We start from the raw sequence: 70433 nt of genomic DNA on the forward strand, positions 1-70433 counted from the left end.
TGGGGTCAGGCCTGTGTTAGGATTGTTTATCTGGGGTCAGGCCTGTGTTAGGATTGTTTATCTGGGGTCAGGCCTGTGTTCGGATTGTTTATCTGGGTCGGGGCTGTGTTTGGATTGTTTATCTGGGGTCAGGCCTGTGTTAGGATTGTTTATCTGGGGTCAGGCCTGTGTTAGGATTGTTTTTCTGGGTCAGGGCTGTGTTTGGATTGTTTTTCTGGGTCAGGGCTGTGTTTCAGGAACTGTTGTGGTTCTCGGTGAGTTAATGAGAGTCAGTTCGAGTGCTGACCCCGCCCCAATGTTGTTTTTAGGTTTCTGTTGTTGAGGTAAGTTTGTGAGTGTGAGACGGACTGAGAGCAAGAAAGGGAGCGACTGAGAGACAATGTTGGAGTGAGAGAGAGAGAGAGATTGAGAGTGAATGAGTGCCTGAGACAGCGAGTGGGTCCACAGGAGACTGAGACGAGTGACTGATGTGAGGAAGGGGGACCCTCGGGGTACTAGGCGGGGAGAGAACGTGAGGGAGAGGCCGATTGAGTGCTGAGTGAAAACAGAGTGTGAGCAAGATACTGAGGGACTGAGAGGAAGTGAGAGAGAGACAGAGAGAGAGAGAGAGAGAGCGAGACAAAGGAAGAGTGTAGAAGACAGAGTGACTGAAGGAGAGACATAGTGAGTGATTCAGAGAAAGTGAGCGAGACTGTGTGGGAGAGAAAGCGAGAGTTCGAGACAGCGGAAGAGAGAGCGAGGGACAGACACACGGGACCGGGGGACCTGTGAACAGAACCGAGGAGGGAAGTGGATTCTGTGAGGAGAAGGTGAGCTGGAAACCATCAACAACGCAATGATCCGGGGTGGCGGGGGCGTGAAGAGGGGCCTCAATCTGACACTGACAGGCCTAACCAGGACTGTACCCCAGTACCGGGGGCTGGTTTAGCTCGCTTGGCTGGGCAGCTGGTTCGTGATGCAGAGCGGAGCCATTGGGTCGCGTTCGATTCCCGCACCGGCTGAGGTTATTGATGACGGCTCCGCCTTCTCAACCTCGTCCCTCGCCCGAGGTGTGGTGACCCTCAGGTTGAATGACCGCCGGTCAGCTCTCCCCCTCACAGGGGAAACAGCCTCTGGTCATCGGGGACTATGGCCACGTCTCCTGTGCCCCGGTGCTATTCGCTGACAGACCTATCGTACCCCAGCGTGAGTTTGCTATTTTAGGTTTTTTCCTCTTGTTGGTTCAGCTCCATGTTTGAACCAATGAGGTCAGGAGCTGAGTGACCCTGACGGAACCCAAACTGAGCGTCCGTGGCCAGGTTATTGCTGAGTAAGTGCCGCTGGATAGCTCTGTTGATGACTCCTCCCGTCACTGTGCTGATGATGGAGAGGAGACTGATAGGGCGGTAATTGGCTGGGTTGGATTTGTCCTGTTTCTTGTGTACAGGACACACCTGGGCAATTTTCCACATTGCCGGGTAGATGTCAGTGTTGTAGCTGTACTGGAACAGCGTGGCTAGGGGTGCGGCAAGTTCTGGAGCACATGTCTTCAGTACTATTGCCGGGATATTGTCAGGGCCCCACAGCCTTTGCCGTATCCAGAGCCTTCAGCCGTTTCTTGGTATCGAGCGGAGTGAATCGTATTGGCTGAAGACGGACATCTGTGATGCTGGGGACCTCCGGAGGAGACCGAGACGGATCATCCACTCGACACTTCCGGCTGAAGATTGTTGCGAATGCCTCAGCCTCGTCTTTTGCACAGATGTGCTGGGCTCCTCCAGCATTGAGGACAGGGGTATTTGTGGAGCCTCCTCCTCCAGCGAGTTGTTTAATTGTCCACCGCCATTCACGGCTGGAAGACATTAAGAATATTGGATTCGATGTATTGGGCATTTTCAGGGTTAAAAGCCTGGGGTTGGAGCGTGTTTAACTGCAGTGGTCATGTTTTCTTATAAAAAATCGTTCTGTTTTGCAAGGCCTGGGTGCTGTTAGCAGCCAGAAGGTGAAATTGACAAAGGAATTGTTTTTCAGTCTGGGCTAATGGACTGCGGTTTGACAGGGGAAGTCCCTGTGGAGTTAGTGTGCTTCGCAGCCTGCAGAGATCATTTATTTTTCAGCTTGGGGAGATGGTCATTGCTGAGTGGAGTTCAGAAAGGCAGAGAGACATTTTGAAAAGTTTTAGAGAGGCTGTTTTTGTGGGGAAACTTTGGAGAGCGGAGTTGAATTCTGAGCTGCCAGATGCTGAGCCCACAATTCCCCCACAGTGAGATAGACTGAGAGCCGGATGTTTATTTTCTTGTTGTTTAATGGGAAATTGAGTAGTTGTGTTTAAGGTGTAAATTGTCAGCCGTTCTTTTGGGAAGTTAAAAAGTTAATCAAAGTTTGTAGTTATAATAAAGTTTTGTTTTAAAAATAACCACTCCCTGTTTCTTCAGAGAGTCTCTCCTGGACTGAAACACTGGGCTGAATTCTCTGAACGTGGGGCTATGTCCCCACTCCAGGAGGAAAACCGGCGCCAACTATTCAGCGTCGACAGCCCCCGAAAGTGAGGAATTCTCCACTTTCTTGGGGCTAGGTTGACGTCGGAGGGGTTGGCGTCGCTCCAGCCAGCGCCGAAGGGCCGTCGCACGTTCGGGCATGCGCAGCTCGGCCGGCGCGGAGGAAAGAAGGCCCCCCCCCACGGAAGCAGCCCACCCGCAGATCGGTAGGCCCCGATCACGGGCCAGACCACCGTGGGGGGACACCCCCCCCCCCCCCCCCCAGGGTCGGATACCCTGCTCGCCCCCCCCCCCCCCCCAGGACCGCCCCCGCACACTTATCTGCCAGGTCGCGCCGTGCGTGAGGTGAGCAATTCACGCCGGTGGGAGTGGCCAAAACTTTACAGCCTTCGGGGCCCGGAGAATCCTTGTGGGGGGGCGGGGGGGGGGGGGGGGGGGGGGGGGGGCCGCGGCCAACGGCCGGAAAATGGCGCCGGAAAATACGGCAGCCGACATCGGGGCGGCGGGGCGGGGTTCGTGCCCCCCTCCCGGGGATTCTCCGACCCGGCGCAGGGCCCGAGAATCCCGGCCGTTGTTTCCGCACAGTCTGAAAAAAAACCTAAATTATTGGGGTTTTGGTCCAGTACCCGAGCAACTGTTAGGGTCTGGTCTGGGATCGGAATAACCACCAGTCACGGCTGGGTGCGGCAGGACTGCAGAGCTGAGATCTGATGCGTTTGTTGTGGAATCGCTTGGCTCTGTCTGTTACTGGCTGCTTCTGCTGCTGGACACACAAGTAATCCTGTGTTGACACCTCATTTTCCGGTCTGTCTGGTGTTGCTCCCGACACGCTCTCCTGCTCGCTTCATTGAACCAGGGTTGATCCCCTGGCTGGGCGGTAATGGTGGGGGATAGGCCGGGCCAGGAGGTTACAGATTGTAGTTGAACACAATTCACCTCATGAAATGAAAATGAAATGAAATGAAAATCGCTTATTGTCACGAGTAGGCTTCAATGAAGTTACTGTGAAAAGCCCCTAGTCGCCACATTCCGGCGCCTGTTCGGGGAGGCTGGTACGGGAATTGAACCGTGCTGCTGGCCTGCCTTGGTCTGCTTTCAAAGCCAGCGATTTAGCCCTGTGCTAAACCAGCCCCTTGGATGCCCAGTCTTCATAGAATCATAGAATTTACAGTGCAAAAGGAGGCCATTCGGCCCATCGAGTCTACACCGGCCCTTGCAAAGAGCACCCTACTCAAGGCCACGTAACAACCCTATCCCCGTAACCCAGTAACCCCCACTTAACCTTTTTTGGACACTAAGGACAATTTGTCACGGCCAATCCACCTAACCCGCACGTCTTTGGACTGTGGGAGGAAACCGGAGCACCCGGAGGAAACCCACGCACACACGGGGAGAATGTGCAGACTCCACACAGATAGTGATCCAAGCCGGGAATCGAACCTGGGACCCTGGAGCTGTGAAGCAACTGTGCTAACCACTGTGCTACCATGCTGCCCTTGAGTCTTGAGTGTAATTGAATTCAAATTCCACCATTGTAATGATGCACTATCACAGATTTCATTGTAACCACACAAGGATTTATTAATTAGAAGGATTGTACACGGCTACACATCTCCTGCCGAAGAGAGTCCTCCACCTCTGGGGTGATACCCACTCTCACTCCCAATTGGTCCACCAAACCAGCCCTTACCGACAGTATTGCGCTTAAAGGGACATGCACCAATGTGGAACTGGGACCGTGATCCCCAATTTACAGAAATCTTCAGCTCGAAGTGTCTAGTGGATGATCCATCTCGATCTCCTCCAGAGGTCCCCAGCAACACAGTCCTTGTGGAGGCAAAGACCCATCTCTCCCATTGAGCACAGTGGTAGTTCCACACAGCACGATGGAGGGGTTCCTCAATGTGAAGACGGGACTTTGTCTCCGCAAGGACTGTGCGGCGGTAACTTCTACCGATCCTGTCATGGACAGATCCCTCTGCAGCAGGCAGCTTGGTGAGGATGAGGTCTGTGGTAGTAGAGGTATTACAGTACCTGGTAATGCTGGAACACCTTTGGTAGAAATTGTATGCTTCCTATTGGTCAAGCTGTATTGTAGCTCCGCCCTGCTAGGCGGGGTATAAGAGCCCGTGCCGCCCCAGCAGCCCCCATTCTGTACCTGAGCTGCTGGGGGAAACATCTCGCTTATTAAAGCCTTCAGTTGGACTCCAACCTCGCTTTAGTGATCATTGATCGTGCATCAATTTAATAAGCTCGATTTTAAAGGATGGAGCTCCGACTCAAGCCGGAGTGTCTGCAACTCAGCCCCCACGCGGCGAACTCAGTGGCAATCTTCAAGCACTGGCTGGCGTGTTTTAAAGGATATCTCGGAACGGCCGAAAACACACCCACTGGAGAACAGAAATTGCAAGCCCTGCACTCGAGGGTGAGCCGGGAGATTTACACCCTCATCGAGGACGCGGAAGACTTCGATGCAGCAATAGAGCTGCTAAAAGGACATTATATTCGCCCGGTAAACCAGGTCTACGCCCGACATCTGCTAGCAACGAGGCGACAAATACTGGGGAATCGCTGGAAGAATTCTACCGTGCGCTCCTGGTGTTGGGGAGAAACTGCAGCTGCCCGCAAGTTTCGTCGAGCGAACACACGGGTCCGGGACGCTTTCGTGGCAGGTATGCTGTCCTCCCAAATCCGCCAGCGATTGCTGGAAAAAGACACCCGAGGCCTCAAGGAGTCACGGGCCCTTGCAGGCTCCCTGGACGTGGCCTCCAGGAACGCCTGCGCTTACGTTCCCGACCGCGCGGCTGCCCGCTGGGCAACGTGCAACCCCTCCGCAGCTGGCCCCGAGACATCCCCCAGCCCCCCACAGGCCTGCGCTGCAAGGCGGCCTGGCAACCCCGGGGGGCCCCGCTGCTACTTTTGCGGGCAGGCCAAGCACCCCCGGCAGCGCTGCCCGGCCCGCGCATCCACCTGCAGGGGATGCGGTAAAAAGGGCCACTTTGTGATGGTATGCCAGGCCCGGGCGGTCGCCGCGGTCTCCGGCGGTGAATGCGGACCGCCACCACAAACCTCTCCACGGTCCCCGTGCGGCCAGCGGTCGCCGCCATCTTCCTACTCCAGGGCCACGTGCGGTCCCCGGGCGCCGCTATCGTGTCCTGCGGACGCCACGTTAGATGGATGGGCGCCGCCATTTTGTGCACCCCCAGGATTACTAGTCCTGTGGATCTGTCTGGTGGATCACCATTCCAATGGCTTACCAGTCCAACGTGCTACTAGTCAAGCGGATTACCAGTCCAACGTGTTACTAGTCAAGCGGATTACCAGTCCAACGTGTTACTAGTCAAGCGGATTACCAGTCCAACGTGTTACTAGTCCAGCGGATTACCAGTCCAGCAGATTACAAGCTCAGTGGCACGCCGAGTGGATTAAAGTGCCCGGTGTTTCGTTACAGGGACTGCACTTTCTTCAATAAGGATGTCTGTCACAGTTGGTACTCTCCCATATGTAGACAAGATTAGAAGATACAGTTAGCCCTTCCACCATCTCCAATCCCACCTCCATTAGCAAACCATCTGGAGCAGGCGACTGATCCACTCTCACCACAGCCGGAATTCCCGGTAAATCCTGCCCATCCGTGACCTCCACTATCCCCACTTCCTGTCAGCATCAGTAAGTACTGATATAAAATACTCACAGTTTTCCACCCTTGCTCTTCACTATTTACTTGATGGTTAAAGATGATAGATTCTCTTCAATATTAACAGTCATGCTACTCTCATCCGCTCTCGTTTTGCAAGTCTTATTTTCCTTTTCACTTCCCCTCTCAACTCTTGTACCTGACCTGGTTGTCACTTGACGAATTCGCCTGGTGTACATCGTCCACTCTCTTTATTGTTTATCACATTCTGTATCTCCCTCGTCATCCAGCGTGTCCTGGATTTGGTCCCCTAACCTTCGACCTTCTTGAGGTGACCCCTGCCCGTGCCTGAAACATCTGATTGAGGATCACCCAGTGTTTCTGTTACAGTTTTGTCATGTCAGTCTCTGATTGCATTTCACTCTGGCTAGGTCCCCTCTCATCACATCAAAATTAACCCTCTTCCAACTTAAAAGATTGACTTTAGATTGTTCCATGCTCTTCATTACTGATCAAAACATGATAATATGATCACTCTCCCACATGTTCCCCGCAGGCACTTGATCCACTCGCTCTTCGCCATTATTCATCCAAACGTTATGGTAATATGATCACTCTTACCCATGTGTTCCCAACAGACACTTGATCCACTTGCTCTTCTCCATTATTCTTCCACGTGCCAGTGAGGCTAGAAATAGGAGGATAGTACAGTTCAACACCTGATTAAACAGCTGGTGTAGGAGGGGGGGTTTCAGATTTCTGGACCATTGGGATCTGTTCCGGGGCAGGTGGGACCTGTATAAGAAGGACGGGTTGCATCAAAACTGGAGGGGCACTGATATCCTGGCTGGGAGGTTTGCTAGAGTCACTCGGGAGGATTTAAACTAGTTTGGCAGGGGGGTGGGAACCAGAGCAAAGATGAATTAAGGGGAACTAGAGACTAGGGCCAGTCAGACTGAGACAGGGTGTGGTTGCTGATCAAAGAGGGTCTGGTGAAAGGGGAGACACGGTGCGAAGGGCAGGAAAGATAAATGAGGTGTTCAAGACCTTCTATGAGGAGGTTCTATGACTGTATAGGTCTCAACCCCCAGAGGGAGAGGAGGGGATGCGGCAGTTCCTGGACCAATTGAGGTTCCCGAAAGTGGAGGAGCAGGAGATGGCAGGCCTGGGGGCACCGATTGAGGTGGACGAGGTTATTAAGGGACTGGGAAGCATGCAAGCAGGGAAGGCCCCGGGGCCAGACGGGTTCCCGGTGGAATTCTACAGAAAATATGTGGACTTGTTGGCCCCGTTGATGGCGAGGACATTTAATGAGGCCAGGAAAGGGGGGACTCTACCCCCGACGATGTCGGAGGCGACGATATCACTAATTTTGAAGAGGGACAAAGATCCGTTGCAGTGCGGGTCCTATAGACCCATTTCATTATTGAACGTGGATGCCAAATTGTTGGCAAAGGTACTGGCATCGAGGATAGAGGACTGTGTCCCGGGGGTGGTGCACGAAGACCAGACAGGGTTCGTAAAAGGGAGACAACTGAATGTTAACGTGCAACGACTATTAGGGGTGATAATGATGCCCCCAGTGGAGGGGGAGGCAGAGATAGTGGCGGCAATGGACGCAGAGAAGGCATTTGATAGGGTGGAGTGGGAGTATTTATGGGAAGTGTTAAGGAGGTTTGGGTTTGGGAACGGGTTTATTAGCTGGGTTAGACTTCTTTATGGGGCTCCAACGGCAAGCGTAGTTACAGGTCGACATAGATCGGGGTATTTCCGACTATATAGGGGAACAAGACAGGGATGCCCGCTGTCTCCATTGTTGTTCGTGTTGGCAATTGAACCTCTGGCCATGGCATTGAGAGACTCCAGGAAATGGAGAGGGGTGATTAGAGGGGGAGAAGAACACCGAGTCTCGTTATACGCGGATGACCTATTGCTATACGTGTCGGACCCAGCGGGGGGGATGATAGAGGTTATGCGAATTTTGAGGGGGTTCGGGGAATTTTCGGGGTATAGGTTAAACATGGGGAAGAGTGAATTATTTGTGATACATCCAGGGGACCAGAGTAGAGAGATAGAAGGCTTACCGCTAAGGAAAGTGGAAAGAAACTTCCGATACCTGGGGATTCAGATCGCTAGGAGCTGGGGAACCTTGCACAGACTTAATCTGACACGGTTGGTAGAACAAATGGAGGAGGACTTCACGAGGTGGGACATGCAGCCTCTATCGCTGGCGGGCAGGGTGCAAGCAATTAAGATGATGGTCCTCCCGAGGTTCTTATTTGTATTTCAATGTCTCCCTATTTTAATCACCAAGACCTTTTTTAATAAAATAGATAGGAGCATCACGAGCTTCGTGTGGGCAGGGAAAGTTCCGAGAGTAAGGAGGGGGTTCCTTCAGCGTAGTAGGGACAGAGGAGGACTGGCACTACCGAACTTGGGCGATTACTATTGGGCCGCCAATGTGGCAATGATACGTAAATGGATGATGGAGGGTGAGGGAGCGGCGTGGAAAAGACTGGAGAGAAAGTCCTGTAAAGGGCCGAGTTTCGAGGCGCTGGTGATGGCGCCGCTACCGTTCTCACCTAAAAAGTTTACCACGAACCCGGTGGTGGCGGCAACATTGAATATCTGGGGACAGTGGAGGCGACAGAGAGGGGTGCGGGGAGCCCTGGTGGGGTCCCCAATCAGGAACAACCATAGGTTCGCCCCAGGAAGAATGGATGGAGGATTTCAGAGCTGGTACCAGTTGGGAATTAGGAGGGTGGGAGATTTATTTATAGATGGGACTTTTGCGAGCTTGGGAGCATTGGAGGAAAAGTATAAGTTACCCCGGGGAAATTTCTTGAGATATATGCAGGTGAGGGCGTTTACTAGACAACAGGTGAGGGAATTTCCGCGGCTCCCGACACAGGGGATACAGGACAGGGTGCTTTCAGGGGTGTGGGTCGGAGAGGGCAAGGTGTCAGAGATTTACCGAGAGATGAGGGAAGAGGGGGAGGAGTCGGTGGGCGAACTAAAAGGAAAGTGGGAAGAAGAATTAGGGGAGGAGATAGAGGAGGGTATGTGGGCTGATGCCCTAAGCAGGGTAAATTCCTCTTCCTCATGCGCCAGGCTTAGCCTGATTCAATTCAAGGTGCTACATAGAGCACACGTAACGGGAGCAAGATTGAGCAGGTTCTTTGGAGTGGAGGACAAATGTGGGAGGTGTGGCGGGAGCCCGGCAAACCACGCACATATGTTTTGGGCATGCCCGGCACTGGAAGGGTATTGGAAGGGAGTGACGGGAGTGATTTCGCGGGTGGTGAAGGCCCGGGTCAAACCAGGCTGGGGGCTAGCTCTATTTGGAGTTGCGGATGAGCCGGGAGTGCAGGAGGCGAAAGAGGCCGATGTCGTGGCCTTTGCGTCCCTAGTAGCCCGGCGCAGGATCCTACTCATGTGGAAGGAGGCGAAACCCCCCGGACTGGAGGCCTGGGTAAACGATATGGCGGGGTTCATTAAACTGGAGCAGATAAAGTTTGCCCTGAGAGGATCGGCTCAAGGGTTCACCAGGCGGTGGCAGCCATTTCTCGACTACCTAGGGGAACGTTAGAGGGAAGACCGATGACCAGCAGCAACCCGGGGGGGGGGGGGGGGAGGGCGGGAGGGGGGGTTAGTTTAGTTTAGGTCAATAGACAATGGGGTTTTGTTACCTGTGCATTGTTAAACATTTCTGTTTTGTTATTGTTTCGTTTGCTTTGTAAGAGGGAAAAATTGTTGTTTGGAAAAGAATTTCAATAAAATATATTTTTTTTAAAAAGAGGGTCTGGTGGTCTGAAGGGCATTTGTTTCAATGTGAGAAGTGTAACCGGTAAGGGGGAATTGAGAGCTTGGATTGGTACTCGGAATTCTGATGATGTTGCCATTTCGGAGACTTGGTTAAGGGAAGGACAGGATTGGCAGCTAAACATTCCAGGATACAGATGTTTCAGGCGGGATAGAGGGGGATGTAAAAGGGGTGGCGGAGTTGCGCTACTGGTTAAGGAGAATATCGCAGCTGTACTCCGGGACGACACCTTGGAGGGTTCAGGCAGCGAGGCAATATGGGCAGCACGGTAGCATAGTGATTAGCACAATTGCTTCACAGCTCCAGGGTCCCAGGTTCGATTCCAGCTTGGGTCACTGTCTGTGTGGAGTCTGCACGTTCTCCCCGTGTCTGCGTGGGTTTCCTCCGGGTGCTCCGGTTTCCTCCCACAGTCCAAAGATGTGCGGGTTAGGTGGATTGGCCATGATAAATTGCCCTTAGTGTCCAAAATTGCCCTTAGTGTTGGGTGGGGTTACTGGGTTATGGGGATAGGGTGGAGGTGTTGACCTCGGGTAGGGTGCTCTTTCCAAGAGCCGGTGCAGACTCGATGGGCCGAATGGCCTCCTTCTGCACTGTGAATTCTATGAACTAGAGCTCAGGAACAAGAAGGGGGCAATCACATTGTTGGGGGTTTACTGTAGACCTCCCAACAGCCAGGGGGAGATAGAGGAACAGATATGTAGGCAGATATTGGCAATGTGTAAAAGCAACAGGGTTGTGGTGATGGGAGACTTTAACTTTCCCTATATTGACTGGGACTCACTTAGTGCTGAGGGCTTGGATGGGGCAGAGTTTGTAAGGAGCATCCAGGAGGGCTTCTAGAAACAATAGACAGTCCAACTAGTGAAGGGGTGGTGCTGGAACTGGTATTGGGGAATGAGCCCAGTCAGGTGGTCGACGTTTCAGTAGGGGAGCATTTTGGGAACAGTGACCACAATTCAGTAAACTTTCAGGTACTGATGGATATAGATAAGTGTAGTCCTCAGGTGAAGGTGCGAAATTGGGGGAAGGCTAATTACAACAATATTAGACAGGAACTGAAGAATGTAGATTGGGGGCAGATGTTTGAGGGGAAATCAACATCTGGCACATGGGAGGCTTTCAAGTGTAAGTTGATAGGAATTCAGGGCCGGCATGTTCCTGCGAGGAAGAAGGATAAATACGGCAATTTTCGGGAACCTTGGATAACGAGAGATATTGTAGGCCTCGCCAAAAAGAAAAAGGAGGCATTTGTCAGGGCTAAAAGGCTGGGAACAGACGAAGCCTGCGTGGAATATAAGGAAAGTCGGAAGGAACTTAAGCAAGGAGTCAGGAGGGTTAAAAGGGGCCATGAAAAGTCATTGGCAAATAGGGTTAAGGAAAATTTATACATATATAAAGAGCAAGAGGGTAGCCAGGGAAAGGGTTGGTCCATGCAAAGATAGGGGAGGAAATCTATGTGTGGAGCCAGAGGAAATGGTGAGGGACTAAATGAGAACTTTGGGCGGGATTTTCCGACCCCCCGCCGGGTCGGAGAATCGCTGGGGGCGGCGTGAATCCCGCCCCCGCCGGTTGCCGAATTCTCCGGCACCGGATATTCGGCGGGGGCGGGCATCGCGCCGGTTGGCGGGCCTGCCCCCCCGGCGATTCTCTGGACCGGATGGGCCGAAGTCCCGCTGCTGGAATGCCTGCCCCGCCGGCGTGGATCAAACCACCTCTCTTACCGGCGGGACAAGGCGGCGCGGGCGGGCTCCGGGGTCCTGGGGGGGGCGCGGGGCGATCTGGCCCCGGGGGGGGGGATGCCCCCACGGTAGCCTGGCCCGCGATCGGGGCCCACCGATCCGCGGGCGGGCCTGTGCCGTGGGGGCACTCTATTCCCCCGTGTCGGCCGCTGTGGTCCTCCGCGATGGCCGGCGCGGAGATGAACCCCCCCCTGCGCATGCGTGGGGATGACGGCAGCACACGCTGGCGCTCCCGCTCATGCGCCAACTCACGGCAGCCGGCGGAGGCCCTTCCCCGCTGGACACCAAAACCCTTCCCCACCGGCGCGGCGCAAACCACTCCGGGGCCAGCCTTGTATTCACCAAATACAAGGGCCGGGATTCTCCCCTCCCCGGCGGGGCGGGGGTCCCGGCGGCATGGAGTGGCGGGAACCACTCCGGCGTCACGCCGCCCCAAGGGTGCGGAATTCTCCTCACCTTTAGGGGCCAAGCCCTCACCGTGAGGGGCTAGGCCCGCGCCGGAGTGATTTCCGCCCTGCCAGCCGGCGCTGAAAGGTCTTCGCCGGGCGACGCATGTGCGGGAGCGTCAGCGGCCGCTCACGGCATCCCCGCGCATGCGCAGGGGAGGGGGTCTCTGCCGCCTTCGCCATAGTGAAGACCATGGTGAAGGCGGAAGAAAAAGAGTGCCCCCACGGCACAGGCCCGCCCGCGGATCGGTGGGCCCCGATCGCGGGCCAGGACACCGTGGGGGCACCCCCCCCCCCCCAGGGCCAGATCGCCCCCCCCCCCCAGGACCCCGGTGCCCGCCCGCGCCATCTGCTCCCGCCGGTAAGGTAGGTGGTTCAATCCACGCCGGCTCTCTCGTGACGGAGAATTCGGGACCCGGCCGGGACGGGATTCACGCCAGCCCCCGGCGATTCTCCGACCCGGCGGGGGGGTCAGAGAATTGAGCCCAGTGACTTGGTGGATGAGGAGTCTGGGGAAGGGAGTGTAGATAATTTGGGTCATGTTGAGATCAAAAAGAAGGAGGTTTTGGGGATCTTGAAAAACATTAAGGTAGATCAGTCCCCAGGGCCTGATGGGATCTACCCCAGAAAACTGAGGGAGGCAAGGAAGGAAATTGCTAGGCCCTTGACAGAAACCTTAGTATCCTCACCGGCTACAAGGGCAGTCCAGAGGATTAGAGAAGAGCCAATGTTGTTCTTTTGTTTGGTGAGCCTTGTGTCAAATGGTAGGGACGTTAATGGAGAGGATTCTTCGAGACAGGATTTACTCCCAAATCTATGGGTGTATTAGTGAGAGGCAGCATGGTTTTGTGAAGGGGGAGGTCCTGTCTCACTAACTTGATCATGTTTTTTGAGGAAGTGATGAAGGTGATCGATGAGGGGAGGGCAGTGGATGTTGTCTCCATGGACTTCAGTAAGGCCTTTGACAAGGTGAGCTGCCAAGATGGATACAGAGATGGCTAGGTCACAGCGACAGAGGGGAGCAGTGGAAGGGTGTGTTTCTGAATGGAGGGCTGTGACCAGTGGTGTTCCACAGGGATCAGTGCTGGGACCTTTGCTGTTTGTAATATATAGAAATGAGTTGGGGGTGGAAATAATAATAATAATCGCTTATTGTCACAAGTAGGTTTCAATGAAGTTACTGTGAAAAGGGGTCATGAAAAGTCATTGGCAAATATGATTAAGGAAAATCCCAAGGCTTTTTACACGTACATAAAAAGCAAGAGGGTAGCCAGGGAAAGGGTTGGCCCACTGAAGGATAGGCAAGGGAATCTATGTGTGGAGCCAGAGGAAATGGGCGAGGTACGAAATGAATACTTTGCATCAGTATTCACCAAAGAGAAGAAATTGGTAGATGTTGAGTCTGGAGAAGGGTGTGTATATAGCCTGGGTCACATTGTGATCCAAAAAGACGAGGTGTTGGGTGTCTTAAAAAATATTACGGTAGATAAGTCCCCAGGGCCTGATGGGATCTACCCCAGAATACTGAAGGAGGCTGGAGAGGAAATTGCTGAGGCCTTGACAGAAATCTTTGGATCCTCACTGTCTTCAGGGGATGTCCCGGAGGACTGGAGAATAGCCATTGTTGTTCCTCTGTTTAAGAAGGGTAGCAAGGATAATCCAGGGAAGTACAGGCCGGTGAGCCTTACTTCAGTGGTAGGGAAATTACTGGAGAGAATTCTTCAAGACAGGATCTACTCCCATTTGGAAGCAAATGGACGTATTAGTGAGAGCCAGCATGGTTTTGTGAAGGGGAGGTCGTGTCTCACTAACTTGATAGAGTTTTTCGAGGAGGTCACTAGGATGATTGATGCAGGTAGGGCAGTGGATGTTGTCTATATGGACTTCAGTAAGGCCTTTGACAAGGTCCCTCATGGTAGACTAGTACAAAAGGTGAAGTCACACGGGATCAGGGGTGAGCTGGCAAGGTGGATACAGAACTGGCTAGGCCATAGAAGGCAGAGAGTAGCAATGGAAGGATGCTTTTCTAATTGGAGGGCTGTGACCAGTGGTGTTCCACAGGGATCAGTGCTGGGACCTTTGCTCTTTGCAGTATATATAAATGATTTGGAGGAAAATGTAACTGGTCTGATTAGTAAGTTTGCAGACGACACAAAGGTTGGTGGAATTGCGGATAGCGATGAGGACTGTCGGAGGATACAGCAGGATTTAGATTGTTTGGAGACTTGGGCGGAGAGATGGCAGATGGAGTTTAATCCGGACAAATGTGAGGTAATGCATTTTGGAAGGTCTAATGCAGGTAGGGAATATACAGTGAATGGTAGAACCCTCAAGAGTATTGAAAGTCAAAGAGATCTAGGAGTACAGGTCCACAGATCACTGAAAGGGGCTACACAGGTAGAGAAGGTAGTCAAGAAGGCATACGGCATGCTTGCCTTCATTGGCCGGGGCATTGAGTATAAGAATTGGCAAGTCATGTTGCAGCTGTATAGAACCTTAGTTAGGCCACACTTGGAGTATAGTGTTCAATTCTGGTCGCCACACTACCAGAAGGATGTGGAGGCTTTCGAGAGGGTGCAGAAGAGATTTACCAGAATGTTGCCTGGTATGGAGGGCATTAGCTATGAGGAGCGATTGAATAAACTCGGTTTGTTCTCACTGGAACGAAGGAGGTTGAGGGGCGACCTGATACAGGTATACAAAATTATGAGGGGCATAGACAGAGTGGATAGTCAGAGGCTTTTTCCCAGGGTAGAGGGGTCAATTACTAGGGGGCATAGGTTTAAGGTGAGAGGGGCAAGGTTTAGAGTAGATGTACGAGGCAAGTTTTTTACGCAGAGGGTAGTGGGTGCCTGGAACTCGCTACCGGAGGAGGTGGTGGAAGCAGGGACGATAGGGACATTTAAGGGGCATCTTGACAAATATATGAATAGGATGGGAATAGAATTATAGAATCAAAGACTTTACAGTGCAGAAGGAGGCCATTCGGCCCATCGTCTCTGCCCGACCCTGTCTAAGCCCACACCTCCATCCTTACCACATAACCCAGTAACCCCACCTAACCTTTTGGACACTAAGGGCAATTTAGCATGGCCAATCCACCTAACCTGCACATCTTTGGACTGTGGGAGGAAACCGGAGCACCCGGAGGAAACCCACGCAGAGACGGGGAGAACGTGCAGACTCCGCACAGACAGTGACCCAAGCCGGGAATCGAACCTGGGACCCTGGAGCTGTGAAGCAACTGTGCTAACCACTGTGCTACCCTGCCCTGGTAGAGGAATGTGGTCCCCGGAAGGGTAGGGGTATTTAGTTCAGACGGGCAGCATGATCGGTGCAGGCTCGGACGGAGGAAGGGCCTTTTCCTGTGCTGCATTGTTCTTTGTTCTCTGTTCACTGTACCCCAGTGTTATACAGTGACAGACCCGTCCCCACCAGTACTGTACCCCAGTGTTATACAGTGACAGACCCGTCCCCACCAGTACTGTACCCCAGTGTTATACAGTGACAGACCCGTCCCCACCAGTACTGTACCCCAGTGTTATACAGTGACAGACCCGTCCCCACCAGTACTGTACCCCAGTGTTATACAGTGACAGACCCGTCCCCACCAGTACTGTACCCCAGTGTTATACAGTGACAGACCCGTCCCCACCAGTACTGTATCCCAGTGTTATACAGTGACAGACCCGACCCCACCAGTACTGTACCCCAGTGTTATACACTGACAGACCCTCCCCACCAGTACTGTATCCCAGTGTTATACAGTGACAGACCCATCCCCACCAGTACTGTACCCCAGTGTTATACAGTGACAGACCCTCCCCACCAGTACTGTACCCCAGTGTTATACAGTGACAGACCCGTCCCCACCAGTACTGTACCCCAGTGTTATACAGTGACAGACCCGTCCCCACCAGTACTGTACCCCAGTGTTATACAGTGACAGACCCGTCCCCACCAGTACTGTACCCCAGTGTTATACAGTGACAGACCCGTCCCCACCAGTACTGTATCCCAGTGTTATACAGCGACAGACCCGTCCCCACCTGTACTGTACCCCAGTGTTATACAGTGACAGACCCGTCCCCACCAGTACTGTACCCCAGTGTTATACAGTGACAGACCCGTCCCCACCAGTACTGTACCCCAGTGTTACACAGTGACAGACCCGTCCCCACCAGTACTGTACCCCAGTGTTATACAGTGACAGACCCGTCCCCACCAGTACTGTACCCCAGTGTTATACAGTGACAGACCCGTCCCTACCAGTACTGTATCCCAGTGTTATACAGTGACAGACCCGTCCCCACCAGTACTGTACCCCAGTGTTATACAGTGACAGACCCGTCCCCACCCGTACTGTACCCCAGTATTATACAGTGACAGACCCTCCCCACCAGTACTGTACCCCAGTGTTATACAGTGACAGACCCTCCCCACCAGTACTGTACCCCAGAGTTATACAGTGACAGACCCTCCCCACTAGTACTGTACCCCAGTGTTACACAGTGACAGACCCGTCCCCACCAGTACTGTACCCCAGTGTTATACACTGACAGACCCATCCTCACCAGTACTGTACCCCAGTGTTATACAGTGACAGACCCGACCCCACCAGTACTGTACCCCAGTGTTATACAGTGACAGACCCGTCCCCACCAGTACTGTACCCCAGTGTTATACACTGACAGACCCGCCCCACCAGTACTGTACCCCAGTGTTATACAGTGACAGACCCATCCTCACCAGTACTGTACCCCAGTGTTATACACTGACAGACCCGACCCCACCAGTACTGTACCCCAGTGTTATACAGTGACAGACCCGTCCCCACCAGTACTGTACCCCAGTGTTATACAGTGACAGATCCATCCTCACCAGTACTGTACCCCAGTGTTATACAGTGACAGACCCGTCCCCACCAGTACTGTACCCCAGTGTTATACAGTGACAGACCCGTCCCCACCAGTACTGTACCCCAGTGTTATACAGTGACAGACCCGTCCCCACCAGTACTGTACCCCAGTGTTATACACTGACAGACCCGACCCCACCAGTACTGTACCCCAGTGTTATACAGTGACAGACCCGTCCCCACCAGTACTGTACCCCAGTGTTATACAGTGACAGACCCATCCTCACCAGTACTGTACCCCAGTGTTATACAGTGACAGACCCGTCCCCACCAGTACTGTACCCCAGTGTTATACAGTGACAGACCCGTCCCCACCAGTACTGTACCCCAGTGTTATACAGTGACAGACCCGTCCCCACCAGTACTGTACTCCAGTGTTATACAGTGACAGACCCATCCTCACCAGTACTGTACCCCAGTGTTATACAGTGACAGACCCATCCTCACCAGTACTGTACTCCAGTGTTATACAGTGACAGACCCGTCCCCACCAGTACTGTACCCCAGTGTTATACAGTGACAGACCCATCCCCACCAGTACTGTACCCCAGTGTTATACAGTGACAGACCCATCCCCACCAGTACTGTACCACAGTGTTATACAGTGACAGGCCCGTCCCCACCAGTACTATACCCCAGTGTTATACAGTGACAGACCCGTCCCCACCAGTACTGTACCCCAGTGTTATACAGTGACAGACCCGTCCCCACCAGTACTGTACCCCAGTGTTATACAGTGACAGACCCGTCCCCACCAGTACTGTACCCCAGTGTTATACAGTGACAGACCCGTCCCCACCAGTACTGTACCCCAGTGTTATACAGTGACAGACCCTCCCCACCAGTACTGTACCCCAGTGTTATACAGTGACAGACCTGTCCCCACCAGTACTGTACCCCAGTGTTATACAGTGACAGGCCCGTCCCCACCAGTACTGTACCCCAGTGTTATACAGTGACAGACCCGTCCCCACCAGTACTATACCCCAGTGTTATACAGTGACAGACCCGTCCCCACCGGTACTGTACCCCAGTGTTATACAGTGACAGACCCGTCCCCACCAGTACTGTACCCCAGTGTTATACAGTGACAGACCCTCCCCACCAGTACTGTACCCCAGTGTTATACAGTGACAGACCCGTTCCCACCAGTACTGTATCCCAGTGTTATACAGTGACAGACCCGTCCCCACCAGTACTGTACCCCAGTGTTATACAGTGACAGACCCGTCCCCACCAGTACTGTACCCAGTGTTATACAGTGACAGACCCATCCCCACCAGTACTGTACCCCAGTGTTATACAGTGACAGACCCGTCCCCACCAGTACTGTACCCCAGTGTTATACAGTGACAGACCCGCCCCCACCAGTACTGTACCCCAGTGTTATACAGTGACAGGCCCGTCCCCACCAGTACTGTACCCGTGTTATACAGTGACAGACACGTCCACACCAGTACTGTACCCCAGTGTTATACAGTGACAGACCCGTCCCCACCAGTACTGTACCCAGTGTTATACAGTGACAGACCCGTCCCCACCAGTACTGTATCCCAGTGTTATACAGTGACAGACCCGTCCCCACCAGTACTGTACCCCAGTGTTATACAGTGACAGACCCGTCCCCACCAGTACTGTATCCCAGTGTTATACAGTGACAGACCCGTCCCCACCAGTACTGTACCCCAGTGTTATACAGTGACAGACCCGTCCCCACCAGTACTGTACCCCAGTGTTATACAGTGACAGACCCGTCCCCACCAGTACTGTACCCCAGTGTTATACAGTGACAGACCCATGCCCACCAGTACTGTACCCCAGTGTTATACAGTGACAGACCCATGCCCACCAGTACTGTACCCCAGTGTTATACAGTGACAGACCCGTCCCCACCAGTACTGTACCCAGTGTTATACAGTGACAGACCCGTCCCCACCAGTACTGTACCCCAGTGTTATACAGTGACAGACCCGTCCCCACCAGTACTGTACCCCAGTGTTATACAGTGACAGACCCGTCCCCACCAGTACTGTACCCCAGTGTTATACAGTGACAGGCCCGTCCCCACCAGTACTGTACCCCAGTGTTATACAGTGACAGACCCGTCCCCACCAGTACTGTACCCCAGTGTTATACACTGACAGACCCGTCCCCACCAGTACTGTACCCCAGTGTTATACAGTGACAGGCCCGTCCCCACCAGTACTGTACCCCAGTGTTATACAGTGACAGACCCGTCCCCACCAGTACTCTACCCCAGTGTTATACAGTGACAGGCCCGTCCCCACCAGTACTGTACCCCAGTGTTATACAGTGACAGACCCGTCCCCACCAGTACTGTACCCCAGTGTTATACACTGACAGACCCGTCCCCACCAGTACTGTACCCCAGTGTTATAGTGACAGACCCGACCCCACCCGTACTGTACCCCAGTGTTATACACTGACAGACCCGTCCCCACCAGTACTGTACCCCAGTGTTATACAGTGACAGACCCGTCCCCACCAGTACTGTACCCCAGTGTTATACAGTGACAGACCCTCCCCACTAGTACTGTACCCCAGTGTTATACAGTGACAGACCTGTCCCCACCAGTACTGTACCCCAGTGTTATACAGCGACAGACCCGTCCCCACCAGCACTGTACCCCAGTGTTATACAGTGACAGTCCCGTCCCCACCAGTACTGTACCCAGTGTTATACAGTGACAGACCCGTCCACACCAGTACTGTACCCCAGTGTTATACAGTGACAGACCCGTCCCCACCAGTACTGTACCCCAGTGTTATACAGTGACAGGCCCGTCCTCACCAGTACTGTACCCCAGTGTTATACAGTGACAGACCCGTCCCCACCAGTACTGTACCCCAGTGTTATACAGTGACAGACCCGTCCCCACCAGTACTGTACCCCAGTGTTATACAGTGACAGACCCGTCCCCACCAGTACTGTACCCCAGTGTTATACAGTGACAGACCCGACCCCAGCAGTACTGTACCCCAGTGTTATACAGTGACAGACCCGTCCCCACCAGTACTGTACCCCAGTGTTATACAGTGACAGACCCGTCCCCACCAGTACTGTACCCCAGTGTTATACAGTGACAGACCGGTCCCCACCAGTACTGTACCCCAGTGTTATACAGTGACAGACCCATCCCCACCAGTACTGTACCCCAGTGTTATACAGTGACAGACCCGTCCCCACCAGTACTGTACCCCAGTGTTATACAGTGACAGACCCGTCCCCACCAGTACTGTACCCCAGTGTTATACAGTGACAGACCCGTCCCCACCAGTACTGTACCCCAGTGTTATACAGTGACAGACCCGTCCCCACCAGTACTGTACCCCAGTGTTATACAGCGACAGACCCGTCCCCACCAGTACTGTACCCCAGTGTTATACAGTGACAGACCAGTCCCCACCAGTACTGTACCCCAGTGTTATACAGTGACAGACCCATCCCCACCAGTACTGTACTCCAGTGTTATACAGTGACAGACCCGTCCCCACCAGTACTGTACCCCAGTGTTATACAGTGACAGACCCATCCCCACCAGTACTGTACCCAGTGTTATACAGTGACAGACCCGTCCCCACCAGTACTGTACCCCAGTGTTATACAGTGACAGACCCGTCCCCACCAGTACTGTACCCCAGTGTTATACAGTGACGGACCCGTCCCCACCAGTACTGTACCCAGTGTTATACAGTGACAGACCCGTCCCCACCAGTACTGTACCCCAGTGTTATACAGTGACAGACCCGTCCCCACCAGTACTGTACCCCAGTGTTATACAGCGACAGACCCGTCCCCACCAGTACTGTACCCCAGTGTTATAGTGACAGACCCGTCCCCACCGGTACTGTACCCCAGTGTTATACAGCGACAGACCCGTCCCCACCAGTACTGTACCCCAGTGTTATAGTGACAGACCCGTCCCCACCAGTACTGTACCCCAGTGTTATACAGTGACAGACCCGTCCCCACCAGTACTGTACCCCAGTGTTATACAGTGACAGACCCGTCCCCACCAGTACTGTACCCCAGTGTTATACAGCGACAGACCCGTCCCCACCAGTACTGTACCCCAGTGTTATACAGTGACAGACCCGTCCCCACCAGTACTGTACCCCAGTGTTATACAGTGACAGACCCGTCCCCACCAGTACTGTACCCCAGTGTTATACAGTGACAGACCCGTCCCCACCAGTACTGTACCCCAGTGTTATACAGTGACGGACCCGTCCCCACCAGTACTGTACCCAGTGTTATACAGTGACAGACCCATCCCCACCAGTACGGTACCCCAGTGTTATACAGTGACAGACCCATCCCCACCAGTACTGTACCCCAGTGTTATACAGTGACAGACCCGTCCCCACCAGTACTGTACCCCAGTGTTATACAGTGACAGACCCGTCCCCACCAGTACTGTACCCCAGTGTTATACAGTGACAGACCCGTCCCCACCAGTACTGTACCCCAGTGTTATACAGTGACAGACCCGTCCCCACCAGTACTGTACCCCAGTGTTATAGTGACAGACCCGTCCCCACCAGTACTGTACCCCAGTGTTATCTGTTTTTGTTTCCTCCCAGGCCTGTGTGCTGCTGACGCTATGACTGGGGTGGTGAATTCGGACTCCATTGATCAGATGGAACTCAGTTCCCGGAAGGACCCTCTCTGTTTCCAGGTTAGTCCGTTCAATCAGGGAATGTGCTGCTAAAGGGCGAGGAGGGCCGAACAAACAATCATTTCTTCTCGGTAAGAAGCCACAGTTTGGCTTTGAAAAGCTGAATGAAGGTGAGAGGGGTCCTCAAATTGTGAGATTCCAGATCCCCAGTCAGTGATCCCAGTGCCGGATCCCCAGTCAGTGATCCCAGTGCGAGATTCCCAGTCAGTGATCCCAGTGCGAGATCCCCAGTCAGTGATCTCAGTGCGAGATCCCCATTCAGTGATCCCAGTGCGAGATCCCCAGTCAGTGATCTCAGTGCGAGATCCCCAGTCAGTGATCCCAGTGCCAGATCCCCAGTCAGTGATCCCAGTGCCGGATCCCCAGTCAGTGATCTCAGCGCCAGATCCCCATTCAGTGATCTCAGCGCCAGATCCCCATTCAGTGATCCCAGTGCCAGATCCCCATTCAGTGATCCCAGTGCCAGATCCCCAGCCAGTGATCTCAGCGCCAGATCCCCAGTCAGTGATCGCAACGCCAGATCCCCATTCAGTGATCCCAGCGGCAGATCCCCAGCCAGTGATCCCAGTGCCAGATCCCCAGTCAGTGATCCCAGTGCCGGATCCCCAGTCAGTGATCTCAGCGCCAGATCCCCATTCAGTGATCCCAGTGCCAGATCCCCAGTCAGTGATCCCAGCGCCAGATCCCCATTCAGTGATCCCAGTGCCAGATCCCCAGTCAGTGATCTCAGTGCGAGATCCCCAGTCAGTGATCCCAGTGTGAGAACCCCAGTCAGTGATCTCAGTGCGAGATCCCCAGTCAGTGATCCCAGTGCCAGATCCCCAGTCAGTGATCCCAGTGCCGGATCCCCAGTCAGTGATCTCAGCGCCAGATCCCCATTCAGTGATCTCAGCGCCAGATCCCCATTCAGTGATCCCAGTGCCAGATCCCCATTCAGTGATCCCAGTGCCAGATCCCCAGCCAGTGATCTCAGCGCCAGATCCCCAGTCAGTGATCGCAACGCCAGATCCCCATTCAGTGATCCCAGCGGCAGATCCCCAGCCAGTGATCCCAGTGCCAGATCCCCAGTCAGTGATCCCAGTGCCGGATCCCCAGTCAGTGATCTCAGCGCCAGATCCCCATTCAGTGATCCCAGTGCCAGATCCCCAGTCAGTGATCCCAGCGCCAGATCCCCATTCAGTGATCCCAGTGCCAGATCCCCAGTCAGTGATCCCAGTGCCAGATCCCCATTCAGTGATCCCAGTGCCAGATCCCCAGTCAGTGATCCCAGCGCCAGATCCCCATTCAGTGATCCCAGTGCCAGATCCCCAGTCAGTGATCCCAGCGCCAGATCCCCATTCAGTGATCCCAGTGCCAGATCCCCAGTCAGTGATCCCAGTGCCAGATCCCCAGTCAGTGATCCCAGTGCCAGATCCCCATTCAGTGATCCCAGTGCCAGATCCCCATTCAGTGATCCCAGTGCCAGATCCCCATTCAGTGATCCCAGTGCCAGATCCCCATTCAGTGATCCCAGTGCGAGAACCCCATTCAGTGATCCCAGTGCCAGATCCCCAGTCAGTGATCTCAGCGCCAGATCCCCAGTCAGTGATCTCAGCACCAGATCCCCATTCAGTGATCTCAGCACCAGGTCCCCATTCAGTGATCTCAGCGCCAGATCCCCATTCAGTGATCCCAGTGCCAGATCCCCAGTCAGTGATCTCAGCACCAGATCCCCATTCAGTGATCTCAGCACCAGATCCCCATTCAGTGATCCCAGTGCCAGATCCCCAGTCAGTGATCCCAGTGCGAGATCCCCAGCCAGTGATCTCAGCACCAGATCCCCATTCAGTGATCCCAGTGCGAGAACCCCATTCAGTGATCCCAGTGCCAGATCCCCAGTCAGTGATCTCAGCACCAGATCCCCATTCAGTGATCCCAGTGCGAGAACCCCATTCAGTGATCCCAGTGCCAGATCCCCAGTCAGTGATCCCAGTGCCAGATCCCCAGTCAGTGATCTCAGCACCAGATCCCCATTCAGTTATCCCAGTGCCAGATCCCCAGTCGGTGATCTCAGCACCAGATCCCCATTCAGTGATCCCAGTGCCAGATCCCCAGTTAGTGATCTCAGCGCCAGATCCCCATTCAGTGATCCCAGTGCCAGATCCCCATTCAGTGCTCCCAGTGCGAGAACCCCATTCAGTGATCCCAGTGCGAGAACCCCATTCAGTGATCCCAGTGCCAGATCCCCAGTCAGTGATCTCAGCACCAGATCCCCATTCAGTGATCCCAGTGCCAGATCCCCATTCAGTGATCCCAGTGCCAGATCCCCAGTCAGTGATCTCAGCACCAGATCCCCATTCAGTGATCCCAGTGCCAGAGCCCCAGTCAGTGATCTCAGCACCAGATCCCCATTCAGTTATCCCAGTGCCAGATCCCCAGTCGGTGATCTCAGCACCAGATCCCCATTCAGTGATCCCAGTGCGAGAACCCCATTCAGTGATCCCAGTGCGAGAACCCCATTCAGTGATCCCAGTGCGAGAACCCCATTCAGTGATCCCAGTGCGAGAACCCCATTCAGTGATCCCAGTGCCAGATCCCCATTCAGTGATCTCAGCACCAGATCCCCAGTCAGTGATCTCAGCACCAGATCCCCATTCAGTGATCCCAGTGCCAGATCCCCAGTCAGTGATCCCAGTGGCAGATCCCCAGTCAGTGATCTCAGCACCAGATCCCCATTCAGTGATCTCAGCACCAGATCCCCATTCAGTGATCCGAGTGCGAGATCCCCAGTCAGTGATCCCAGTGCCAGATCCCCAGTCAGTGATCCCAGTGCCAGAGCCCCAGTCAGTGATCCCAGTGCCAGATCCCCAGTCAGTGATCTCAGCACCAGATCCCCATTCAGTTATCCCAGTGCCAGATCCCCAGTCAGTGATCTCAGCACCAGATCCCCATTCAGTTATCCCAGTGCCAGATCCCCAGTCGGTGATCTCAGCACCAGATCCCCATTCAGTGATCCCAGTGCGAGAACCCCATTCAGTGATCCCAGTGCGAGATCCCCAGTCAGTGATCTCAGCGCCGGATCCCCAGTCAGTGATCCCAGTGCCAGATCCCCATTCAGTGATCTCAGCACCAGATCCCCAGTCAGTGATCTCAGCACCAGATCCCCATTCAGTGATCCCAGTGCCAGATCCCCAGTCAGTGATCCCAGTGCCAGATCCCCATTCAGTGATCTCAGCACCAGATCCCCAGTCAGTGATCTCAGCACCAGATCCCCATTCAGTGATCCCAGTGCCAGATCCCCAGTCAGTGATCCCAGTGCCAGATCCCCATTCAGTGATCCCAGTGCCAGATCCCCAGTCAGTGATCCCAGTGGCAGATTCCCAGTCAGTGATCTCAGCACCAGATCCCCATTCAGTGATCTCAGCACCAGATCCCCATTCAGTGATCTCAGCACCAGATCCCCATTCAGTGATCCGAGTGCGAGATCCCCAGTCAGTGATCCCAGTGCCAGATCCCCAGTCAGTGATCTCAGCGCCAGATCCCCATTCAGTGATCCCAGTGCCAGATTCCCAGTCAGTGATCCCAGTGCCAGATCCCCATTCAGTGATCCCAGTGCCAGATCCCCAGTCAGTGATCCCAGTGCGAGAACCCCAGTCAGTGATCTCAGCACCAGATCCCCATTCAGTTATCCCAGTGCCAGATCCCCATTCAGTGATCCCAGTGCCAGATCCCCAGTCAGTGATCCCAGTGCGAGAACCCCAGTCAGTGATCCCAGTGTGAGAACCCCAGTCAGTGATCCCAGTGTGAGATCCCCAATCAGTGATCTCAGCGCAAGATCCCCAGTCAGTGATCCCAGTGCCAGATCCCCAGTCAGTGATCTCAGCACCAGATCCCCATTCAGTTATCCCAGTGCCAGATCCCCATTCAGTGATCCCAGTGCCAGATCCCCATTCAGTTATCCCAGTGCCAGATCCCCAGTCAGTGATCTCAGCACCAGATCCCCATTCAGTTATCCCAGTGCCAGATCCCCATTCAGTGATCCCATTGCCAGATCCCCAGTCAGTGATCTCAGCGCCAGATCCCCATTCAGTGATCCCAGTGCCAGATCCCCATTCAGTTATCCCAGTGCCAGATCCCCAGTCAGTGATCTCAGCACCAGATCCCCATTCAGTTATCCCAGTGCCAGATCCCCAGTCAGTGATCCCAGCGGCAGATTCCCAGTCAGTGATCCCAGTGCGAGAACCCCAGTCAGTGATCCCAGTGCCAGATCCCCATTCAGTTATCCCAGTGCCAGATCCCCAGTAAGTGATCTCAGCACCAGATCCCCATTCAGTTATCCCAGTGCCAAATCCCCAGTCAGTGATCCCAGCGGCAGATTCCCAGTCAGTGATCCCAGTGCGAGATCCCCAGCCAGTGATCTCAGCACCAGATCCCCATTCAGTGATCCGAGTGCGAGATCCCCAGTCAGTGATCCCAGTGCCAGATCCCCAGTCAGTGATCTCAGCGCCATATCCCCAGTCAGTGATCCCAGTGCCAGATCCCCAGTCAGTGATCTCAGCACCAGATCCCCATTCAGTGATCCCAGTGCCAGATCCCCAGTCAGTGATCTCAGCGCCAGATCCCCATTCAGTGATCCCAGTGCCAGATCCCCAGTCAGTGATCTCAGCGCCAGATCCCCATTCAGTGATCCCAGTGCCAGATCCCCATTCAGTGATCCCAGTGCCAGATCCCCAGTCAGTGATCCCAGTGCGAGAACCCCATTCAATTATCCCAGTGCCAGATCCCCATTCAGTGATCCCAGTGCCAGATCCCCAGTCAGTGATCCCAGTGCGAGAACCCCAGTCAGTGATCTCAGCACCAGATCCCCATTCAGTTATCCCAGTGCCAGATCCCCATTCAGTGATCCCAGTGCCAGATCCCCAGTCAGTGATCCCAGTGCGAGAACCCCAGTCAGTGATCCCAGTGCGAGATACCCAATCAGTGATCTCAGCGCCAGATCCCCAGTCAGTGATCCCAGTGCCAGATCCCCAGTCAGTGATCTCAGTACCAGATCCCCATTCAGTTATCCCAGTGCCGGATCCCCAGTCAGTTATCCCAGTGCCAGATCCCCAGTCAGTGATCCCAGCGGCAGATTCCCAGTCAGTGATCTCAGCACCAGATCCCCATTCAGTGATCCGAGTGCGAGATCCCCAGTCAGTGATCTCAGCGCCAGATCCCCATTCAGTGATCCCAGTGCCAGATCCCCAGTCAGTGATCTCAGCGCCAGATCCCCAGTCAGTGATCCCAGTGCCAGATCCCCAGTCAGTGATCTCAGCACCAGATCCCCAGTCAGTGATCCCAGTGCCAGATCCCCAGTCAGTGATCTCAGCGCCAGATCCCCATTCAGTGATCCCAGTGCCAGATCCCCAGTCAGTGATCTCAGCGCCAGATCCCCATTCAGTGATCCCAGTGCCAGATCCCCATTCAGTGATCCCAGTGCCAGATCCCCAGTCAGTGATCCCAGTGCGAGAACCCCAGTCAGTGATCTCAGCACCAGATCCCCATTCAGTTATCCCAGTGCCAGATCCCCATTCAGTTATCCCAGTGCCAGATCCCCAGTCAGTGATCCCAGTGCCAGATCCCCAGTCAGTGATCTCAGCGCCAGATCCCCAGTCAGTGATCCCAGTGCTGGATCCCCAGTCAGTGATCCCAGCGCCAGATCCCCAGTCAGTGATCTCAGCACCAGATCCCCATTCAGTGATCCCAGTGCCAGATCCCCAGTCAGTGATCTCAGCACCAGATCCCCATTCAGTTATCCCAGTGCCAGATCCCCATTCAGTTATCCCAGTGCCAGATCCCCAGTCAGTGATCCCAGTGCCAGATCCCCAGTCAGTGATCTCAGCGCCAGATCCCCATTCAGTGATCCCAGTGCCGGATCCCCAGTCAGTGATCCCAGCGCCAGATCCCCAGTCAGTGATCTCAGCACCAGATCCCCATTCAGTGATCCCAGTGCCAGATCCCCAGTCAGTGATCCCAGTGCCAGATCCCCAGTCAGTGATCTCAGCGCCATATCCCCAGTCAGTGATCCCAGTGCCAGATCCCCAGTCAGTGATCCCAGTGCGAGATCCCCAGTCAGTGATCTCAGCACCAGATCCCCATTCAGTGATCTCAGCGCCAGATCCCCAGTCAGTGATCTCAGCGCCAGATCCCCATTCAGTGATCCCAGTGCGAGATCCCCAGTCAGTGATCTCAGCGCCATATCCCCAGTCAGTGATCCCAGTGCCAGATCCCCAGTCAGTGATCTCAGCACCAGATCCCCATTCAGTGATCCCAGTGCCAGATCCCCAGTCAGTGATCCGAGTGTGAGATCCCCAGTCAGTGATCCCAGTGCCAGATCCCCAGTCAGTGATCTCAGCACCAGATCCCCATTCAGTGATCTCAGCGCCATATCCCCAGTCAGTGATCTCAGCGCCAGATCCCCATTCAGTGATCCCAGTGCCAGATCCCCAGTCAGTGATCTCAGCACCAGATCCCCATTCAGTGATCCCAGTGGCAGATTCCCAGCCAGTGATCTCAGCACCAGATCCCCAGTCAGTGATCCTATTGCCAGATCCCCAGCCAGTGATCCTATTGCCAGATCCCCAGCCAGTGATCCCAGTCCCAGATCCCCAGCCAATGGTCCCAGCCCCAGATCCCCAGCCAGTGATCTCAGCGCCAGATCCCCATCCAGTGATGACGACTCCTGAATCCAATCTGGTGATTCCTGCTCCAGATCCCAACCCAGTGAATCCAGTTGCTTCGTGAAGCCCGGGATTGGATTATGGATGGATGCAGGTCTTTGCGGACTGTGGGGAGGGACAGCGGGCGGTGGGGTAATCGTGCATTATTCAGACAGTGATGAGGAGATGGGTCTCCAGTCCAGTGTTGGCAGGTGCCCAGTCCCACTGACCTGTCCCTCACTATCATCCTTCTTTTCTTGCCCAGATATTTCCCGATCCCTCCGACTTTGACCATTTCTGTCGACTGAAGGATCGCCTCCCATCCATTGTGGTGGAACCGAGTGAGGGAGAGGTGGAGAGTGGGGAACTACGGTGGCCACCAGAGGAGATGGTGGTGACTGAGGAGGCATGTGTCAAAGCCAGCAAAGAGAGTGAGACGCTGGTCAGCATGGAGCAATAACTGAACCTCTCACTAACAATAAATTGAGTGCCTCTGGAGAAGACGAGAGGATGGGGAATTTCCCACTGGGAGCCAAACCAGGGGGAGGACCATCCTTGCGGCCTGGCCTGGATAAGCTTGGCCTGGTATTTCTGGAGGTTTCCAGTGACCTCAGATCCTGTGGGCTTGCTGTACGCTTGTTGTCCTGTTGGACGGATCGACGCTTCTATCCTTTACAAAGCCTCAGAACTATTATTTTCTTCCTCAGTGTTTTGTTTACTGAACTGTGATATCTGCAATGAGATTTGAGGGGGGTTGTGCTGAGGCCTGTCACTGTAGATTTGCAGTTGGCACCAATCCCATCAACCACATGCAAAGTGTTAGAACCCACACGAGTCTGACGGGGCAGGAACGATTAACTACCCTGTGCACCTTGTGGGTTTCCAGCTCCCTCGATAAGGGAGTGGGGACCTTTACCAATGCCTGGCTATGTATAAATAGAGTTGGCCAGGAAGGCAGTGAGTAATAAAGGCCCAGTAGGGAGCTACTGGAGATGTATATAATAGCAGTTGTAAAATAAAGTCGGTTTTGCTTCAGCAAACTTGGTGTGGACTCTTTGTGGCCTCCAGAAAACAATTCTACTATGGGCCAGGGTTTAGGAAACACCAAAGGATATCATGGAGTCCACCTGACCTCTTACTGTTTATTAATTTTGGTTAGGATGAGCACACGGGCCTACCTTTTAGGTGTTATTCAGCACAGGCCGTAAGCGCTTGTAATTAATAACAAAGTGTATTCTACGAATTTAGTTAACATTTTTATAAACACACACAGGAAGAATTTTTATCAACAACAAACATAAATACCCCACACAGCTACAGCACTTTATGTATATCTCTTAATGAATTCCCCCTTAACTGTTCCAATTCAATGACAAGTAAAACCAGAAACCCCTTTCCAAAGGCGTGGCCCAGCACCCGGCTCTCTTACTGGTATAAGACTTGTTATTGATACTCTGTTCTCCTTCTCAAACAGCAGGTTTGAATTCCTTCCAGAGAGAAATTATCTCTTTTATGTTATCAAGTAGTCAGGAAACGGCTTTTAAAATGAAGATAGAGAGACACTTCTTTCAATCTACTGTATCTACTTAATCTGCTTAATCCCTAAATCTACTTAATCTACTTTGATCTAAAAGCAGATGGGGGAGGGGAGTCAGCTCAGGCCAATTTAAAAAGAGCAACTTGTAACTCACTCCCAGTGAGTTCCCCCAGTGAGCCAGAGAAGACACAGCCAGAGTGAGACAGCAAAGAGTGAGTTTGGGAATTTGAATCTAGGTGGGAATTCGTAGCTGGGTGGGGAGGAGGTGCTTTTTATCCCTGGTAAGTAGTTTTTCTTTTCATTGTCTAATTTATTTATTTTTTTCTTTTGTTTTTTGGAATTTTAGTTGTATAGGTTTACGTGAGGTTTAAGACATGGCAGGAGATCCCAGATCCGTGTCATGCTCCTCGTGTGCGATGTGGGAGCTCAGGGACACGTCCACTGTCCCTGGCTCCTTCACGTGCAAGAAGTGTGTCCAGTTGCAGCTCCTGTTAGACCGCTTGACGGCTCTGGAGCTGATGGATGGACTCACTTTGGAGCGTCCGCGATGCTGAGGACGTCGTGGATAGCACGTTTAGCGAGTTGGTCACACCGCAGGTGAAAGGTACTGAGGGAGTTAGAAAATGGCTGACCAAAAGACAGAGCAAGAGTAGGAAGGCAGTGCAGGTGTCCCCTGCGGTCATCTCCCTGCAAAACAAATATACCGCTTTGGATACTGTTGAGGGAGATGGCTCACCGGGGAAGGCAGCAGCAGCCAGGTTCATGGCACCGTGGCTGGCTCTGCTGCTCAGCTGGGCAGGAAGAAGAATGGCAGGGCTATAGTGATAGGGGACTCAATCGTAAGGGGAATAGACAGGTGGTTGTGCGGACGCAATTGAGACTCCAGGATGGTATGTTGCCTCCCTGGTGCAAGGGTCAAGGATGTCTCGGAGCGGCTGCAGGACATTCTGGGGGGGGAGGGTGAACAGCCATCTGTCGTGGTGCACATAGGCACCAACGATATAGGTAAAAAACGGGACGAGGTCCTACAAGCTGAATTCAGGGGGTTAGGAGTTAAACTAAAAAGTAGGACCTCAAAGGTAGTAATCTCAGGATTGCTACCAGTGCCACAAGCTAGTCAGAGTAGGAATGTCAGGATAGAGAGGATGAATACGTGGCTCGAGAGATGGTGCAAGAGGGAGGGATTCAAATTCCTGGGGCATTGGAACCGGTTCTGGGGGAGGTGGGACCAGTACAAATTGGACGGTCTGCACCCGGGCAGGACTGGAACTGATGTCCTGGGGGGGGGGGGGGGGTTTGCTAGAGTTGTTGGGGAGGGTTTAAACTAATGTGGCAGGGGGATGGGAACCGATGCAGGAAGTTGGAAGGTAGTAAAACAGGGACAGAAACAAAAGGCAGTAAGGGGGAAAGTGTAAGGCAGAGAAGCCATTGTTAAAAATCAAAAAGGGCGACAGTACAAGGTACAGTGACTGAGGGGAGCTCAGTGAATAGGCCCAGTAATACTAAAAGGAATAAAACGGGAAGTAAAAACATTAATGGTAAGCGACGCGGCAGGTTGTTACAGGAAGATATGGGTTCAACGACAAGGAAAATTAGGAGAAAGGTTAAGAGGAAATATAACTTAGGAGAGGTACTGATCGAGGTGTTAAGATTCAAAACAGAGGTAAAAAAAAGCCAACATAAGTGTACTTTACCTGAATGCTCGTAGTATTCGGAATAAGGTAAATGAGTTGATGGTGCAAATCATCGTGAATGACTATGATTTAGTGGCCATTACTGAAACATGGTTAAAGGATGGTCACGACTGGGAGTTAAATATCCGAGGGTATCAAACTTTTCGGAAGGACAGAGTGGATGGTAAGGGAGGTGGTGTAGCTCTGTTATTTAAGGATGACATCCGGGCAATAGTGAGGGATGACATCGGTGCTATGGAGGATAAGGTTGAATCCATTTGGGTGGAAATTAGGAATAGTAAGGCAGACAATAAACAAAGAAATAACAGATGCATGTAGAAATGGTACAGCAGTTATCATGGGGGATTTTAATCTACATGTCGATTGGTTTAACCAGGTCGGTCAAGGCAGCCTTGAGGAGGAGTTTATAGAATGTATCCGCGATAGTTTCCTAGAACAGTATGTAATGGAACCTATGAGAGAACAAGCGGCCCTAGATCTGGTCCTGTGTAATGAGACAGGATTGATTTATGACCTCATAGTTAGGGATCCTCTCGGAAGGAGCGATCACAATATGGTGGAATTTAAAATACAGATGGAGGGTGAGCAGGTAAAATCAAACACTAGTGTTTTGTGCTTAAACAAAGGAGATTACAATGGGATGAGAGAAGAACTAGCTAAGGTAGACTGGGAGCAAAGACATTATGGTGAAACAGTTGAGGAACAGTGGAGAACCTTCCAAGCGATTTTTCACAACTGTGTGGTGAACACCAGATAGTGTGCCAGGAGCCTCTTCACTAATGTGTCCAACGAAGCTAAGAGTCTCAGGGATGGTGGAGGGTGTTGGAGATAGCTGTGTCACCCTTGCATGCACCACAAACAGCTCGCTCTTCCCCACGTTGAGCTTATATCCCGAGAAGTCTCCAAACTCCCTCAGGGTCTGCATGACCTCCCCCATCCCCTCCACCGGATCCGCAATGTACAGCAGCAGGTCATCCGCATGTAGTGAGACACAATGCTCCCCCCCCCCCGAACCAACCCCCTCTGGACTCCCTCAACGCCTTGGCCAGCGGCTCAATCACCAGGGCAAAGAGCAGGGGGGACAAAGGGCACCCCTGCCTCGTTCCACGGTGCAACCCAAAATACCCTGACCGCAGCCGGTTCGTCGATACACTCGTCACCGGGGCCTGGTACAGCAATTTAACCCACCCTATGAACTCCTCCCCAAACCCAAATCTGCTTAACACCTCCCCACAGGTACTCCCACTCCACCCGGTCAAAGGCCTTCTCCGCGTCCATTGCCGCTACCACTTCTGCCTCCCCCCCCCCCCACTCCGAGGGCATCATAATCACATTTAGGAGCCTCCGCACGTTCGTGTTCAGCTGCCTGCCCGTCACAAACCCCGTCTGGTCCTCATGTATCACTCCCGGGACACAATCCTCAATCCTGGTGGCCAAAATATTTGCCAACAGCTTGGCGTCCACATTGAGGAGCGAAATCGGCCTATAAGAGCCACACTGCAGCGGGTCCTTATCCCGCTTGAGGATAAGCGAGATAAAACCCTGCGACATCGCCGGGGGAAGGATTCCCTTTTCCTTCGCCTCATTAAAGGTTCTCGGCATCAACGGGCCCAACAGCTCCGAGAACTTCCTGTAGAACTCAACCGGGAGCCCATCCGGCCCCGGGGCCTTGCCCACCTGCATACTCCTCAACCCTTAACTAGCACCTCCATCTCGATCGGGGCCCCCAAACCCTCTACCCTCCGGGGGTTCTGACTTGTACAACTTACCATAAAAGTCCCTAAAAACCTTGTTTATTTTAGCTGGACTCCGCACCGTGTTCCCCCCTCTACCTCTAACTCCCCCAATCTCCGTAGCCGCCTCCCTCCTCCGCAGCTGATGCGCCAACGTCCGACTCGCCTTCTCCCCATACTCATACCCCGCTCCCTGTACCCTCCTCCACTGGGCCTCAGCCTTCCCCGTGGTCAGCAAGTCAAACTCCGTCTGGAGGCTCCGGCGCTCCCTCAGCAGCCCGTCCTCGGGGGATTCCGTGTATCTCCTATCCACCCTCAGTATCTCCCCCACCAATCTCTGCCTCTCCATCCACTCCCTCTCCTCCCTGTGGGCCCTGATTGAGATTAGCTCCCTCCTGACCACCGCCTTCAGCGCCTCCCAGACCACACTCACCGAAACCTCCCCATTATCATGGGCCTCCACATATCTTTGGATGCACCTCCGGACCCGCCCACAGACCTCCTCGTCCTCCAGCCGTCCCACATCCATTCGCCACAACGGGCGCTGGCCCCTCTCCTCCCCCAACTCCAGCTCCACCCAGTGCGGGGCGTGATCCGAAATCGCAATGGCCGAATACTCCGTCCCCTCCACTCCCGGGATCAGCGCCCTGCTCACCACAAAAAAGTCTATTCGCGAGTAGGCCTTGTGCACGTGGGAGAAGAAGGAGAACTCCCTCGCCCTCGGCCTGGCAAACCTCCACGGATCCACTCCCCCCATCTGATCCATAAACCCCCTCAGGTCCTTGGCCGCTGCCGGCCTCTTACCCGACCTCGACCTAGACCGAGTGCCGGGTCCAGCACCGTGTTGAAGTCCCCCCCCCCCCCGATTATCAGATTACCCACCTCCAGATCCGGGGTCTGACTCAACATCCGCTTCACCAACCCTGCATCGTCCCAGTTCGGAGCATACACATTCGCCAACACCACCCGCGCCCCCTGCAGCCTGCCACTCACCATCACATAACGGCCCCCTTTATCCACCACAAAACCCACCGCCTCAAATGTCACCCGCTTACTCACCAGGATTAAGGGCAGCACGGTAGCCTGGTGGTTAGCACAATTGCTTCACAGCTCCAGGGTCCCAGGTTCGATTCCCGGCTTGGGTCACTGTCTGTGCGGAGTCTGCACATCCTCCCCGTGTGTGCGTGGGTTTCCTCCGGGTGCTCCGGTTTCCTCCCACAGTCCAAAGATGTGCGGGTTAGGTGGATTGGCCATGATAAATTGCCCTTAGTGTCCAAAATTGCCCTTAGTGTTGGGTGGGGCTGCTGGGTTATGGGGATAGGGTGGAGATGTTGACCTTGGGTACCCCCCCCTCCGTTTTTCGCGTCCAGCCCAGAGTGAAAAACCTGCCCCACCCACCCCTTCCTCAGCCTGGTCTGATCCGCGATCTTCAGGTGCGTCTCCTGTGACATGGCTACGTCAGCCTTTAGCCCCTTTAGGTGCGCAAACACCCGGGCCCCCTTGACCGAACCATTCAAGCCTCTCACGTTCCACGTGATCAGCCGGATCGGGGGACTACCCGGTACCCCCTCCCCTCCCTGCTCCCCCCATTGCACTCCCATAAGTCAGCTGACTCCTGTGACCCCGGCCGCTCCCGCCTCTGTCTCCCATCCCCCTATTGGATTCCCTCTCGAAGTCTACAGCCCTCCCTCCACTAAAGTGGGGTGGCCAAAGTCCCCCCCCTCCACATCAATGTGGACACTAAGTCCCCCGCCTCGGGCCCAGCGCCCCCCCCTTTTCACGGGAAAAAGCCCGCGCTCCCTGCCTGGGCCGACCCCGCCCCCTGTGGCGCAGGTCCTTCCACCTGCAGCCTCGCCCCAATCCCCGAAGGCCCAGGCTCACAGGCCCACACAACCCCAAGAAAACGCGGGGGAAACCCCCCCCAAACAAGCCTACATAAAGAAAAAACATCGCCCCCCCCCCCCTCCCACTCCCCAGCTTCCCCCATAACAGGCTACAAACCATGAATTTGAGTCCAACTTCTCATTTTTGAGAAAGGTCCACGCCTCATCCGGCGTATCGAAATAGCGGTGCCGGTCCTGGTACGTGACCCACAGCCCCGCCGGCTGGAACAGCCCGAACTTCGCCCCCTTTCCGTGGGGAACCGCCTTGGCCCGGTTGGACCCCGCCCGCCTCTTGGCCAGCTCTGCACTCCAGTCCTGATAGATGCGGATTTCGGCGTTCTCCCACCTGCTGCTCCGCTCCTTCTTCGCCCGTCGCAGGACACAGGCCCTGTCGGTGAAGCAGCCCTCGGCGGCTCATTCGTCCTCGGCCTCCTCGCCAGGACTCTGTGAGCCCCATCCAGCTCCAGGGGCCTCGGGAAGGCTCCCGCGCCCATCAGCGCACTCAGCATCGTAGCCCTCCTGGAGACCCAGAATCTGCAGGTTCTTCCTCCTCGACCTGTTTACCAGGTCCTCGAACTTCTCCTGCCATTTTTTATCCACTTTGACAGCCCGGCCCGGGATCTCATCCTCATCATCAGAGGCCTTCTGCTGCTCCTCCTTCATCGCCGTCCCCTGCATCCTCTGGGTCACCACCAGCCTTTCAATCCCACACCGGGAATCGTCGTCCGAGTGCCGCTGGAGCTCCTCAAAAGGGCCCGAAAGTCCGTCCTCGGCGGGAGCTGCCGACCGTGCGGCCGACCCAGGCAGCGCCGCAACCGGAAGTCCTCCTTGGCAGCAGAGTTAAGAGGCCCTGGAAGACTGAGCCAAAGTGGTGGGACCGCTGAGGTCTGGGATCGAGCGAGCGGAGCAGAGGCTGGAGTCCCAGGGCCTGGCGATCCAGAAAGTGGAGGAGGCGGTGGGGGAGCACGAGGAGCAGTTGGCCTCGTTGGTGGCTAAGATGGGAGTGATGCGGGAGAGCCAGAAAAAGCTGAGGGAGAAAGTGGAAGATTTGGAGACTCGCTCCAGGGATAAAACCTAAGGATTGTCGAGATGCCTCAAGGCATTGAAGGTGCGGAGGCCACGGTGTATGTGGGAAGATGTTGGAGAGGTTGATGGGGCCTTTGACTGGCCCCTGGAGGTGGACCAGGCGCACAGGACGCTGAGGAGGAGGCCACAGGCAGGCGAGCCGCCGAGGGCAATGGTGGTGCGGCTCCGCCGCTTCCTGGACAAGGAGAACACCCTTCGATGGCCGAGGTTGACCAGGAAATGTACCTGGGAAGGACCTGGGTATGGACCTGGCGAAGAGGAAGGCCGGGATTTACCGGATTAAGGCCGGATAAAGGGGGTGAGGATGGGGTACTGTACCCGGCCCGCCTCTGGATGACGTTCCAGAAGCGAGAGTACTACTTCGGCCCACCAGAGGAGGCGATGGAATTCATGAGGGACAATGAACTGGGACGAGGGTGAGGACATGGAACTTTGGAGGAGTTGGGTGTTCCTTAAAGTGTTTTGTCGTAGGATTTCGGGGCAGGTTTTGACAGGGGAGCAACGATGGTGAGGGTGCCTTTTGTTACTCGTGAGGGATAGGTGGTTAGGGCGGTTGGGGGGGGAGGAATTGGAGGGAGATGTAATGTTCTTGTCGGATGGCCTGATTTATATTACAAGAACACTTGTAGCTAAAGCTAGAAACGATTTATTAACATTAACTGTAGGTCAAATATATACAAACAACAGATGAATAACAGTATGAACATGCACAAGCAACCTCTCTCCCAGCTCCCGAGTCAGTCTGAGGTCTGCTGACTCAAACATTCACTTATATACTAATGAGACTCCTAGTGGTCTGTCGGTGAATTACAACACAACCATGAGATCACCACATCCCCTTTCCTTTGAAGGAATAAATTAATACATTATCATCAGTCTATTTACATGTGATATCATTAGCCTGTGAGTCAAACAGTATTAATTGTTTTTTTTAAACTGGTTTAACAAATATCCAGGTGTGTATATGAACAAGAACAAACACAAGTACAGCAAGTATAGTTTGTACAAATAGTCCAAATCAACAAATTGGGTTTTCCTGAGTCTGGCTGATCTTCTCAAAGTTTGTCCTTGCTGCTCAGAACTTTGTAGATTCAATGTTCTCCGTGACATTCTCATGCTGAGGAACTGCTGGACTATCTGACACTGCAGCTGACGGTGATTCTGACGTAGATTCGTCATCCATCGCAATGTCATCACTACTCCGAGGTGGTGGGAAGTCCGAGACACTCGATCATAGACCTGCTTTTGTTTCTCTTTCCTGTTTTGCATTTCCTGCAGTCCCACTGCATTCGTCTCCTTCTTTGCCAAGTATGGGAGTGCAGTACGCAACCGTCTATTCATGAGTAACCCAGCCGGCGATCTACCACGTGACAATGGCTTTGTCACGTGATTTCGCGAGATATGGATCAGATTAGCTGTCCATTGCTTTCTGTAATGATTGTTTTACAATATGTCCACTTTTCCCATTAAGATCTTTGGGATCCCGGCCTATACGAGCATCACCATCGTTTTATTTCACACATACCATGAAATAAGGGGCCGGTTTAGCTCACTGGGTGAGACAGCTGGCTTGTAATGCAGAACAAGGCCAGCAGCGCGGGTTCAATTCCCGTACCGGCCTCCCCGAACAGGCGCCGGAATGTGGCGACGAGGGGCTTTTCACAGTAACAATAAAAGATTATTATTATTTCTCCCATTGGTAGGTTCTTCTGTCTTCTTGATAACTTGTGGGTCCGTATGTGATGTGGGTGGGAGGGTGGAAATGATACTGACCTGCAGATCTACATCTTCAGCAATTTCACTATTCATAGTTTGTATCGGTGCTTTAGTGAGGCAGCTTCTTGAAATTGTATCGTTGGCGAATGGAAGTGCACTAAAATCAGTGAACGCGCCGATGAATTTGCCGATAATGTTCTCAGAATCGTTGGAGTCTTGATCCAATCCTTTGTGGATGCTATATACCAACTGCACTACACCTAATTCTTCACAAGACTGATCACCTAATAATGAATCCAAACCCTTGGATACAATACAGAATGGGACGGAATAAACTATGTTCTTCTCCACCACACTCAGCTCACAAGCACCACAACATTTAATGCTTGAACCATTAAACCTCTCAGAGATAGAACATAGAACATAGAACAATACAGCGCAGTACAGGCCCTTCGGCCCACGATGTTGCACCGAAACAAAAGCCATCTAACCTACACTATGCCATTATCATCCATATGTTTATCCAATAAACTTTTAAATGCCCTCAATGTTGGCGAGTTCACTACTGTAGCAGGTAGGGCATTCCACGGCCTCACTACTCTTTGCGTAAAGAACCTACCTCTGACCTCTGTCCTATATCTATTACCCCTCAGTTTAAAGTTATGTCCCCTCGTGCCAGCCATATCCATCCGCGGGAGAAGGCTCTCACTGTCCACCCTATCCAACCCCCTGATCATTTTGTATGCCTCTATTAAGTCTCCTCTTAACCTTCTTCTCTCCAACGAAAACAACCTCAAGTCCATCAGCCTTTCCTCATAAGATTTTCCCTCCATACCAGGCAACATCCTGGTAAATCTCCTCTGCACCCGCTCCAAAGCCTCCACGTCCTTCCTATAATGCGGTGACCAGAACTGTACGCAATACTCCAAATGCGGCCGGACCAGAGTTCTGTACAGCTGCAACATGACCTCCCGACTCCGGAACTCAATCCCTCTACCAATAAAGGCCAACACTCCATAGGCCTTCTTCACAACCCTATCAACCTGGGTGGCAACCTTCAGGGATCTATGTACATGGACACCTAGATCCCTCTGCTCAGCCACACTTTCAAGAACTTTACCATTAGCCAAATATTCCGCATTCCTGTTATTCCTTCCAAAGTGAATCACCTATTTTGTGATTTCTTCTAATCGGTTGAACTTTTAGATTTTCTAAATCAGTCATGCTGATTAAATTGGCTGTGGCACCAGTGTCTAACTTCAATCGGACCACTGCACCACTCACTTCAAGTGGTAGCAGTCACTTGTCCTCACCATTTAGTTTAAATGAAGTCTCAGCTTGCATTGTTGTAAGTGCTGGAGATGTCTCCAAAAACTGATTCTTCTGTGTTGTTACTCCAACAAGCAACGACGTTTCATCACTGGAGACTGTGTCTTCCGCTGTGCTGACTGGTCTGGGGTTGAGCTTCGAGTAACAATTCTCAGCAAAGTGATTTCTTTTACCTTGCATCTGGAACAAAACTTGCCAAACGCTGGACACTGCCTTAATTTGTGCGTTTGTCCACATCTTTCACACAGAAATACTTCATCATGATCTTTAACCTGTTTGTTGGTGTGCGAGGAGCTGCAGGAACTTTCCCGCCTTTTTTTGGAACTCCCCCGCCTTTCTGGAAAAAGGACGGCAACCGGAGAGCTTTCCTCCGAGAAGGCGCTGCCATTACTGAGAAACATTTCAGAATGCATCGTGAGCCTGACACATCTTAACTGTTTGTTCCGAAGACAGCGCCGGTTCCCTCAGCAACCGCCCCCTCAGCTTATTTTCATTCACACCAAACACAATCTGGTCCCCAATCATGGAGGATTCCACCGCAGAGAAATTACAGGTTTTAGCTTTTAACTTTAAATCAGTGATGGAAAGATCTATGGACTCTTCGGTCTTCTGTGAACGAAACACACAGCATTCATAAACTTCATTCTGTCTGGGGGTGCAATGTTCATCAAATCTTCGAATTATTTCGTTAAAATATTTACTCTCTTCATCGTTTGCAAATTTAAATGTATTAAACACAGCAATTGCTTCGGGCCCTGCGGCTGTTAGGAGCATTGCTACCTTACGCGAACCTGATTGATCTCCTAAATTTACTGCGGTAAGAAACAGATTAAATTGCTGTTTAAACACATGCGGGTTCTGTCCACATTACCATGGAACCTGAGAGTCATTGGTGGCTTCAATGACTCCGTGTTGTTAATTCATGCGGTCTGCAAAATCTTCCAATCTCTGTGGGCCTCTTGGCAGGCTTGGTGATAGTTTTTCTCCGTGTTTAATACCATCCAACCCTGGTACCATGTAATGTTCTTGCCCGATGGCCTGATTTATATTAAAAGGACACTTGTAGCGATTTATTAACATTAACTGTGGGTCACATATATACAAAACAACAGATGAATAACAGTATGAACATGCACAAGCAACCTCTCTCCCAGCTCCCTAGTCAGTCTGAGGTCTGCTGACTCTAACATTCACTTATATACAAATGAGATTAGTGGTCAGTCAGGGAATTACAATACAACCATGCTATCACTACAGGAGGTAACCGAGATGTGGAGATGTCGGCGTTGGACTGGGGTGGGCACAATAAGAAGTCTTACAACACCAGGTTAAAGTCCAACAGGTTGTTTTGAATCACTAGCTGTCGGAGCGCTGCTCCTCCCTCAGGTGAATGAAGTGGTGGGTTCCAGAAACACATATATAGACAAAGTCAAAGATGCAAGACAAGGCTTTGAATGCGAGTCTTTGCAGGTAATTAAGTCTTTACAGGTCCAGACGGAGTGACTGGAGAGAGGGGTACCCCAGGTTAAAGAGGAGTGAATTGTACCAAGCCAAGACAGTTGGTAGGATTTCGCAGGCCAGATGGTGGGGGATGAATGTAATGCGACATGAATCCCAGGTCCCGGTTGAGGCCGCACTCATGTGTGCGGAACTTGGCTATAAGTTTCTGCTCGGCAATTCTCCGCTGTCGCACGTCCTGAAGGCTGCCTTGGAGAACGCTTACCCGGAGATCAGAGGCTGAATGCCCTTGACTGCTGAAGTGTTCCCCGACTGGAAGGGAACATTCCTGCCTGGTGATTGTCGCGCGATGTCCGTTCATTCGTTGTCGCAGCGTCTGCAATGTCTCGCCAATGTACCACGCTTCGGGACATCCTTTCCTGCAGCGTATGAGGTAGACAACGTTGGCCGAGTCGCACGAGTATGTACCGCGTACCTGGTGGGTGGTGTTCTCACGTGTAATGGTGGTGTCCATGTCGATGACCTTTCCGTTAAATTGGATCCACTATCCCTAACTTCCCTTGTAAGCCAAGGATTGGGCCAGACAGTAATAAACAATTGTTGCAGTTCCCCCATTTTGTCTGTGAATGTTTGCCATTTGCCATTTGCCAACTCAGGCCTCAGATCACCGTGGCTTCCTTGATTAAGATTCGGGACCCCGGTCTCAGAATCACAGAACTCACTCTCCTGCCTGGTCGGCGTTAAAGAGAATCGAAAAGGAGAGGAGTGAGGTAGTGAGGCAGAGGGGTTTGAGTGAGGTAGTGAGGCAGAGGGGTTTGAGTGAGGTAGTGAGGCAGAGGGGTTTGAGTGAGGTAGTGAGGCAGAGGGGTTTGAGTGAGGTAGTGAGGCAGAGGGGTTTGAGTGAGGTAGTGAGGCAGAGGGGTTTGAGTGAGATAGTGAGGCAGAGGGGTTTGAGTGGGTAGTGAGGCAGAGGGGTTTGAGTGGGGTAGTGAGGCAGAGGGGTTTGAGTGAGGTAGCGAGGCAGAGGGGTTTGAGTGGGTCGTGAGGCAGAGGGGTTTGAGTGAGGTAGTGAGGCAGTGGGGTTTGAGTGAGGTAGTGAGGCAGAGGGGTTTGAGTGAGACAGTGAGACAGAGGGGTTTGAGTGAGACAGTGAGGCAGAGGGGTTTGAGTGAGATAGTGAGGCAGAGGGGTTTGAGTGAGACAGTGAGACAGAGGGGTTTGAGTGAGACAGTGAGACAGAGGGGTTTGAGTGAGACAGTGAGGCAGAGGGGTTTGAGTGAGATAGTGAGGCAGTGGGGTTTGAGTGAGGTAGTGAGGCAGTGGGGTTTGAGTGAGGTAGTGAGGCAGAGGGGTTTGAGTGAGGTAGTGAGGCAGAGGGGTTGGAGTGAGGTGGTGAGGCAGTGGGGTTTGAGTGAGGTAGTGAGGCAGAGGGGTTTGAGTGAGGTAGTGAGGCAGTGGGGTTTGAGTGAGGTAGTGAGGCAGAGGGGTTTGAGTGAGGTAGTGAGGCAGAGGGGTTTGAGTGAGGTAGTGAGGCAGAGGGGTTTGAGTGAGGTAGTGAGGCAGAGGGGTTTGAGTGAGATAGTGAGGGGCAGAGGGGTTGGAGTGAGGTAGTGAGGCAGAGGGGTTTGAGTGAGGTAGTGAGGCAGAGGGGTTTGAGTGAGGTAGTGAGGCAGAGGGGTTTGAGTGAGGTAGTGAGGCAGAGGGGTTTGAGTGAGATAGTGAGGCAGAGGGGTTTGAGTGGGTAGTGAGGCAGAGGGGTTTGAGTGGGGTAGTGAGGCAGAGGGGTTTGAGTGAGGCAGTGAGGCAGAGGGGTATGAGTGAGATAGTGAGGGAGAGGGGTTGAGTGAGGTAGTGAGGCAGAGGGGTTTGAGTGAGGTAGTGAGGCAGAGGGGTTTGAGTGAGGTAGTGAGGCAGAGGGGTCTGAGTGAGGTAGTGAGGCAGAGGGGTTTGAGTGAGGTAGTGAGGCAGAGGGGTCTGAGTGAGGTAGTGAGGCAGAGGGGTCTGAGTGAGGTAGTGAGGCAGAGGGGTTTGAGTGAGGTAGTGAGGCAGAGGGGTCTGAGTGAGGTAGTGAGGCAGAGGGGTTTGAGTGAGGTAGTGAGGCAGAGGGGTTTGAGTGAGTTAGTGAGGCAGAGGGGTTTGAGTGAGGCAGAGGGGTTTGAGTGAGGTAGTGAGGCAGAGGGGTTTGAGTGAGGTAGTGAGACAGAGGGGTTTGAGTGAGATAGTGAGGGGCAGAGGGGTTTGAGTGAGGTAGTGAGGCAGTGGGGTTTGAGTGAGGTAGTGAGGCAGTGGGGTTTGAGTGAGGTAGTGAGGCAGAGGGGTTTGAGTGAGGTAGTGAGGCAGTGGGGTTTGAGTGAGGTAGTGAGGCAGAGGGGTTTGAGTGAGGTAGTGAGGCAGAGGGGTCTGAGTGAGGTAGTGAGGCAGAGGGGTTTGAGTGAGACAGTGAGGCAGAGGGGTTTGAGTGAGGTAGTGAGGCAGAGGGGTCTGAGTGAGGTAGTGAGGCAGAGGGGTTTGAGTGAGACAGTGAGGCAGAGGGGTTTGAGTGAGGTAGTGAGGCAGAGGGGTCTGAGTGAGGTAGTGAGGCAGAGGGGTTTGAGTGAGGTAGTGAGGCAGAGGGGTCTGAGTGAGGTAGTGAGGCAGAGAGGTTTGAGTGACATAGCGAGGCAGAGGGGTTTGAGTGGGTCGTGAGGCAGATGGGTTTGAGTGGGTCATGAGGCAGAGGGGTTTGAGTGAGGTAGTGAGGCAGAGGGGTTTGAGTGAGGTAGTGAGGCAGAGGGGTTTGAGTGAGACAGTGAGGCAGAGGGGTTTGAGTGAGGTAGTGAGGCAGAGGGGTTTGAGTGAGGTAGTGAGGCAGAGGGGTTTGAGTGAGACAGTGAGACAGAGGGGTTTGAGTGAGGTAGTGAGGCAGAGGGGTTTGAGTGAGATAGTGAGGCAGTGGGGTTTGAGTGAGGTAGTGAGGCAGAGGGGTTTGAGTGAGACAGTGAGGCAGAGGGGTTTGAGTGAGATAGTGAGGCAGTGGGGTTTGAGTGAGGTAGTGAGGCAGAGGGGTTTGAGTGAGGTAGTGAGGCAGAGGGGTTTGAGTGAGGTAGTGAGGCAGAGGGGTTTGAGTGAGGTAGTGAGGCAGTGGGGTTTGAGTGAGGTAGTGAGGCAGAGGGGTTTGAGTGAGGTAGTGAGGCAGTGGGGTTTGAGTGAGGTAGTGAGGCAGTGGGGTTTGAGTGAGGTAGTGAGGCAGTGGGGTTTGAGTGAGGTAGTGAGGCAGAGGGGTTTGAGTGAGGTAGTGAGGCAGTGGGGTTTGAGTGAGGTAGTGAGGCAGAGGGGTTTGAGTGAGGTAGTGAGGCAGAGGGGTCTGAGTGAGGTAGTGAGGCAGAGGGGTTTGAGTGAGATAGTGAGGCAGAGGGGTTTGAGTGAGGTAGTGAGGCAGAGGGGTTTGAGTGAGGTAGTGAGGCAGAGGGGTTTGAGTGAGATAGTGAGGCAGAGGGGTTTGAGTGAGGTAGTGAGGCAGAGGGGTTTGAGTGAGACAGTGAGGCAGAGGGGTTTGAGTGAGATAGTGAGGCAGTGGGGTTTGAGTGAGGTAGTGAGGCAGTGGGGTTTGAGTGAGGTAGTGAGGCAGAGGGGTTTGAGTGAGGTAGTGAGGCAGAGGGGTTTGAGTGAGGTGGTGAGGCAGAGGGGTTTGAGTGAGGTAGTGAGGCAGAGGGGTTTGAGTGAGGTAGTGAGGCAGAGGGGTTTGAGTGAGGCAGAGGGGTTTGAGTGAGGTAGTGAGGGAGAGGGGTTTGAGTGAGGTAGTGAGGCAGAGGGGTTTGAGTGAGGTAGTGAGGCAGAGGGGTTTGAGTGAGGTAGTGAGGCAGAGGGGTTTGAGTGAGGTAGTGAGGCAGAGGGGGTTGAGTGAGGTAGTGAGGCAGAGGGGTTTGAGTGAGGTAGTGAGGCAGAGGGGTTTGAGTGAGGTAGTGAGGCAGAGTGGTTTGAGTGAGGTAGTGAGGCAGAGGGGTTTGAGTGAGGTAGTGAGGCAGAGGGCTTTGAGTGAGGTAGTGAGGCAGAGGGGTTTGAGTGAGATAGTGAGGCAGAGGGGTTGGAGTGAGATAGTGAGGCAGAGGGGTTGGAGTGAGGTAGTGAGGCAGAGGGGTTTGAGTGAGGTAGTGAGGTAGAGGGGTTTGAGTGAGGTAGTGAGGCAGAGGGGTTTGAGTGAGGTAGTGAGGCAGAGGGGTTTGAGTGAGGTAGTGAGGCAGAGGGGTTTGAGTGAGGTAGTGAGGCAGAGGGGTTTGAGTGAGGTAGTGAGGCAGAGGGGTTGAGTGAGGTAGTGAGGCAGAGGGGTTGGAGTGAGGTAGTGAGGCAGAGGGGTTGGAGTGAGGTAGTGAGGCAGAGGGGTTTGAGTGGGGTAGTGAGGCAGAGGGGTTTGAGTGAGGCAGAGGGGTTTGAGTGAGGTAGTGAGGCAGTGGGGTTTGAGTGAGGTAGTGAGGCAGAGGGGTTTGAGTGGGTCGTGAGGCAGAGGGGTTTGAGTGAGGTAGTGAGGCAGAGGGGTTTGAGTGAGACAGTGAGGCAGAGGGGTTTGAGTGAGATAGTGAGGCAGTGGAGTTTGAGTGAGGTAGTGGGGCAGTGGGGTTTGAGTGAGGTAGTGAGGCAGAGGGGTTTGAGTGAGGTAGTGAGGCAGAGGGGTTTGAGTGAGGTGGTGAGGCAGAGGGGTTTGAGTGAGGTAGTGAGGCAGAGGGGTTTGAGTGAGGTAGTGAGGCAGAGGGGTTTGAGTGAGGCAGAGGGGTTTGAGTGAGGTAGTGAGGCAGAGGGGTTTGAGTGAGGTAGTGAGGCAGAGGGGTTTGAGTGAGGTAGTGAGGCAGAGGGGTTTGAGTGAGGTAGTGAGGCAGAGGGGTTTGAGTGAGGTAGTGAGGCAGAGGGGTTTGAGTGAGGTAGTGAGGCAGAGGGGTTTGAGTGAGGTAGTGAGGCAGAGGGGTTTGAGTGAGGTAGTGAGGCAGAGGGGTTTGAGTGAGGTAGTGAGGCAGAGGGGTTTGAGTGAGGTAGTGAGGCAGAGGGCTTTGAGTGAGGTAGTGAGGCAGAGGGGTTTGAGTGAGATAGTGAGGCAGAGGGGTTGGAGTGAGATAGTGAGGCATGGGGTTGGAGTGAGGTAGTGAGGCAGAGGGGTTTGAGTGAGGTAGTGAGGTAGAGGGGTTTGAGTGAGGTAGTGAGGCAGAGGGGTTTGAGTGAGGTAGTGAGGCAGAGGGGTTTGAGTGAGGTAGTGAGGCAGAGGGGTTTGAGTGAGGTAGTGAGGCAGAGGGGTTTGAGTGAGGTAGTGAGGCAGAGGGGTTTGAGTGAGGTAGTGAGGCAGAGGGGTTGAGTGAGGTAGTGAGGCAGAGGGGTTGAGTGAGGTAGTGAGGCAGAGGGGTTGGAGTGAGGTAGTGAGACAGAGGGGTTGGAGTGAGGTAGTGAGGCAGAGGGGTTTGAGTGAGGTAGTGAGGCAGAGGGGTCTGAGTGAGGTAGTGAGGCAGAGGGGTTTGAGTGAGGTAGTGAGGCAGAGGGGTCTGAGTGAGGTAGTGAGGCAGAGGGGTCTGAGTGAGGTAGTGAGGCAGAGGGGTTTGAGTGAGGTAGTGAGGCAGAGGGGTCTGAGTGAGGTAGTGAGGCAGAGGGGTTTGAGTGAGGTAGTGAGGCAGAGGGGTTTGAGTGAGTTAGTGAGGCAGAGGGGTTTGAGTGAGGCAGAGGGGTTTGAGTGAGGTAGTGAGGCAGAGGGGTTTGAGTGAGGTAGTGAGACAGAGGGGTTTGAGTGAGATAGTGAGGGGCAGAGGGGTTTGAGTGAGGTAGTGAGGCAGTGGGGTTTGAGTGAGGTAGTGAGGCAGTGGGGTTTGAGTGAGGTAGTGAGGCAGAGGGGTTTGAGTGAGGTAGTGAGGCAGTGGGGTTTGAGTGAGGTAGTGAGGCAGAGGGGTTTGAGTGAGGTAGTGAGGCAGAGGGGTCTGAGTGAGGTAGTGAGGCAGAGGGGTTTGAGTGAGACAGTGAGGCAGAGGGGTTTGAGTGAGGTAGTGAGGCAGAGGGGTCTGAGTGAGGTAGTGAGGCAGAGGGGTTTGAGTGAGACAGTGAGGCAGAGGGGTTTGAGTGAGGTAGTGAGGCAGAGGGGTCTGAGTGAGGTAGTGAGGCAGAGGGGTTTGAGTGAGGTAGTGAGGCAGAGGGGTCTGAGTGAGGTAGTGAGGCAGAGAGGTTTGAGTGACATAGCGAGGCAGAGGGGTTTGAGTGGGTCGTGAGGCAGATGGGTTTGAGTGGGTCATGAGGCAGAGGGGTTTGAGTGAGGTAGTGAGGCAGAGGGGTTTGAGTGAGGTAGTGAGGCAGAAGGGTTTGAGTGAGACAGTGAGGCAGAGGGGTTTGAGTGAGGTAGTGAGGCAGAGGGGTTTGAGTGAGGTAGTGAGGCAGAGGGGTTTGAGTGAGACAGTGAGACAGAGGGGTTTGAGTGAGACAGTGAGACAGAGGGGTTTGAGTGAGATAGTGAGGCAGTGGGGTTTGAGTGAGGTAGTGAGGCAGAGGGGTTTGAGTGAGACAGTGAGGCAGAGGGGTTTGAGTGAGATAGTGAGGCAGTGGGGTTTGAGTGAGGTAGTGAGGCAGAGGGGTTTGAGTGAGGTAGTGAGGCAGAGGGGTTTGAGTGAGGTAGTGAGGCAGAGGGGTTTGAGTGAGGTAGTGAGGCAGTGGGGTTTGAGTGAGGTAGTGAGGCAGAGGGGTTTGAGTGAGGTAGTGAGGCAGTGGGGTTTGAGTGAGGTAGTGAGGCAGTGGGGTTTGAGTGAGGTAGTGAGGCAGTGGGGTTTGAGTGAGGTAGTGAGGCAGAGGGGTTTGAGTGAGGTAGTGAGGCAGTGGGGTTTGAGTGAGGTAGTGAGGCAGAGGGGTTTGAGTGAGGTAGTGAGGCAGAGGGGTCTGAGTGAGGTAGTGAGGCAGAGGGGTTTGAGTGAGATAGTGAGGCAGAGGGGTTTGAGTGAGGTAGTGAGGCAGAGGGGTTTGAGTGAGGTAGTGAGGCAGAGGGGTTTGAGTGAGATAGTGAGGCAGAGGGGTTTGAGTGAGGTAGTGAGGCAGAGGGGTTTGAGTGAGACAGTGAGGCAGAGGGGTTTGAGTGAGATAGTGAGGCAGTGGGGTTTGAGTGAGGTAGTGAGGCAGTGGGGTTTGAGTGAGGTAGTGAGGCAGAGGGGTTTGAGTGAGGTAGTGAGGCAGAGGGGTTTGAGTGAGGTGGTGAGGCAGAGGGGTTTGAGTGAGGTAGTGAGGCAGAGGGGTTTGAGTGAGGTAGTGAGGCAGAGGGGTTTGAGTGAGGCAGAGGGGTTTGAGTGAGGTAGTGAGGGAGAGGGGTTTGAGTGAGGTAGTGAGGCAGAGGGGTTTGAGTGAGGTAGTGAGGCAGAGGGGTTTGAGTGAGGTAGTGAGGCAGAGGGGTTTGAGTGAGGTAGTGAGGCAGAGGGGGTTGAGTGAGGTAGTGAGGCAGAGGGGTTTGAGTGAGGTAGTGAGGCAGAGGGGTTTGAGTGAGGTAGTGAGGCAGAGTGGTTTGAGTGAGGTAGTGAGGCAGAGGGGTTTGAGTGAGGTAGTGAGGCAGAGGGCTTTGAGTGAGGTAGTGAGGCAGAGGGGTTTGAGTGAGATAGTGAGGCAGAGGGGTTGGAGTGAGATAGTGAGGCAGAGGGGTTGGAGTGAGGTAGTGAGGCAGAGGGGTTTGAGTGAGGTAGTGAGGTAGAGGGGTTTGAGTGAGGTAGTGAGGCAGAGGGGTTTGAGTGAGGTAGTGAGGCAGAGGGGTTTGAGTGAGGTAGTGAGGCAGAGGGGTTTGAGTGAGGTAGTGAGGCAGAGGGGTTTGAGTGAGGTAGTGAGGCAGAGGGGTTGAGTGAGGTAGTGAGGCAGAGGGGTTGGAGTGAGGTAGTGAGGCAGAGGGGTTGGAGTGAGGTAGTGAGGCAGAGGGGTTTGAGTGGGGTAGTGAGGCAGAGGGGTTTGAGTGAGGCAGAGGGGTTTGAGTGAGGTAGTGAGGCAGTGGGGTTTGAGTGAGGTAGTGAGGCAGAGGGGTTTGAGTGGGTCGTGAGGCAGAGGGGTTTGAGTGAGGTAGTGAGGCAGAGGGGTTTGAGTGAGACAGTGAGGCAGAGGGGTTTGAGTGAGATAGTGAGGCAGTGGAGTTTGAGTGAGGTAGTGGGGCAGTGGGGTTTGAGTGAGGTAGTGAGGCAGAGGGGTTTGAGTGAGGTAGTGAGGCAGAGGGGTTTGAGTGAGGTGGTGAGGCAGAGGGGTTTGAGTGAGGTAGTGAGGCAGAGGGGTTTGAGTGAGGTAGTGAGGCAGAGGGGTTTGAGTGAGGCAGAGGGGTTTGAGTGAGGTAGTGAGGCAGAGGGGTTTGAGTGAGGTAGTGAGGCAGAGGGGTTTGAGTGAGGTAGTGAGGCAGAGGGGTTTGAGTGAGGTAGTGAGGCAGAGGGGTTTGAGTGAGGTAGTGAGGCAGAGGGGTTTGAGTGAGGTAGTGAGGCAGAGGGGTTTGAGTGAGGTAGTGAGGCAGAGGGGTTTGAGTGAGGTAGTGAGGCAGAGGGGTTTGAGTGAGGTAGTGAGGCAGAGGGGTTTGAGTGAGGTAGTGAGGCAGAGGGCTTTGAGTGAGGTAGTGAGGCAGAGGGGTTTGAGTGAGATAGTGAGGCAGAGAAGTTGGAGTGAGATAGTGAGGCATGGGGTTGGAGTGAGGTAGTGAGGCAGAGGGGTTTGAGTGAGGTAGTGAGGTAGAGGGGTTTGAGTGAGGTAGTGAGGCAGAGGGGTTTGAGTGAGGTAGTGAGGCAGAGGGGTTTGAGTGAGGTAGTGAGGCAGAGGGGTTTGAGTGAGGTAGTGAGGCAGAGGGGTTTGAGTGAGGTAGTGAGGCAGAGGGGTTTGAGTGAGGTAGTGAGGCAGAGGGGTTGAGTGAGGTAGTGAGGCAGAGGGGTTGAGTGAGGTAGTGAGGCAGAGGGGTTGGAGTGAGGTAGTGAGACAGAGGGGTTGGAGTGAGGTAGTGAGGCAGAGGGGTTTGAGTGAGGTAGTGAGGCAGAGGGGTTTGAGTGAGGTAGTGAAGCAGAGGGGTTTGAGTGAGGTAGTGAGGCAGAGGGGTTTGAGTGGGGTAGTGAGGCAGAGGGGTTTGAGTGGGGTAGTGAGGCAGAGGGGTTTGAGTGAGGCAGAGGGGTTTGTGTGAGGTAGTGAGGCAGTGGGGTTTGAGTGAGGTAGTGAGGCAGAGGGGTTTGAGTGAGGTAGTGAGGCAGAGGGGTTTGAGTGAGGTAGTGAGGCAGAGGGGTTGGAGTGAGGTAGTGAGGCAGAGGGGTTGGAGTGAGGTAGTGAGGCAGAGGGGTTTGAGTGAGGTAGTGAGGCAGAGGGGTTTGAGTGGGGTAGTGAGGCAGAGGGGTTTGAGTGGGGTAGTGAGGGAGAGGGGTTTGAGTGAGGCAGAGGGGTTTGAGTGAGGTAGTGAGGCAGTGGGGTTTGAGTGAGGTAGTGAGGCAGAGGGGTTTGAGTGGGGTAGTGAGGCAGTGGGGTTTGAGTGAGGTAGTGAGGCAGAGGGGTTTGAGTGGGGTAGTGAGGCAGTGGGGTTTGAGTGAGGTAGTGAGTCAGAGGGGTTTGAGTGGGGTAGTGAGGCAGTGGGGTTTGAGTGAGGTAGTGAGGCAGAGGGGTTTGAGTGAGGTAGTGAGGCAGAGGGGTTTGAGTGGGGTAGTGAGGCAGTGGGGTTGGAGTGAGGCAGAGGGGTTTGAGTGAGGCAGAGGGGTTTGAGTGAGGCAGAGGGGTTTGAGTGTGGTAGTGAGGCAGAGGGGTTTGAGTGAGGTAGTGAGGCAGAGGGGTTGAGTGAGGTAGTGAGGCAGAGGGGTTGAGTGAGGTAGTGAGGCAGAGGGGTTGGAGTGAGGTAGTGAGACAGAGGGGTTGGAGTGAGGTAGTGAGGCAGAGGGGTTTGAGTGAGGTAGTGAGGCAGAGGGGTTTGAGTGAGGTAGTGAAGCAGAGGGGTTTGAGTGAGGTAGTGAGGCAGAGGGGTTTGAGTGGGGTAGTGAGGCAGAGGGGTTTGAGTGGGGTAGTGAGGCAGAGGGGTTTGAGTGAGGCAGAGGGGTTTGTGTGAGGTAGTGAGGCAGTGGGGTTTGAGTGAGGTAGTGAGGCAGAGGGGTTTGAGTGAGGTAGTGAGGCAGAGGGGTTTGAGTGAGGTAGTGAGGCAGAGGGGTTGGAGTGAGGTAGTGAGGCAGAGGGGTTGGAGTGAGGTAGTGAGGCAGAGGGGTTTGAGTGAGGTAGTGAGGCAGAGGGGTTTGAGTGGGGTAGTGAGGCAGAGGGGTTTGAGTGGGGTAGTGAGGGAGAGGGGTTTGAGTGAGGCAGAGGGGTTTGAGTGAGGTAGTGAGGCAGTGGGGTTTGAGTGAGGTAGTGAGGCAGAGGGGTTTGAGTGGGGTAGTGAGGCAGTGGGGTTTGAGTGAGGTAGTGAGGCAGAGGGGTTTGAGTGGGGTAGTGAGGCAGTGGGGTTTGAGTGAGGTAGTGAGTCAGAGGGGTTTGAGTGGGGTAGTGAGGCAGTGGGGTTTGAGTGAGGTAGTGAGGCAGAGGGGTTTGAGTGAGGTAGTGAGGCAGAGGGGTTTGAGTGGGGTAGTGAGGCAGTGGGGTTGGAGTGAGGCAGAGGGGTTTGAGTGAGGCAGAGGGGTTTGAGTGAGGCAGAGGGGTTTGAGTGTGGTAGTGAGGCAGAGGGGTTTGAGTGGGGTAGTGAGGCAGTGGGGTTGGAGTGAGGCAGAGGGGTTTGAGTGAGGCAGAGGGGTTTGAGTGTGGTAGTGAGGCAGAGGGGTTTGAGTGAGATAGTGAGGCAGAGGGGTTTGAGTGGGGTAGTGAGGCAGTGGGGTTGGAGTGAGGTAGTGAGGCAGAGGGGTTTGAGTGAGGTAGTGAGGCAGAGGGGTTTGAGTGGGGTAGTGAGGCAGAGGGGTTTGAGTGAGGTAGTGAGGCAGAGGGGTTTGAGTGAGGCAGAGGGGTTTGAGTGAGATAGTGAGGCAGAGGGGTTTGAGTGGGGTAGTGAGGCAGAGGGGTTTGAGTGGGGTAGTGAGGCAGTGGGGTTGGAGTGAGGCAGAGGGGTTTGAGTGAGGCAGTGGGGTTTGAGTGAGATAGTGAGGCAGAGGGGTATGAGTGAGGTAGTGAGGCAGTGGGGTTGGAGTGAGGCAGAGGGGTTTGAGTGAGGTAGTGAGGCAGAGGGGTTTGAGTGGGGTAGTGAGGCAGTGGGGTTGGAGTGAGGCAGAGGGGTTTGAGTTCTGGAGCTTGGGGCACAGGCACTGTAGACACGGTTACCAATGGGTTACCAACGGTGGGAACCGATGCGGGAAGTCTGAAAGTAGCAAAGGGGGGGACAGAAACAAATTGCAGTAAGACGAAAAGTGGAACGCAGAGAAACAGATTGAACTGCCTAGTATGGCAGGGGGGTGGGAACCAGAGCAGTAGGTCAGCGGGAGAAATAACTGAGGGAGAGCTACAGACTTGAGCCTGGAAGATTAAGAGGAAGAGCAGGCAGGGAGTGGTTGGCTAACGCAGCGGGGCTGGTGGGCTGAAGTGCGTCAGTTTCAACGCGAGGAGTATTTCAGGTAAGACAGATGAAGTTAGAGCTTGGATTAGTACGTGGAATTATGATGTTGTTATTACAGAAACTTGGTTGAAAGAGGGACAGGACAGGATTGGCAACTAAACATTCCAGGATTTAGATGTTTCAGGCAGGATAGAGGGGGATGTAAAAGGGGTGGGGGAGTTGCATTTTTGGTTAAGGAGACTATCACAGCTGTGCTGAGGGAGGACACCTTGGAGGGTTCAGGCAGCGAGGCAATCTGGGTAGAGCTCAGGAACAGGAAGGGTGCTGTCACAATGTTGGGGGTTTACGACAGACCTCCTAACAGCCAGCGGGAGATAGAGGAGCAGATATGCAGACAGATGCTTAAACAACAGAGTTGTTGTGGTGGGTGATTTTAACTTTCCCTATATTGCCTGGGACACACTTACTGCTAGAGGCATGGATGGAGCAGAATTTGTAAGGATCGTCCAGGATGGTTTCCTGAAACAATATGTAAATAGCCCAACTCGGGAAGGGGCCAAATTAGACCTGGTGCTGGGGAATACGCCTGGCCAGGTGATCGAAGTTTCAGTCGGAGATCATTTCGGGAACAAAATGAGAAGGATGAGAGTGGTCCTCAGGCGAAGGTGTTAGTCTGGGGGAAGGTTAATTACAGCAGCATTGGGCAGGATCTGGAGAGTGTCGACTGGGCGAGGCTGTTTGAGGGAAAATCAACATCCGGCATGTAGGAGGCTTTCAAATGTCAGTTGATTAGAGTTCGGGACCGGCATGTTCCTGTGAGGGCAAAGATAAGGGTGGCAAGTATAGAGAACCCTAGATAACGAGGGATATTATGAATCTTGTCAAAAAGAAAAAGGAAGCATTCGTTAAGGTCTAAAAGGCTTCGGACAGACAAAGCCCTTGAAGAATATGAAGTAAGTTGGAAGGAACTTAAGGTAGGAGTTAGGAAGGCTAAAAGGGGTCATGAAATGTCGTTGGTAAACAGGATTAATGAAAAGCCTAAGGCGTTTGACCCATATGTAAAGAGCAAGAGGGTAGCCAGAGAAAGGGTTGGTCCATTCAAGGATATTGGAGGGAATCTATGTATGGAACCAGAGGAAATGGGCGAGGTACTAAATGAATATTTTGCCCCAGTATTCACCAAAGAGAAGGACTTGGTCGATGAGGAGTACAGGGTAGAGGGTGTAGATATCCTGAGTCATGTTAATATTAATAAAAAGGTGTTGGACATCTTAAAAAGCATTAAAGTAGATAAGTCCCCAGGGCCTGATGGAATCTACCCCAGAATACTGAGGGAGGCAAGGGAGGAAATTGCTGGGGCCTTGACAGTATCTTTGCATCCTCATTGGCCACAGGTGAGGTTCCAGAGGACTGGAGAGGAGCCAATGTTGTTCCATTGTTCAAGAAGGGCAGCAGGGATAATCCAGGAAATTATAGGCCGGTGAGCCTTACGTCAGTGGTAGGGAAATTACTGGAAAAAATTCTTAGAGATAGGATTGACTCACATTTGGAAACAAATGGACTTATGAGTGATGGACAGCATGGTTTTGTGAAGGGGAGGTCGGGCCTGACTAATTTGATTGAGTTTTACGAGGAAGTGCCAAAGATGATAAATGAGGAAAAGGCAGTAGATGTTGTATACATGGACTTCAGTAAAGCCTCTGACAGGAGGCTGATAGGGCAGCACGGTAGCATTGTGGATAGCACAATCGCTTTACAGCTCCAGGGTCCCAGGTTCGATTCCGGCTTGGGTCACTGTCTGTGCGGAGTCTGCACATCCTCCCCGTGTGTGCGTGGGTTTCCTCCGGGTGCTCCGGTTTCCTCCCACAGTCCAAAGATGTGCAGGTTAGGTGGATTGGCCAATGATAAATTGCCCTTAGTGTCCAAAATTGCCCTTAGTGTTGGGTGGGGTTACTGGGTTATGGGGTTAGGGTGGAGGTGTTGACCTTGGGTAGGGTGCTCTTTCCAAGAGCCGGTGCAGACTCGATGGGCCGAATGGCCTCCTTCTGCACTGTAAATTCTATGACAAGGTGCCTCATGGTAGACTGGTACAAAAAATGAAGTCACCCGGGATCAGAGGAGAGCTGGCAAGTTGGATACTGAACTGGCTAGGGCACAGAAGACAGAGGGTAGCTGTAGAAGGTGCTTTTCTGAATGGAAGGCTGTGACTAGCGGCGTTCCACAGTGATCAGGTCTGGGGCCTTTGTTATTGTGGTGTATATAAATGATTTGGAAGAAAATGTAGCTGGTCTGATTAGTAAGTTCGCAGATGACACAAAAATTGGTGGCGTTGCGGATAGTCAGAGGATACAGCAGTGAAGAACCAAATCCAGATGACTCTGAATTTGAGGTTCCTCAAATTAAATTGGATAATGAGGATGTTCTTAAAAATTGGGATAAATTATTGAGTTACCTTCCAGAGGAAAAACGAACTGACCTGAAAAAGTTATTAATAAGAACATAAGAACATAAGAACTAGGAGCAGGAGTAGGCCATCTGGCCCCTCGAGCCTGCTCCACCATTCAATGAGATCATGGCTGATCTTTTGTGGACTCAGCTCCACTTTCTCGCCCGAACACCATAACCCTTAATCCCTTTATTCTTCAAAAAACTATCTATCTTTATCTTAAAAACATTTAATGAAGGAGCCTCTACTGCGTCACTGGGCAAGAAACTCCATAGATTCACAACCCTTTGGGTGAAGAAGTTCCTCCTAAACTCAGTCCTAAATCTACTTCCCCTTATTTTGAGGCTATGCCCCCTAGTTCTGCTTTCACCCGCCAGTGGAAACAACCTGCCCGCATCTATCCTATCTATTCCCTTCATAATCTTATATGTTTCTATAAGATCCCCCCTCATCCTTCTAAATTCCAACGAGTACAGTCCCAGTCTACTCAACCTCTCCTCGTAATCCAACCCCTTCAGCTCTGGGATTAACCTAGTGAATCTCCTCTGCACACCCTCCAGAGCCAGTACGTCCTTTCTCAAGTAAGGAGACCAAAACTGAACACAATACTCCAGGTGTGGCTTCACTAACACCTTATACAATTGCAGCATAACCTCCCTAGTCTTAAACTCCATCCCTCTAGCAATGAAGGACAAAATTCTATTTGCCTTCTTAATCACCTGTTGCACCTGAAAACCAACTTTCTGTGACTCATGCACTAGCACACCCAGATCTCTCTGCACAGCAGCATGTTTTAATTTTTTATCATTTAAATAATAATCCCTTTTGCCGTTCTTCTTACCAAAATGGATAACCTCACATTTGTCAACATTGTATTCCATCTGCCAGACCCTAGCCCATTCACTTAGCCTGTCCAAATCCCTCTGCAGACTTCCAGTATCCTCTGCAATTTTTGCTTTACCACTTATCTTAGTGTCGTCTGCAAACTTGGACACATTGCCCTTGGTCCCCAACTCCAAATCATCTATGTAAATTGTGAACAGTTGTGGGCCCAATACTGATCCCTGAGGGACACCACTAGCTACTGATTGCCAACCAGAGAAACACCCATTAATCCCCACTCTTTGCTTTCTATTAATTAACCAATCCTCTATCCATGCTCCTACTTTCCCCTTAATGCCATGCATCTTTATCTTATGCAATAACCTTTTGTGTGGCACCTTGTCAAAGGCTTTCTGGAAATCCAGATATACCACATCCATTGGCTCCCCGTTATCTACCGCACTGTTAATGTCCTCAAAAAATTCCACTAAATTAGTTAGGCACGACCTGCCCTTTATGAACCCATGCTGCGTCTGTCCAATGGGACAATTTCCATCCAGATGCCTCGCTATTTCTTCCTTGATGATAGATTCCAGCATCTTCCCTACTACCGAAGTTAAGCTCACTGGCCTATAATTACCCACTTTCTGCCTACCTCCTTTTTTAAACAGTGGTGTCACATTTGCTAATTTCCAATCCGCCGGGACCACCCCAGAGTTTAGTGAATTTTGGTAAATTATCACTAGTGCATTTGCAATTTCCCTAGCCATCTCTTTTAGCACTCTGGGATGCATTCCATCAGGGCCAGGAGACTTGTCTACCTTTAGCCCCATTAGCTTGCCCATCACTATCTCCTTGGTGATATCAATCCTCTCAAGGTCCTCACCTGTCATAGCCTCATTTCCATCAGTCACTGGCATGTTATTTGTGTCTTCCACTGTGAAGACCGACCCAAAAAACCTGTTCACTTCCTCAGCCATTTCCTCATCTCCCATTATTAAATCTCCCTTCTCATCCTCTAAAGGACCAATATTTACCTTAGCCACTCTTTTTTGTTTTATGTATTTGTAGAAACTTTTACTATCTGTTTTTATATTCTGAGCAAGTTTACTCTCATAATCTATCTTACTCTTCTTTATAGCTTTTTTAGTAGCTTTCTGTTGCCCCCTAAAGATTTCCCAGTCCTCTAGTCTCCCACTGATCTTTGCTACTTTGTATGTTTTTTCCTTCAATTTGATACTCTCCCTTATTTCCTTAGATATCCATGGTCGATTTTCCCTCTTTTTACCGTCCTTCCTTTTTGTTGGTATAAACCTTTGCTGGGCACTGTTCCTCAACTGTTTCACCATAAAGTCTTTGCTCCAAGTCTACCTTAGCTAGTTCTTCTCTCATCCCATTGTAATCTCCTTTGTTTAAGCACAAAACACTAGCGTTTGATTTTACCTTCTCACCCTCCATCTGTATTTTAAATTCCACCATATTATGATCGCTCCTTCCGAGAGGATCCCTAACTATGAGATCCTGAATCACTCCTGTCTCATTACACAGGACCAGATCTAGGACCGCTTGTTCCCTCGTAGGTTCCATTACATACTGTTCGAGGAAACTATCGCGGATACATTCTATAAACTCCTCCTCAAGGCTGCCTTGACCGACCTGGTTAAACCAATCAACATGTAGATTAAAATCCCCCATGATAACTGCTGTACCATTTCTACATGCATCTGTTATTTCTTTGTTTATTGCCTGCCCCACCATAATGTTACTATTTGGTGGCCTATAGATTACTCCTATCAGTGACTTTTTCGCCTTACTATTCCTGATTTCCACCCAAATGGATTCAACCTTATCCTCCATAGCACCGATGTCATCCCTTACTGTTGCCCGGATGTCATCCTTAAATAACAGAGCGACACCACCTCCCTTACCATCCACTCTGTCCTTCCGAAAAGTTTGATACCATCGGATATTTAACTCCCAGTCGTGACCATCCTTTAACCATGTTTCAGTAATGGCCACTAAATCATAGTCATTCACGATGATTTGCGCCATCAACTCATTTACCTCATTCCGAATACTACGAGCATTCAGGTAAAGTACACTTATGTTGGCTTTTTTACCTCTGTTCTTAATCTTAACACCTCGATCAGTAACCTCTCCTAAGTTATATTTCCTCTTAACCTTTCTCCTAATTTTCCTTGTCGTCGAACCCACACCTTCCTGTAACAACCTGCCGCGTCGCTTACCATTAATGTTTTCACTTCCCGTTTTATTCCTTTTAGTATTCCTGGTCCTATTCACTGAGCTCCCCTCAGTCACTGTACCTTGTACTGTCGCCCTTTTTGATTTTTAACAATGGCTCCTCTGCCTCACACTTTCCCCCTTACTGCCTTTTGTTTCTGTCCCTGTTCTACTACCTTCCAACTTCCTGCATCGGTTCCCATCCCCCTGCCACATTAGTTTAAACTCTCCCCAACAGCTCTAGCAAACACCCCCCCCCCAGGACATCGGTTCCAGTCCTGCCCAGGTGCAGACCGTCCGGTTTGTACTGGTCCCACCTCCCCCAGAATCGGTTCCAATGTCCCAGGAATTTGAATCCCTCCCTCTTGCACCATCTCTCGAGCCACGTATTCATCCTCTCTATCCTGACATTCCTACTCTGACTAGCTCGTGGCACTGGTAGCAATCCTGAGATTACTACCTTTGAGGTCCTACTTTTTAGTTTAACTCCTAGCTCCCTAAATTCAGCTTGTAGGACCTCGTCCCGTTTTTTACCTATATCGTTGGTGCCTATGTGCACCACGACAGCTGGCTGTTCACCCTCCCCCCCCAGAATGCCCTGCAGCCGCTCCAAGACATCCTTGACCCTTGCACCAGGGAGGCAACATACCATCCTGGAGTCTCGATTGCGTCCGCAGAACCGCCTGTCTATTCCCCTTACGATTGAGTCCCCTATCACTATAGCCCTGCCATTCTTCTTCCTGCCCAGCTGCGCAGCAGAGCCAGCCACGGTGCCACGAACCTGGCTGCTGCTGCCTTCCCCTGGTGAGCCATCTCCCTCAACAGTATCCAAAGCGGTATATCTGTTTTGCAGGGAGATGACCGCAGAGGACACCTGCACTGCCTTCATAGAACATAGAACATAGAACATAGAACAATACAGCGCAGTACAGGCCCTTCGGCCCACGATGTTGCACCGAAACAAAAGCCATCCAACCTACACTATGCCATTATCATCCATATGTTTATCCAATAAACTTTTAAATGCCCTCAATGTTGGCGAGTTCACCACTGTAGCAGGTAGGGCATTCCACGGCCTCACTACTCTTTGCGTAAAGAACCTACCTCTGACCTCTGTCCTATATCTATTACCCCTCAGTTTAAATTTATGTCCCCTCGTGCCAGCCATATCCATCCGCGGGAGAAGGCTCTCACTGTCCACCCTATCCAACCCCCTGATCATTTTGTATGCCTCTATTAAGTCTCCTCTTAACCTTCTTCTCTCCAACGAAAACAACCTCAAGTCCATCAGCCTTTCCTCATAAGATTTTCCCTCCATACCAGGCAACATCCTGGTAAATCTCCTCTGCACCCACTCCAAAGCCTCCACGTCCTTCCTATAATGCGGTGACCAGAACTGTACGCAATACTCCAAATGCGGCCGTACCAGAGTTCTGTACAGCTGCAACATGACCTCCCGACTCCGGAACTCAATCCCTCTACCAATAAAGGCCAACACTCCATAGGCCTTCTTCACAACCCTATCAACCTAGGTGGCAACTTTCAGGGATCTATGTACATGGACACCTAGATCCCTCTGCTCATCCACACTTTCAAGAACTTTACCATTAGCCAAATATTCCGCATTCCTGTTATTCCTTCCAAAGTGAATCACCTCACACTTCTCTACATTAAACTCCATTTGCCACCTCTCGGCCCAGCTCTGCAGCTTATCTATATCCCTCTGTAATCTGCTACATCCTTCCACACTATCGACAACTCCACCGACTTTAGTGTCATCTGCAAATTTACTCACCCATCCTTCTACGCCCTCCTCCAGGTCATTTATAAAAATGACAAACAGCAGTGGCCCCAAAACAGATCCTTGTGGTACACCACTAGTAACTGGACTCCAGTCTGAACAGTTCCCATCAACCACCACCCTTTGTCTTCTTTCAGCTAGCCAATTTCTGATCCAAACTGCTAAATCACCCGAAATTCCATGCCTCCGTATTTTCTGCAGTAGCCTACCGTGGGGAGCCTTATCAAACGCTTTACTGAAATCCAGATACACCACATCAACTGCTCTACCCTCGTCTACCTGTTTGGTCACCTTCTCAAAGAACTAAAAGGGTTTCTGATTTTACTGGGATTTTGTTACTGAATTGGAACAGTTAAAGGGAGAATTCATCTTTCATTCTCACTCCATAGTATAAATATTTCCCCCTTTCCCTGTCTGTTAGCTTTGACAAAGAGTCATCGGACTCGAAACGTTGGCTCTTTTCTCGCCCCACAGATGCTGCCAGACCTGCTGAGATTTTCCAGCATTTTCTCTTTCGTTTCAGATTCCAGCATCCGCAGTCATTTCCTTTTATCCAGAATTTATTAAGGGTTACACATAGAGTACTGTAGCTGTGTGGGGTATTTATGTTTGTAGTTGATAAAAATGCTTACTGTGTGTGTTTATAAAAATATTAACTTAATTCGTAGAATAAAGCTTGGTTTTTGATTACAGGCGCCTAAGGCCTGTGCTGAATAACACCTGAAAGGAAGGCCCATGTCCTCATCCTAACCAAAATTAATGAACAGTAAGAGGTCAGATGGACTCCAAAGTATACTTTGGAGTATTCTGAACCATGGCCTAAAACAGTGGGACTGGAAGGGTATGGACTCCCGAAGCACAGGCGGTTTTAGCTTAGGCAGGTACCATGATTGGAGCAGGCTTGGAGGGCCGAAGGGCCTGTTCCTGTGCTGTACTGTTCTTTGTTCCTTGTTTGATATTACTTGCGGAATCTGAGCTGGCCAATAAATCACTTCCCATAACCCGTCGGCAGAGGAAATACAGCCAGAAGAGACAGGGTGGGGAGAGAGAGAGAGGTTCAGAGAGAGTTGGACAAAGGGAGATTCAGAGAGAGTTGGACAAAAGGAGATTCAGGTGGAGTTTTACAAAGGGAGATTCAGGGAGAGTTGGACAAAGGGGGATTCAGAGAGAGTTGGATAGAGGGAGATTCAGGGAGAGTTTTACAAAGGGAGATTCAGAGGGAGTTGGACAAATGGAGATTCAGAAGGAGTTGGACAAAGGGAGATTCAGAGAGAGTAGGACAAAGGGAGTTTCAGAGGGAGTTGGACAGAGGGAGATTCAGAGGGAGTTGGACAGAGGGAGATTCAGAGAGAGTTGGACAGAGGGAGATTCAGAGGGAGTTGGACAGAGGGAGATTCAGAGAGAGTTGGACAAAAGGAGATTCAGGTGGAGTTTTACAAAGGGAGATTCAGGGAGAGTTGGACAAAGGGGGATTCAGAGAGAGTTGGATAGAGGGAGATTCAGGGAGAGTTTTACAAAGGGAGATTCAGAGGGAGTTGGACAAATGGAGATTCAGAAGGAGTTGGACAAAGGGAGATTCAGAGAGAGTAGGACAAAGGGAGTTTCAGAGGGAGTTGGACAGAGGGAGATTCAGAGGGAGTTGGACAGAGGGAGATTCAGAGAGAGTTGGACAGAGGGAGATTCAGAGGGAGTTGGACAGAGGGAGATTCAGAGGGAGTAGGACAGAGGGAGATTCAGAGGGAGTTGGACAAAGGGAGATTCAGAGGGAGTTGGTCAGAGGGAGATTCAGAGAGAGTTGGACAAAAGGAGATTCAGAGGGAGTTGGACAGAGGGAGATTCAGAGAGAGTTGGACAAAGGGAGATTCAGAGGGAGTTGGACAAAGGGAGATTCAGAGGGAGTTGGTCAGAGGGAGATTCAGAGGGAGTTGGACAAAGGGAGATTCAGAGAGAGTTGGACAGAGGGAGATTCAGAGGGAGTTGGACAAAGGGAGATTCAGAGGGAGTTGGTTAGAGGGAGATTCAGAGAGAGTTGGACAAAAGGAGATTCAGAGAGAGTTGGACAAAGGGAGATTCAGAGGGAGTTGGTTAGAGGGAGATTCAGAGAGAGTTGGACAAAAGGAGATTCAGAGGGAGTTGGACAGAGGGAGATTCAGAGGGAGTTGGGCAAAGGGAGATTCAGAGGGAGTTGGACAAAGGGAGATTCAGAGGGAGTTGGTCAGAGGGAGATTCAGAGGGAGTTGGACAAAGGGAGATTCAGAGGGAGTTGGACAGAGGGAGATTCAGAGGGAGTTGGACAAAGGGAGATTCAGAGAGAGTTGGACAAAGGGAGATTCAGAGGGAGTTGGACAGAGGGAGATTCAGAGAGAGTTGGACAAAGGGAGATTCAGAGAGAGTTGGACAAAGGGAGATTCAGAGAGAGTTGGACAAAGGGAGATTCAGAGAGAGTTGGACAAAGGGAGATTCAGAGGGAGTTGGACAGAGGGAGATTCAGAGGGAGTTGGACAGAGGGAGATTCAGAGGGAGTTGGACAGAGGGAGATTCAGAGGGAGTTGGACAAAGGGAGATTCAGAGGGAGTTGGACAGAGGGAGATTCAGAGAGAGTTGGACAAAGGGAGATTCAGAGAGAGTTGGACAAAGGGAGATTCAGAGAGAGTTGGACAAAGGGAGATTCAGAGAGAGTTGGACAAAGGGAGATTCAGAGAGAGTTGGACAAAGGGAGATTGAGAGGGAGTTGGACAGAGGGAGATTCAGAGAGAGTTGGACAAAGGGAGATTCAGAGGGAGTTGGACAGAGGGAGATTCAGAGGGAGTTGGACAAAGGGAGATTCAGAGAGAGTTGGACAAAGGGAGATTCAGAGGGAGTTGGACAGAGGGAGATTCAGAGAGAGTTGGACAAAGGGAGATTCAGAGGGAGTTGGACAGAGGGAGATTCAGAGGGAGTTGGACAAAGGGAGATTCAGAGAGAGTTGGACAAAGGGAGATTCAGAGGGAGTTGGACAGAGGGAGATTCAGAGAGAGTTGGACAAAGGGAGATTCAGAGAGAGTTGGACAAAGGGAGATTCAGAGAGAGTTGGACAAAGGGAGATTCAGAGAGAGTTGGACAAAGGGAGATTCAGAGGGAGTTGGACAGAGGGAGATTCAGAGGGAGTTGGACAGAGGGAGATTCAGAGGGAGTTGGACAGAGGGAGATTCAGAGGGAGTTGGACAAAGGGAGATTCAGAGGGAGTTGGACAGAGGGAGATTCAGAGAGAGTTGGACAAAGGGAGATTCAGAGAGAGTTGGACAAAGGGAGATTCAGAGAGAGTTGGACAAAGGGAGATTCAGAGAGAGTTGGACAAAGGGAGATTCAGAGAGAGTTGGACAAAGGGAGATTGAGAGGGAGTTGGACAGAGGGAGATTCAGAGAGGGTTGGACAAAGGGAGATTCAGAGGGAGTTGGACAGAGGGAGATTCAGAGGGAGTTGGACAAAGGGAGATTCAGAGAGAGCTGGACAAAGGGAGATTCAGAGGGAGTTGGACAGAGGGAGATTCAGAGAGAGTTGGACAAAGGGAGATTCAGAGAGAGTTGGACAAAGGGAGATTCAGAGAGAGTTGGACAAAGGGAGATTCAGAGGGAGTTGGACAGAGGGAGATTCAGAGAGAGTTGGACAAAGGGAGATTCAGAGAGAGTTGGACAAAGGGAGATTCAGAGAGAGTTGGACAAAGGGAGATTCAGAGAGAGTTGGACAAAGGGAGATTCAGAGAGAGTTGGACAAAGGGAGATTCAGAGGGAGTTGGACAGAGGGAGATTCAGAGAGAGTTGGACAAAGGGAGATTCAGAGGGAGTTGGACAGAGGGACATTCAGAGAGAGTTGGACAAAGGGAGATTCAGAGAGAGTTGGACAGAGGGAGATTCAGAGAGAGTTGGACAAAAGGAGATTCAGAGAGAGTTGGACAAAGGGAGATTCAGAGGGAGCTGGACAGAGGGAGATTCAGAGGGAGTTGGACAAAGAGAGATTCAGAGGGAGTTGGACAGAGGGAGATTCAGAGAGAGTTGGACAGAGGGAGATTCAGAGAGAGTTGGACAAAGGGAGATTCAGAGAGAGTTGGACAAAAGGAGATTCAGAGGGAGTTGGACAAAGGGAGATTCAGAGGGAGTTGGACAGAGGGAGATTCAGAGGGAGTTGGACAGAGGGAGATTCAGAGGGAGTTGGACAAAGGGAGATTCAGAGGGAGTTGGACAGAGGGAGATTCAGAGGGAGTTGGACAAAGGGAGATTCAGAGGGAGTTGGTCAAAGGGAGATTCAGAGGGAGTTGGTCAGAGGGAGATTCAGAGAGAGTTGGACAAAGGGAGATTGAGAGGGAGTTGGACAGAGGGAGATTCAGAGAGAGTTGGACAAAGGGAGATTCAGAGAGAGTTGGACAAAGGGAGATTCAGAGAGAGTTGGACAAAGGGAGATTCAGAGAGAGTTGGACAAAGGGAGATTCAGAGGGAGTTGGACAGAGGGAGATTCAGAGGGAGTTGGACAGAGGGAGATTCAGAGGGAGTTGGACAGAGGGAGATTCAGAGGGAGTTGGACAAAGGGAGATTCAGAGGGAGTTGGACAGAGGGAGATTCAGAGAGAGTTGGACAAAGGGAGATTCAGAGAGAGTTGGACAAAGGGAGATTCAGAGAGAGTTGGACAAAGGGAGATTCAGAGAGAGTTGGACAAAGGGAGATTCAGAGAGAGTTGGACAAAGGGAGATTGAGAGGGAGTTGGACAGAGGGAGATTCAGAGAGGGTTGGACAAAGGGAGATTCAGAGGGAGTTGGACAGAGGGAGATTCAGAGGGAGTTGGACAAAGGGAGATTCAGAGAGAGCTGGACAAAGGGAGATTCAGAGGGAGTTGGACAGAGGGAGATTCAGAGAGAGTTGGACAAAGGGAGATTCAGAGAGAGTTGGACAAAGGGAGATTCAGAGAGAGTTGGACAAAGGGAGATTCAGAGGGAGTTGGACAGAGGGAGATTCAGAGAGAGTTGGACAAAGGGAGATTCAGAGAGAGTTGGACAAAGGGAGATTCAGAGAGAGTTGGACAAAGGGAGATTCAGAGAGAGTTGGACAAAGGGAGATTCAGAGAGAGTTGGACAGAGGGAGATTCAGAGGGAGTTGGACAGAGGGAGATTCAGAGGGAGTTGGACAAAGGGAGATTCAGAGGGAGTTGGACAGAGGGAGATTCAGAGAGAGTTGGACAAAGGGAGATTCAGAGAGAGTTGGACAAAGGGAGATTCAGAGAGAGTTGGACAAAGGGAGATTCAGAGAGAGTTGGACAAAGGGAGATTCAGAGAGAGTTGGACAAAGGGAGATTGAGAGGGAGTTGGACAGAGGGAGATTCAGAGAGGGTTGGACAAAGGGAGATTCAGAGGGAGTTGGACAGAGGGAGATTCAGAGGGAGTTGGACAAAGGGAGATTCAGAGAGAGCTGGACAAAGGGAGATTCAGAGGGAGTTGGACAGAGGGAGATTCAGAGAGAGTTGGACAAAGGGAGATTCAGAGAGAGTTGGACAAAGGGAGATTCAGAGAGAGTTGGACAAAGGGAGATTTAGAGGGAGTTGGACAGAGGGAGATTCAGAGAGAGTTGGACAAAGGGAGATTCAGAGAGAGTTGGACAAAGGGAGATTCAGAGAGAGTTGGACAAAGGGAGATTCAGAGAGAGTTGGACAAAGGGAGATTCAGAGAGAGTTGGACAAAGGGAGATTCAGAGGGAGTTGGACAGAGGGAGATTCAGAGAGAGTTGGACAAAGGGAGATTCAGAGGGAGTTGGACAGAGGGACATTCAGAGAGAGTTGGACAAAGGGAGATTCAGAGAGAGTTGGACAGAGGGAGATTCAGAGAGAGTTGGACAAAAGGAGATTCAGAGAGAGTTGGACAAAGGGAGATTCAGAGGGAGCTGGACAGAGGGAGATTCAGAGGGAGTTGGACAAAGAGAGATTCAGAGGGAGTTGGACAGAGGGAGATTCAGAGAGAGTTGGACAGAGGGAGATTCAGAGAGAGTTGGACAAAGGGAGATTCAGAGAGAGTTGGACAAAAGGAGATTCAGAGGGAGTTGGACAAAGGGAGATTCAGAGGGAGTTGGACAGAGGGAGATTCAGAGGGAGTTGGACAGAGGGAGATTCAGAGGGAGTTGGACAAAGGGAGATTCAGAGGGAGTTGGACAGAGGGAGATTCAGAGGGAGTTGGACAAAGGGAGATTCAGAGGGAGTTGGTCAAAGGGAGATTCAGAGGGAGTTGGTCAGAGGGAGATTCAGAGGGAGTTGGACAAAGGGAGATTCAGAGGGAGTTGGACAGAGGGAGATTCAGAGGGAGTTGGTCAGAGGGAGATTCAGAGGGAGTTGGACAGAGGGAGATTCAGAGGGAGTTGGACAGAGGGACATTCAGAGAGAGTTGGACAAAGGGAGATTCAGAGAGAGTTGGACAGAGGGAGATTCAGAGGGAGTTGGACAGAGGGAGATTCAGAGGGAGTTGGACAGAGGGAGATTCAGAGGGAGTTGGACAAAGGGAGATTCAGAGGGAGTTGGACAAAGGGAGATTCAGAGGGAGTTGGACAGAGGGAGATTCAGAGGGAGTTGGACAGAGGGAGATTCAGAGGGAGTTGGACAGAGGGAGATTCAGAGGGAGTTGGACAGAGGGAGATTCAGAGGGATTTGGACAGAGGGAGATTCAGAGGGAGTTGGACAAAGGGAGATTCAGAGGGAGTTGGTCAAAGGGAGATTCAGAGGGAGTTGGTCAGAGGGAGATTCAGAGGGAGTTGGACAAAGGGAGATTCAGAGGGAGTTGGACAGAGGGAGATTCAGAGGGAGTTGGTCAGAGGGAGATTCAGAGGGAGTTGGACAGAGGGAGATTCAGAGGGAGTTGGACAGAGGGACATTCAGAGAGAGTTGGACAAAGGGAGATTCAGAGAGAGTTGGACAGAGGGAGATTCAGAGGGAGTTGGACAGAGGGAGATTTAGAGGGAGTTGGACAGAGGTAGATTCAGAGGGAGTTGGACAAAGGGAGATTCAGAGGGAGTTGGACAAAGGGAGATTCAGAGGGAGTTGGACAGAGGGAGATTCAGAGGGAGTTGGACAGAGGGAGATTCAGAGGGAGTTGGACAAAGGGAGATTCAGAGGGAGTTGGACAGAGGGAGATTCAGAGGGAGTTGGACAAAGGGAGATTCAGAGAGAGTTGGACAGAGGGAGATTCAGAGGGAGTTGGACAAAGGGAGATTCAGAGGGAGTTGGACAAAGGGAGATTCAGAGAGAGTTGGACAAAGGGAGATTCAGAGGGAGTTGGACAGAGGGAGATTCAGAGAGCGTTGGACAGAGGGAGATTCAGAGGGAGTTGGACAAAGGGAGATTCAGAGAGAGTTGGACAGAGGGAGATTCAGAGGGAGTTGGACAGAGGGAGATTCAGAGAGAGTTGGACAGAGGGAGATTCAGAGAGAGTTGGACAGAGGGAGATTCAGAGAGAGTTGGACAGAGGGAGATTCAGAGGGAGTTGGACAAAGGGAGATTCAGAGAGAGTTGGACAAAGGGAGATTCAGAGGGAGTTGGGCAAAGGGAGATTCAGAGGGAGTAGGACAGAGGGAGATTCAGAGGGAGTAGGACAGAGGGAGATTCAGAGGGAGTTGGACAAAGGGAGATTCAGAGGGAGTTGGACAGAGGGAGATTCAGAGGGAGTTGGACAAAGGGAGATTCAGAGAGAGTTGGACAGAGGGAGATTCAGAGAGAGTTGGACAGAGGGAGATTCAGAGAGAGTTGGACAAAGGGAGATTCAGAGGGAGGTGGACAGAGGGAGATTCAGAGGGAGTTGGACAGAGGGAGATTCAGGGAGAGTTTTACAAAGGGAGATTCAGAGAGAGTTGGACAAAGGGAGATTCAGAGGGAGTTGGACAGAGGGACATTCAGAGAGAGTTGGACAAAGGGAGATTCAGAGGGAGTTGGACAGAGGGAGATTCAGAGAGAGTTGGACAAAGGGAGATTCAGAGTTATCTGGACAGAGGGAGATTCAGAGAGAGTTGGACAAAGGGAGATTCAGAGTTATTTGGACAGAGGGAGATTCAGAGAGAGTTGGACAAAGGGAGATTCAGAGGGAGTTGGACAGAGGGAGATTCAGAGGGAGTTGGACAAAGGGAGATTCAGAGAGAGTTGGACAAAGGGAGATTCAGAAAGAGTTGGACAGAGGGACATTCAGAGAGAGTTGGACAAAGGCAGGTTCAGAGAGAGTTGGACAAAGGGAGATTCAGAGAGAGTTGGACAGAGGGAGATTCAGAGGGAGTTGGACAGAGGGACATTCAGAGGGAGTTGGACAAAGGGAGATTCAGAGGGAGTTGGACAAAGGGAGATTCAGAGAGAGTTGGACAGAGGGAGATTCAGAGGGAGTTGGACAAAGGGAGATTCAGAGGGAGTTGGACCGAGGGAGATTCAGAGAGAGTTGGACAGAGGGAGATTCAGAGAGAGTTGGACAAAGGGAAATTCAGAGGGAGTTGGACAAAGGGAGAGTCAGAGGGAGCTGGACAGAGGGAGATTCAGAGGGAGTTGGACCGAGGGAGATTCAGAGGGAGTTGGACAAAGGGAGATTCAGAGGGAGTTGGGCAAAGGGAGATTCAGAGAGAGTTGGACAAAGGGAGATTCAGAGGGAGTTGGACAAAGAGAGATTCAGAGAGATTGGACAAAGGGAGATTCAGAGAGAGTTGGACAAAGGGAGATTCAGAGGGAGTTGGACAAAGGGAGATTCAGAGGGAGTTGGACAGAGGGAGATTCAGAGGGAGTTGGACAAAGGGAGATTCAGAGAGAGTTGGACAGAGGGAGATTCAGAGGGAGTTTTACAAAGGGAGATTCAGAGGGAGTTGGACAGAGGGAGATTCAGAGGGAGTTTTACAAAGGGAGATTCAGAGGGAGTTGGACAGAGGGAGATTCAGCGAGAGTTTTAGAAAGGGAGATTCAGAGAGAGTTGGACAAAGGGAGATTCAGAGAGAGTTGGACAAAGGGAGATTCAGAGAGAGTTGGACAAAGGGAGATTCAGAGAGAGTTGGACAAAGGGAGATTCAGAGGGAGTTGGACAGAGGGAGATTCAGAGAGAGTTGGACAGAGGGAGATTCAGAGAGAGTTGGACAAAGGGAGATTCAGAGGGAGTTGGACAGAGGGAGATTCAGGGAGAGTTTTAGAAAGCGAGATTCAGAGAGAGTTGGACAAAGGGAGATTCAGAGAGAGTTGGACAAAGGGAGATTCAGAGAGAGTTGGACAGAGGGAGATTCAGAGAGAGTTGGACAAAGGGAGATTCAGAGGGAGTTGGACAGAGGGAGATTCAGAGGGAGTTTTACAAAGGGAGATTCAGAGAGAGTTGGACAAAGGGAGATTCAGAGGGAGCTGGACAGAGGGAGATTCAGAGGGAGTTGGACAAAGAGAGATTCAGAGGGAGTTGGACAGAGGGAGATTCAGAGAGAGTTGGACAGAGGGAGATTCAGAGAGAGTTGGACAAAGGGAGATTCAGAGAGAGTTGGACAAAAGGAGATTCAGAGGGAGTTGGACAAAGGGAGATTCAGAGGGAGTTGGACAGAGGGAGATTCAGAGGGAGTTGGACAGAGGGAGATTCAGAGGGAGTTGGACAAAGGGAGATTCAGAGGGAGTTGGACAGAGGGAGATTCAGAGGGAGTTGGACAAAGGGAGATACAGAGGGAGTTGGTCAAAGGGAGATTCAGAGGGAGTTGGTCAGAGGGAGATTCAGAGGGAGTTGGACAAAGGGAGATTCAGAGGGAGTTGGACAGAGGGAGATTCAGAGGGAGTTGGTCAGAGGGAGATTCAGAGGGAGTTGGACAGAGGGAGATTCAGAGGGAGTTGGACAGAGGGACATTCAGAGAGAGTTGGACAAAGGGAGATTCAGAGAGAGTTGGACAGAGGGAGATTCAGAGGGAGTTGGACAGAGGGAGATTCAGAGGGAGTTGGACAGAGGGAGATTCAGAGGGAGTTGGACAAAGGGAGATTCAGAGGGAGTTGGACAAAGGGAGATTCAGAGGGAGTTGGACAGAGGGAGATTCAGAGGGAGTTGGACAGAGGGAGATTCAGAGGGAGTTGGACAGAGGGAGATTCAGAGGGAGTTGGACAAAGGGAGATTCAGAGGGAGTTGGACAGAGGGAGATTCAGAGGGAGTTGGACAAAGGGAGATTCAGAGGGAGTTGGTCAAAGGGAGATTCAGAGGGAGTTGGTCAGAGGGAGATTCAGAGGGAGTTGGACAAAGGGAGATTCAGAGGGAGTTGGACAGAGGGAGATTCAGAGGGAGTTGGTCAGAGGGAGATTCAGAGGGAGTTGGACAGAGGGAGATTCAGAGGGAGTTGGACAGAGGGACATTCAGAGAGAGTTGGACAAAGGGAGATTCAGAGAGAGTTGGACAGAGGGAGATTCAGAGGGAGTTGGACAGAGGGAGATTTAGAGGGAGTTGGACAGAGGTAGATTCAGAGGGAGTTGGACAAAGGGAGATTCAGAGGGAGTTGGACAAAGGGAGATTCAGAGGGAGTTGGACAGAGGGAGATTCAGAGGGAGTTGGACAGAGGGAGATTCAGAGGGAGTTGGACAAAGGGAGATTCAGAGGGAGTTGGACAGAGGGAGATTCAGAGGGAGTTGGACAAAGGGAGATTCAGAGAGAGTTGGACAGAGGGAGATTCAGAGGGAGTTGGACAAAGGGAGATTCAGAGGGAGTTGGACAAAGGGAGATTCAGAGAGAGTTGGACAAAGGGAGATTCAGAGGGAGTTGGACAGAGGGAGATTCAGAGAGCGTTGGACAGAGGGAGATTCAGAGGGAGTTGGACAAAGGGAGATTCAGAGAGAGTTGGACAGAGGGAGATTCAG

At 52.2% G+C, this 70433-nt stretch overlaps 1 protein-coding gene across 2 annotated transcripts; it reads left to right on the top strand.

Moving 5' to 3' along the window:
• Nucleotides 1-301: 301 nt before the first annotated feature.
• Nucleotides 302-29457, top strand: LOC140411243 (protein LBH-like). 2 transcript variants are annotated; one of them, XM_072500356.1, is made up of 3 exons: nt 302-323; nt 21646-21740; nt 28683-29457. In XM_072500356.1, exons 2-3 carry the CDS (start codon nt 21666-21668, stop codon nt 28875-28877), a joined length of 270 nt encoding a protein of 89 aa, XP_072356457.1. In that variant the 5' UTR covers nt 302-323; nt 21646-21665; the 3' UTR covers nt 28878-29457. The 2 variants fall into 2 exon arrangements, with proteins under 2 accessions (XP_072356457.1, XP_072356456.1); XM_072500355.1 differs by lacking the exon at nt 302-323 and adding an exon at nt 330-809.
• The last annotated feature ends 40976 nt before the right edge of the window (nt 29458-70433 follow it).

This window comes from Scyliorhinus torazame, chromosome 4, assembly GCF_047496885.1.
Source record: "Scyliorhinus torazame isolate Kashiwa2021f chromosome 4, sScyTor2.1, whole genome shotgun sequence".
Taxonomy (NCBI): Eukaryota; Metazoa; Chordata; class Chondrichthyes; order Carcharhiniformes; family Scyliorhinidae; genus Scyliorhinus; species Scyliorhinus torazame.

Coding starts and splice junctions, on each gene's coding strand:
- LOC140411243 (XM_072500356.1), top strand. CDS start 21,666: ATGACTGGGGTGGTGAATTCGGACTCCATTGATCAGATGGAACTCAGT. Junction 21,741..28,682: donor AGGACCCTCTCTGTTTCCAG/GTTAGTCCGTTC, acceptor TTTCTTGCCCAG/ATATTTCCCGATCCCTCCGA.